Source organism: Saccostrea echinata, unplaced genomic scaffold, assembly GCF_033153115.1.
Source record: "Saccostrea echinata isolate AGI-Se365-2 ecotype Australia unplaced genomic scaffold, CSIRO_AGI_Sech_v1 ptg000062l, whole genome shotgun sequence".
Classification (NCBI taxonomy): domain Eukaryota; kingdom Metazoa; phylum Mollusca; class Bivalvia; order Ostreida; family Ostreidae; genus Saccostrea; species Saccostrea echinata.
Genome location: NW_026889811.1, coordinates 544055 through 616143, shown reverse-complemented (window position 1 = coordinate 616143; position 72089 = coordinate 544055). Strand labels below are relative to the sequence as shown.

General features: G+C 33.0%; 1 long non-coding RNA gene across 3 annotated transcripts; it reads left to right on the top strand.

Moving 5' to 3' along the window:
* Window positions 1-23131: 23131 nt before the first annotated feature.
* On the top strand, window positions 23132-51714 carry LOC133175362 (uncharacterized). Of its 3 annotated transcripts, none has more exons than XR_009719270.1 (10): window positions 23132-23190; window positions 29603-29712; window positions 38879-38983; window positions 47280-47463; window positions 47649-47768; window positions 47872-47970; window positions 48069-48251; window positions 48938-49001; window positions 49094-49228; window positions 50859-51714. It is a non-coding gene; the product is annotated as an uncharacterized LOC133175362 (long non-coding RNA). The 3 variants fall into 3 exon arrangements; XR_009719268.1 differs by having other exon boundaries at window positions 48918-49001; XR_009719269.1 differs by having other exon boundaries at window positions 48069-48258; window positions 48930-49001.
* Window positions 51715-72089: the final 20375 nt, after the last annotated feature.

Sequence of the window (72089 nt, the reverse complement as noted above, 5' to 3'; positions counted from 1 at the left end):
TATCTATGTGGTTTTTGGAGACCAGGTCTTCCAACAATCTGTTGGAATTCCCATTGGTACCTATTGCGCCCCGTTATAAGCAGACCTTTTTTGTATTCATATGAAGCAGAATTAGTCCAAAATCTTATACGTGAAAAGAAGAAAACAATTGCTGTGGCCCTCAACTCGACATTTAGATATATTGACGAGGTATTGTCAATTAACAATGGTTATTTCCATTCTCATATATTTCCATTCTTTATGATAAACGTGATGACTTTAACTTTTCAATCGTATACTTCCCTTACTTATGCAGCAAAATACCTTCATCACCTGCATACGGGGTTTATATCTCTCAGTTGATTCGATACGCAAGAGCATGCTCTACGTATGTACAATTTCTAAAACGAGGTAAATTATTGACAAACAAGTTGATGAAACAAGAATATCAACAGTCTCGTTTAAATTCATTATTTCATAAGTTCTATGGCCGGTACACTGACCTTGTTAGCAAATACAATTTATCATTGAGTCAAATGCTGACTGACGTTTTTCATACTAATTGTCAGGCCATTATTTACAAACTGAATTGTCGACGGATTTTACCGTAATTTCCCGATCATGACAAGGAGCACAAGACGGGTTTGACCGGTCAGCAGGGGATGCTCACTCTTTCATGGCACCTGATCCCACCTCTGATGTTTTGGAGGTCCTTGTTTGCTCTGCTCCTAACTTGTATTGTTTAATGGACTTTTTAGCTTGAATACTGTTCGTTATCACCATATATTTCAAGCTCATCAAGAGTAGAGAGAATACTACCTTTCCTTCAAACTGAAAGCAATACACGTTAGTTATTAATGAAGACCCTCTGAATTTAAAGCTTGAATGGATTATAAGCGAAAAAAAATGACGAAACTTGAAAGCTTGTCTAGATCCATTTTAACAATCAAATTAGCGATTATTAAGTATTAAATGAAGACATATTTGACATTTCATACCGTTTGTAAATTTCAGAAGGTAATGCTGGCATGGTCAAATGGTTGCTATTCTTTGAATTCTACAGCTTTTCAGAAAGAACAGGATTATTATTTTTGGAACCTTAACTCAGATATGGGCAGCTTTTAATTAAATATTCTTTCATCCTCACATATCTGGTACATATTGGTAATTTTCTTTTCCAAAATGTTTCTTTAAATATCAATCCTTTTTGGATATCTGAGAGAAAGGTAAAAGTACAATAGATCCACTAAAATTTCTTTGTTTGCTTTTATTAATTCAGGAAATATCTCTTTAATTAGATACTTCAAAGAAGACCATGTATTACGGTACACTGTAAAGTATGGGAAACTCAAATGTTCAAATTCGTATGACTTTAACAATTTATTTTGGCTGTCCACATATAACTTTTTGGTATGGTGCTTGTGACTCTTGAATCAAAATAACACTGTCATTGATGACAAGGAAGAGATGTAGTTGTTTATGTAGGTTCCATATATAACTTATTATTATTACATCTCCTTTTACATTACTATCAGTAGATTGACGAAGCTTTGTATGGGTAAAATTGAATTTCTATGAAACCAAACCATATGTTTACTCTACAATGACAGGGATCTCTGGACAACTACTTTGTCTTCAGATTATTTTGTGCATTTTTGGAACATCAACATGCAGTTCATTGTGTGGTAGCAGGTGAGTTCGTAGGAAGGTTAATATTAATAGTTAATATGTGAATAAACTTCATCGAATAAAACATCATTGAGATATTCTTGAGCACAAACATCTATTATGTGCTTGTTCTTTTCAGATGCTGTCTGAACTTTTATCAGCATAGCAATGGGTCTTGTTTAGGTATGAACACAATTAAAAATAATCACAAAAAGTAATATCATGCAAAGAAAATACTAAAGCAAGCTCTAATATTAATTCTAATTCACTTCACAATCCCATTTTAGACTGCCCACTTGGGACATATGGATCAAATTGCAGTGGCATATGTGAGAAGGGATTCTACGGGAGACTGTATAGCTCGGAATGCTCACGAAGAATGTGATAAAGAACATGGTTGCAGGAAGAACCAATCTGGTGACTATCTTTTGATTTTTTTAGCATTACTTTTTATTTTTATATGCAGAAAGAAAAATTTATTTTCGATACTTTAAAATGCGTTTAAATTTCAATATTTCATATTTTATATTGAGTGCTGAGTGTGCATGAAATTGCGTTTTTTCAATAGTACTCCATTTTAATTGTTGTACATCTCTTATTGGCGCCAGTTCCAATAATCAGATTGAGATCATGTCACTTGTAAAAACATGTTGTTCTGATAATGTTATAAAACTCAAAATATCAACACCAAACTGAAGGATAAAATGACAAAAAAAAATCTGGGTTTTTTTCCTTTCAGGAAATCAGTCGCAAAAACAGACATATATAGATTTATTGATTTTGTATACTACATACTTTGATACAATACACATTTGAAATAATTATATTAAAAATAAATATAATGTTTAGCACTTACTATACTGTAATAGCACCAAGGTTGGTACATGTACCTGTGTAGGTGTTAGAAGTACAGTAAACATGCAACAAACGGGTAAAATACGAATTAGAAACCTACGTTGTGATATTGAAAGGCTGATTATGATTTTGATATATTGCTTGGAAATCGATAACAGTTACAGAGTACTGTTATGTACAGCTTCCTCCTTTGTACATGTAAACTTTTTTCAGTAGATCAACAAGCAACTACGATATTGTCAGAAAAGACGCAAGAAATGTCATCCTGTGCTGCTTGTGATCAAACAGAAGACAGTTTTAGGGATCTAGAGGATGATAGAACTACTACAGGTTTGCTATGTGTATAATTTTTATAAGTCTATAATTGGGAAATTATTTTCTATGTATTGCATGTCAATTTTTCTTCATTAAGGAATGTATATTGAATATTTTACAGCAAAAGAAATCCTTTTTTATTTGCTTTTTTCCGAAATTTAAACAATAAAATGATACAAAAATGACAGCAAAATACACTCTTTGCAAAAGTATCACATTGCATTCTATAAAAGATTAAATATTATGTTATGAACTTTGAATACTAGCTATATATACAGATTTCATTTTTTTGTCGCGGGTTCGAATCCCACTGTGTGACGTGGAGACCGGTCCTTCGGATGAGACCGTACAAATCGAGGTCCCGTGTCGCAGTAGGTGCTGGCACGAAAAAGATCCCTCACTGCCCAATAGCCCTGAGTGCCGAGCATAGGTCAAAATTTGCAGCTCTCCACTGGCGGGTGGTGGCGTCTCCATATGAGTGAAAAATTCTCGAGAGGGACGTTAAACAACAAACAAACAAAATTACCGTTAACAAAGAAATGTATTGAAGGGTATTGTATGCTCTGGTTCATTTTAATTACATAACAAACAATGCAATAACAGAAGAAATGATTATATAATATTTATTATTTGTTGGGAAATTTCGTTAGAAACAATATATGTTACGTTGTTGAAAGATTATTGTCATATTGTCTAATAACACAAGAAAACTAAAGAATTTATACCTTTATCCCAAAAAAGATAAAGATTAATCAAACAGATTCTATCTACGTAAGTGCTTACTGCGCAATGGGAAATCATTAAAAAAGTAAATGGTTGAAAATAAAAGATTCATTTTTATTCACACTGACTCCGGCAATTTTATTAGATATTGAATAAGACCCAAATGAAACGGTTGAAAAAAAAAAAAAAAACTTTTTCTGAGGAGAAAACAAAGAAGAAACTTACAAATTAAATTTTCTTCAGCATCCTCCAGCTACAACTTTTCAATGTACAGGTGTTTAACTAGTTAAAAATACTTCTTCCTTTTTAATACTACACGTAAGAAAAAGCAATGCATTATCCACCGTTATGCGTTATCAATAGCACTCCTGATTTTTACACAATCGCTTTCTTCAAGATTTTGATTTATCAGAACTTCTATTTGTAAAAGTTTTTACATTATAAAATGAATGCAAGTGGGCAAAAATGTTCCTTAAAAACAAGAAAAGATTCATAAAACCTCAAAAATGTCCAATTGTATCAAAACATCGTGTTTATATATTGCAATGATGGACACCACCCTCACTAATCAATATCATAGATAATGTTAGGAATATTTGATGCAAGATATCTGCAGGTAGGTTAAGGCTTCCCATACAATATCACAGTGCACTCTGTGCCTTCACTTCTCTGAACTACCAAAATATGACGTCATAATGGAAAATGACATCAAGTCACTGCCAACTTGAGGTGTTATGACGGGGAGATGTCATGAACTTTACACTTTATTTGGAACTGCATGTAACATGCTAGATATCTATTGCAAAATTCATGGGTCGTTAAAGGTTTTTTAAGTCTTATATGTCCGAATATTTTAAAAATACATCGCTTACTTAGCCTTGATTAAAATTTAGCATGTTCAAAATACTTACGAAAAATATACCTTTGAAATGTGCTCTGTTTAATACCCGTGGTTAGACGTAGAATTTATTTTGTGTGTATAAAAGATTCTGGCGCAGGTGATTCATGATGTTTAATCTGAGATTTTTTGTGGAAATCTGTAAAGAGAGGTTGTTCTCTAACTGAATCTTGCTTGGGAAAAATGTGTGATGGCTTTGTTTTAATACAGATTACGACATTGTGTGGAAAATACCCTCAAAATTGTAGGTAAGTTGAATTTCTCACGAAATATTTTGTACCCAAGTAATACTATGACTTTTTCCAAGCACATTTCGGGTACACAAGGATAATGAATTTATTCATATAACAAAATGTTAATAATTATTGTGTTAATCAACTGAGCCGAAGAGATTTGTGTGAAACACTTCAAAATATTATAAATGACAGTCACGTGACCAACAAAGTCATGTGATATCATAACAAATATGGTAATATATAGCCGAGGGAACCTCCTATATAAATTGGAAGTACTAAAGTACAAAATTATAAATTAAAACCAAATCCGACCTCGCAATGAAATATTATGTTTTGAGAGCAATTTAAAGCTTCGGGAAGCCTCAACATAGCTGCGTCTTTTATTACTTTAAGATCAAACCAGAACTGGGAGGATTATAGGCAACAAAGAAATCTTGTATCTAAAATTAAAGAACAAATCTATCAATCAGTATTTTGTTGAAAGATGTGCTGAAGGACCTAAATCAAAAGACTTTTGGCCAACTTTAAACCCTTTTTTAACAAATAAAGGATGTCTCATACAGAAGGATGTAACTCTTTTAGAAAACAATAAACTTGTAAATAATCAAAATGAAATAAGCGAGATTTTTAATGAAAAATTCATAAATGTTGCTAAAGATATTGGAAATCCACTTTAGAAGGTTGATAAGGACCACCCAAGCATCAAAGCAATTAGAGAAAATACTCTAGGTACAACACAACTGAACACATTTTCTTTCTCGCCCATAACGGAAGATTTTGTCGATAAAAGTATAAAAAAAAATTAATGTTTAAAAAAACTACAGGTATAGATGGAATATCTCCAAAACTTTTGCATATTGCTAATCCAGTTATCAGTAAACCTTTGACCAAAATAATTAATCTGTCCCTGGCAACATCAACCTTTCCTGATAAGTTCAAAATTGCTCAGGTGACTCCAAATACACAAGAAAAACAATACCTTAGAGAAGGGTAATTATATATCAGTAAGTGTCCTTCCAATAATGTCAAAATTCTTCGAAAGAGCAATAGAAACACAGTTAACAAACTTTTTAAATAAAATTTTTAATCCATTTATCAGCTTTTCGGTCAGTTTTTGGATGTCAGTCAACTTCATTAAGAGTATTGAAGACTGGAAATATGCCCTAGATAAATATGAATATATTGCATGCAGCCATTTTAATGGATCTTTCCAAGGCCTTTGATTGCCTTCCCCATAAACTATTTCTTTTGAAGCTAAAAGCCTATGGCTTATCAGAATCAACACAAGATATGCTAAACAGCTACACTTCACACAGAAAACAATGTGTTAAATTGGGGTATCATGTTAGTGACATTCTAAACATCATTAAAGGTGTCCCACAAGGATCTATTCTTTGTCCCCTACTATTTAACATATTTATAAATGACTTGTTCTTCTTTGTAAAAAACGTAATCTTTACAATTATGCAGATGATAACACATTATCAAAGTCCGATAAATCTTAAGAACAGGTTGTAGCAGCTCTAGAATATGACAGTAGCTCTCTCATTAGATGATTTTCTTCAAATAAAATGCAGGTTAACCCTGAAAAATTTCAGGCAATATTTATTGGTAATAAAACACAAAGTAAAAACATTGTGTTTGATTTAGATGGAATCAAAATTCCCGGTGATGATGAGGCTAAGCTTCTAGGCATCACCATTGACTGAGGTTGTCGTTCGATACGCATATTACAAATATGTGTAAAAAGGCAAGGCAATTAAATGTTCTTAAACGAATAGGAAAGCATTTAACTAAGTTCGGAAAACTTACAATATATCATTCTTTTACTATGTCAAACTTCAGTTATTGCCCTTTAACTTGGCATTTCTGTACGGAGCAGAACACTCGTAAAATTGAAAAAATTCAGGAAAGGGCTTTAAGATTTATCTTTGAAGATTATAAAAGCTCATACGAATGTTTATTACATAAATCTAAACTACCATCCCTGAAAACTAGAAGAATGCTTGCCATTGCTCTAGTAACTTTTAAAATTATCCAAGGTTTAAGTCCTGTCTTTTTGCAAGACCAAGTTGTTTTTAAAAACAATTCACACAATTTTAGATATACAAATACTGAAAAGATCCCAAAACCTAGACCAAAAAGGTATGGAATGAAATCATTCAGGTATGATGCAGCAAAGCTCTGGAGCTCTCTGCCAAATGAAGTCAGGAAATTCTCCTCTTATAATAATTTTCAAACTACATTTCATCTTGGTGTGAAGAAATAAATTGTAAATATAGTTTATGCAGACTCCAAACTTTTATGCCTCATACCTTATGTCTCCCTATTTGTTGCTTACTGTTTGCTGGTTTTAAGTTATGATTTTACTATATAAAGGCTGTCTTAACCCCTCTTCCTTTTTTATGTGTGCATGATCTTTGTTGTACAATACGTGTTTTCTTATGTTGTGTCTTTTATGTCTTCTTTTATGTGTGTTTCCCATTTTTTTCCATTCAAATGTTTTTTATGTGCTTCTGTCTACGTGAAATTTAAGTATTTTTTTCTCTTAAATGTATATGTACATTTTATTTGTGCTAAATGTGTTTCTATATAACTAGTCGGTAAAAGAGCTTTAAAGCTCATGCTTTTTGTTAAATGTATATAGTCCGACTATAAATAAAATTTACTTACATACTTACAGCGTTATATATATATATATATATATATATATATATATATATATATATATATATATATATATATATATATATATATATATATATATATATATATATATATATATATATATATATATACAACAATTTTTTACTACAATCCTTTGAAGACGATATGAGAATAGATAAGTCGGTGTGGGAGAATGTTTCGTTCGCCTTAATTGGATCCATTATAACAGTTATAGCAGCAGTGGGACTTGTTTTTCTCTCTTCTAGGTAATTTCTCATCCTTTTGTGGATTGTTTTCTTCAAATGAAATTTGAAGTTTGAATAATAATCAAATGCACATATTATGTTATCTTTACCGTAGATTAAGGAAAACACTTGATGACAGACAACTGAGGAATAGAACCGTCGATGCATCTAGAAGTGAAGGTATATTTAAAAGAGAAATACCTTATTGTCAGCGTTATAGAGCCTTATGACAAAATAAAATGATTTGCTGTTCTAACTTGTAATTACATTATTTTCGTTCGTCACATATTTGTTAACAATTTTATTAAAAATTAATATTCATAGATTTAGCTTAAAAATCAAATGATAATAATTTAATTCAAATATTTTTTTTCTTTTTCGGAAAAGGTGGTAGCGTAGAAGTTATCCAACAAATAGAGCAACCTGTAGTGAATACAACTCATCAGGAGATGCAAAATGACGTAAATGAAAATTATTATACTGATTTAAGATCCTCCAAAATGATTGAATTTCACGAGGATGGTTTATCAGCAAATTGTTTGATCTCATATTCTGAGAATGAAGAAACTGATGCTAGCCTCGAGCATACGAATAGTAATAGAAAATATTTACCATATAGCAAAGATGCAGAATATAAACAAAAACAATCACCAAAAATGGGTTTTCAGGAAAATTTGTACGGAGACGCGGAGGAAAACCGCGAATACAGTGTCCTGTCCTTAAGGAGAAATGTCGACTCCTCTGGAATGGAAAACTACTCTATAAAGAAATCAATACGTCGCCAGTTCTCTCAAAAGGAGGAAGATTCCTGTTGTCTAGTGAACGTTTTTGAGACAGACAATCAACAGAATGGGGAGGAGTGCAAATCAAATTCGGATATCAGTTTCACTTCGGAACGTTCTAGCATTGCCCCTTATAAGTATGACGAGTCTGAATCACTGGAGGATACGAAGATGTAAAAAAAGTTTTTAATGGAACAGAACTCAACGATCACATTCATTACATTTGCGGGTCCTGTGACCCGTCAAAAGGCAACTGATCACACCTCTGGAATTTCCGGGGGTCGATGTTTTATGCCCTGCTCACTGTTCGAATCTTCACCCATTTCGTTAAAAATTTTCAAACATTGCGTTAAGATTAACAGAGACATTTTTACCTACTGGTTTTCTTTTTGATGTGATAAACCTTTTTGTAGTAAGTTTCAACTAATAAAAGGAATGGCGTTTATTTTATTGTCTCTTGCATTCATTCAGTTTGATACATAGTCCCGATTGGCATTGGTTTTATTGCAATAAAGTGTCTACAATTCACGTTTTACCATTAAATCGAGGATTAGAGGTGACTTATACCACCTTTGCATAAGGTGTCAATGCAAACATATCCCTACGGATGTTTTCATATTTCTGTATTTTCTGTATGTCGGAAAATATTTTTTACCTAGATATATAGCTTTGGTTGATATGTCCCCTATTGGAATTACTGTCATATGCGAAATCATTCTGAGTACCTCCTCTCTCTCTCTCTCTCTCTCCTTGGTGCCATTAGCAAACGGAATTAAAACACTTGTAACACGCAGTACTTTAAATCGATGCCAGACAGTTTTTTTTTTTATTCCTTGACAGTTTTTTTTATTTTTTTTTTTTTACGGGAACTGTTAAAAGGGACATATAAAAGAATTTTCTTATTCACTTCCTCCTTTTGAGGAGGATCATTTTACTGTTCAAAGGTCATTGCAGGTGTGCAATATCAATTTAAATATTTCAACACAAAGTAATATCCATCTCCATGAAATTCATATAATTGTTCGTATTAAGTTTCCAGCATTACAATCTTTGATGATAATGTTAATCAAATTAACATATTTTGATCATTGAATTTTAATTTTCAATGCTTGAAAATAAAATCCAAACATGATTGTTGTTTCTTATATTTAATATGTCCTATGATATTTTTTAAGGTTTATTTTTTTTTTCTTTTCGTTTATATAAACCTACAAGGTTTTGAATTGATATTTATCTTTATCAATCGCATTTTTTGAGTCAAAGATATTCATTTTCCTTAATATGTTGATTTGCTTTTTTCCCACTGAAATCAAAATAAAGACGTTACAGATTCCTACACATCACACATGAAAAAGACCAACCTAACTCTCCCATACTGAAAGGAAATGCAAAGTACATTATAGATAAATAAGAATGAGCAATATAATTCAATACTATATATGTAAAAATGTACATTTATTAAAACTTAAGGAGTTAAATTTTAAATGAAATTAAAAATAGGAGATCAGACAATGAAATCAGTTTATCATTTTTATATTTTATTGTTGCAATAAGAAAAAATGTCTATTTTTCTTGCATGATATTTGATCAAACTGTATTAGTTAAATTTAAGATATTTTTGTAGTAAACCTTCTGCCGTTACGGTAGCTCAGTCGGTAGAGTGCTCGTTTCGTGATCGGAAGGCCGTGTGTTCGAATCACGGCCACCACTGACCTAAGTCGATAAAAAATAGGTAGCAACTGTTCCTTCGCCAAGCTCTTAGTACTTCGAATTGAAAGTTGCGGGTCCTTCGGATGACACCTTATAAACCGAGGCCCGTGTAACGGTAGGCGTTGTCACGATAAAGAACCCTCACTGCTCAATGACCCTGAGTGCCGAGTATACATGGTGACGTCTCTATATGAGGGAAAAATTCGAACGGGACGTAAAACAACATACAACCAATCAATCAATCAGTTAACTTTCTCATTTTGGGAAGAGTGCAGTAAAAACTTTAGATGTAAGATCTTTCCTTGAATATTCGGATTACGAAAGCAGGTAGTAAAGTCAAGGCTAACTCGTTGACAAAGAATTCTTAACAAATTACGCCATTGTCAGATGTGACTTGGAACTCGAGGTTACATAGAAAACTCAAGGTCACATAAAGCAACCAAAACCTTTATTTATTAACCAAGAGGTGCTTAAAAAGGCTGAATGGAAAACCATTATTATATCAATTGAAGAAACCCTAATCTCAACAGAACAGATTGATAAATTGCTCTTAAGACAACAACAATGCAATGAACTCCAAATTACATATATTCACTTAGATATATTGACAGAATATAAATAACATTTTTTTTTCTTTGAAAATGTACATGTTCATAAAAGTTTAACACCTGGATTCCTATTGCATACTGAAGGTGAGTTGTATTCAAGAGATGAGATAAAATAATCTCTTATTGCACGAAGACTTTTTATTAGATTATTGAGATTATTCAAGGTAGAAAAAATACTAAATGTGATTGCACTCTTAAGTTTTTGTAACTCAGTTTCAAGAATGAGAACGCAATATGATAACTCGCCCATCCACTACAAATGAACTGATAAAAATGGATTCATTTTAGAGATGTGTAATATTTAACATACTGAATACATGTGTTTCTTATTACAACAAATGATTTTTCTTTAATTTAAAAGTTTCAATATAATGACATGAAAGATAAATTTGATTTGCCAAAAAAAAGATTGAAGGTTTTTTTTTCTTGAAATGGAAAAGTCTTAATTCATAGACAGTAAATAAAAACGAATTCTGAAAGGGAAAAAAGTGCCTTATAGATATATATGTAAGAAATTGAATTTAATTTTGAATAAATATTTCTGTATTTATTTACCCACCTGATAGAGAATTGTTAGAAAGTTACGTCTTTCTATTTTCTTTGTTTTATTTTTTCACCGTATTTTATTACATTTAACCAGCGGTCAGGGATATACGATGACCACAACCAATTATCATGAAAATAAAACTTGAAAGCGAAGAAGAGTGCAGTTTCATTTAATTCAGCAATGCATGTTCTAGCACAACCCAACGCTTGGAACGCTTGGATATATTTCTTATATCCCAGGATATCAGACTGTATACAGCCTATTACAACTGGCCAGAGCCGATGCAATGTCAACAATTTCAAAGAACGTTTAAATTGAAGAGGACATAGAAATACAGCTTTTGACCTCCTCCATCTTGTCCTAGTCATCTCCTTCCTGTTTTGAAGTATTTATAATTCGTCTTTTTTATCTCTTCCTTAATACAGCGAAAGCAGAACCATATGCAGCATTTAAAAGTATATATGTTTGTTCAAAACATTTCGAGCTCAGATCATATATTTTCCGGGAAGAAATCTGTATTTCCTTCATAGTTTATATTTTGAGTTCGTCTTAACATTAACCAATCACTTTTATGTTTCGGTGCAAAGTCTCTTTTCTAATGACTGTTCATTCAAAAAGGCGAGCATGTTTTCTTTAAATAGTGAGCCTATCAATGTGAAGTTAATCCCTAAACTTTTGGACATATTGTTGGTAACAGTTGCCGTTTCCAACGCTTGTGAACAAAGGTTTGTACAAGATCATTAAGAGAACCGTGGTACAATTAAAAATATCAAGTGTTCATATAAAGCTTATTTTAGAACAAAAATGAAAGGATGTTTATGACTGATGATTTTATAAAATCACTCAAAAACAATATTACTCATATATGGCGTTTTAAATTTAATGAAGCTCCACATAAAAAAAAAAAACAGTGTCATACTTACTTAGTTAACAGAAATGAAATTTTTCGTCATCAGAAACTGGTGCTATAATTCTTTTATTTCTTGGTTTTAGGTCAGGAGAATGTTGTTACAATTACTACAGACAGAATAACTCAACGTGCACAGGTAGTAATTCTGTTCTCCCTACTTCGTCATCATCTTTTTATCAATGTTATATAAATAGCACCTAAACAAAACATGCAAAAAAAAATATATATTGATGATGTATGGAGAAAATGGACAGCAATAAAGCTGAAAAACCATTTAAACAATACAAATCCGGAGCAGAGCAAACACAGACCTCTAAAAGCATCAGAGATTGAATAAGGTACCATAGAGTATTTAGCACCCCCTGATCCAAATTTTCTTTTTAAAGTACTTAAAACATAAATATCTTCTATAAAAAAAAAATGAATTATTTACATTCCTCACGAAATATAAACATTTCAATTTTTTTTTTTTTTTGGGGGGGGGGGGGGGGTCATTTAATTAACACCTCAAATCAGCGGGCCATGGGCGCATCAATATGAAAATGCAACTAACCAACAGCCGCTGTAAAGACGAATAATGACTCCATAGACCAAAAATGACCCGCCAGCAGTAGAAAAAAATTGATTTTTTGTAGAACAAGAGCCCTAGGGGTCATTTTTTTATGTGTGCGTCCTATAAAAAATTGACCCCCGTTGAAAAATGGTCCCTTTTCCAACAGAGTGCATGATAAAAAATTTATAACAGGTGATTGATGCCAAGGTTTTAACCTCAATGTTTAATATTTTTCTTTATGCCCTTTTTGACCAACACTGGACGAACGCGCAAATAAAACAGCATTACATTTACATGCATATTTCTATCTTTTAAGCCTATTGTGTTCTCAGCACATATTGAAAATCGCAAAATGGCTACTATTGGTTATAACTCTTAATGTAATTTCCCTTTGTGACTATCTTCCATTTTTTTCATATTTGGATTATAGACATTCATAGCTAAATAACAGACAAGCGGGATGTTCTGGCTTTTCATTGGTAAACATGTCTCCCAAAGTAATCAGCATGCTTTGAGTAGGATCAACTTTCTTTAAAAAATGAAGGGAAAAAAGGAATAAGTTTTCGGAAATAAATACGGAAAGTTATGCAGCGTTATATATAGGTATATTTTGAATGACATAAAAAGTCATGCAAATGGGGTAGAAAGTATCGAAAATCACGTAATATCTCGTGCGAACGACATACCGTGGATATATATATATATATATATATATATATATATATATATATATATATATATATATATATATATATATATATATATATATATATATATATATATATATATATATATATATATATATATATATATATATATCCTAATGAAAAAGGTGAAGATAACGAAAAGTGTTGATTTTAAAATATCCACAAACAATACAATTCTGTTAACAGGGCGGATCAGGTGCCTAAAAAGAGTAAGCATCCCCTGCTGACCCGTCACACCCGCCGTCAGCCTTATGAATAAATCAGGTGAACAGGACATTCCATTGTCGAATTTAGTATAAAAACAAGGGTCAAACAATTGTCCCAATCATAGGTTATATTTGTTGTCAGGATCTTTGATACGACCATTGAATTTACGAAATGCTGACTTTAAACGAGGTTGTTGAAACCCCTGTAACATCAACTTATATGTATCTGTCAGTAGCCTGTCTCGATTTAAAAATTAATCGTGCTCTTGGGTATCGAATAAGTTGGTAGACATAAACATTATATGCAAATGATAGCGGAATATTACTTCATAAATAAGGAAAGTTGACGACAGAAAAAGCTGAAATCATCCCGTTTGTCAGACAATTTATTTGTTAGTTGGTCTTTATCGTCTATAGTCAGTAGAACGTCCAAATATGATGCAGACGTGGCAATCATAAGAAGGACACAGAATTTCTTCATGTCTGAAATATATTGTGCATTCAATTTTATTTATAAACAGTGGTCTACTCTATGGGAATTTCTTTTCAAATATATAGACGTAATAAAGAAGAATCCCAGTATAATGTACATTCAAGTCTGTTAACAGGGTCGTGTGAGAATAGGATACATACATGTAAGAGGAATATGTTTGTTTTTTTTTTGTTTTTTGTTTTTTTTTTAAATCCACTTTTAAACAGTGATACATTTGTCAATCAATATGAAAATATTTCAATGCAGTGTATATTGAAGTAGATTAATGTTTTCAATTTATAATTAAAGAAAGACCATTTTATTGACCTTCCAGGTGAATAAAAGAATTTATTTTTCCTACATTGAACTAAAATTAGATTGAAAACAATTCTGAAAAGTTGTTTCACCTGCATCTGAATTCTAATCAAGTGAACATAATATTCAGGCACAAAGAATCTGAGAAGAGGGAAGGGATTGTTCCCCCCTTTTCTGAATGTAATTTTTAGTAATTTCTAGTTTGAAAACGTTCATTGAAAGTTTCGTAACCACCCCCATTTTCTTATACAGTATAGTTAAAAAATCTCTCATACTTGAGTGGACAAGATGAACATAACATTAAGGCACATAGAATCAGGGATGGGGTGTCCTCCCCCTTCCATTTCCATGAACGTATTTTTATATTTTTTTTCGCTTGAAAATGGTCATTGCAAGTCTGGTAGTCCTACCCCCAACTTTTTGATACAGTAGCTTAAAAGGAAATCCCCCTTTTATCAATAAAAGTTTTGAGGGGTTCATCAAAGATATTTCTAAGGTAATTTGTCATTTTGCCTCTTATAATGCGCCATTTCCCCTTTCGATGCTATGCCAGACATTTATTTTTTTTCTACATTGCACCAAAATTTAGATTTCAAATGCAAAATTAATACTGGTTATGCTTATGTTAACTCCGATTATTTCACTGTGTTTGGCTATAGGACTGGAGCAAATGTAAACAAGAAACTTGACATGTCTGCTTAATCAGTTTGTATCAATTCAATTGTTGAATCATATAATAAAAATATTATTGCTGTTTTTCTGTCAGGACGATCGGTGATTTTCTCCTCACCCTTTGAGCTCGATAAATCTTTAACTCCTCTAGATTCTGAAGCATTGCATTGGCCATAAAACAGCAACAATTGTATAATGTAATGAGATCAATATATCATCGATTTATTCCCAATTAAGTTCAAGTGAGCATTTTGGCCAACAGGTCTCTTGATTTATTATTTTTGTTTTGCCCCCTAAAAATTTCAACTTTAATCCGCTTTAATCCATAAGAGATCATTATTCTACGGGGGTCATTTTTCTTCACGTGGGGTATGCAGATTTTTAGGGTGATGACACTTTTTCTACAGGCAAAAGGGTCGATTTTCGACATCGAATAATGACCGGGGATCATTATTCGACGGCGATAAATGACCCCCGGTCATTATCCTATGGGGTCATTATTCGTCTTTTCACAGCCATGGGAAATCTTTAATTAAATGCAGTATGTAAAATAATCGGAAAAAGGAATGCAATTTAAAGCAACAAATTAAGCAAGGAGTAAAACATAAGAAATGCAAAGTAGAATCTCAGTAAAAAAAAATGCCTAAATAATAATGCAAGAAAATGGATCTACATGTATTACTTAATAAGAAAATTATTGTTCGTCATCAACTTTACTTTGAAGAAATAATAATTCCTGACAATAGTCCACAATTTCTCTGAATTCAACTTTATACTGTCATTTTCATTTTGTTATTTTATTTTCACTTCTATATTTATGTCACTTCAGATATGTGTTTTACATTGTGCATGCATTCTAATTTAAAGACAGGAAATTAACTCCTTAAATAGCTTAGATGCGTCAATTTTTTTCAGTACGTAGAGAAAAGCTGAAAGTATTCTGGAGATAATAATAATGTATAAACATGTAACTACACTTTTTTTTGGACATATCATAGTCCCATAACAACGGGATTAATTATAAGATATACGTTTAAATGCATGATGGTATACAGGAAACACAAATCTATCGAATTGACATACTTAAGAAATGAATTTAATTTTTGAAGATTCATTAGGACATGAACTACGACGCTTCACGCCGACATATTTCATGAAGCGCGGTAGCGCTTCATGATAAATGTGCCGGCGTGAAGCGTTGTAGTTCATGTACCTCATGAATTTTCAAAAATTAAATTCATTTCTTATATTTATATTCGCTCGCTCCGTGATCGGGAGGTCGTGAGTTCGAATCTCGGCCGCGACAGACCTAAGTCGATAAAAAATAGGTAGCAACTGTTCCTTCGCCATGCGCTCGGCACTTTGAAGTGAAAGTTGCGGGTCCTTCGGATGAGACCTTAAAAACCGAGGCCCCGTGTCACGGCAGGCGTTGGCACGATAAAGATCCCTCACTGCTCAATGGCCCTGAGTGCCGAGTAAAGGTCAAAATTTGAAGCCCTTCACCGGTATATGGTGACGTCTCTATATGAGTGAAAAATTCTCGAATGGGACGTAAAACAATATACAATCAATCAATCAATATATTTATATTATTTTTCTGATGATATGTCTCATATAACGCCATTGTTGCAACCACTATTGAAATAACGACCACTATTGAAATAATTATTTCAATAGTGGTTGAGAGTGCATTTCAAAACCAAACACAGCTTGTAACCACTATTGAAATAACGGCCACTATTGAAATAATTATTTCAATAGTGGTTGAGAGTGCATTTCAAAACCAAACATAGGTTGCAACCACTATTGAAATAACGTTCACTATTGAAATAATTAATTCAATAGTGATTGAGAGTGCATTTCAAAACCCAACATAGGTTGCAACCACTATTGAAATAACGTTCACTATTGAAATGACTATTTCAATAGTGGTTGAAAGTGCATTTCAGAAGCAAACACGGGTTGCAACCACTAATGAAATAATGTTCACTATTGAAACAATGATTTAGATAAAGGTTTTTGAATGCATTTCAAACTCTAAACCAGGTTGCAACCACTAATGAAATAATGTTCACTATTGAAATAAAGATTTCAATAGTGATTGAAATAATGATTGGAATCATTATTTCAATAGTTGCTGACAATGATTTCAATATAAAAACCAAATTGCAAGCCTCATTGAAATAACCCCAACATTGGAAAAAATATAGGGAGAAATTCTCATTATGTTTTCCAACATAATAAAATTAATTTATTGAGTTTAAATATGATATGTAATTTTATGTTTTAATTTCTGTCCAGAAATACTATTAATACACGGATATCTGTGATTTAACTGATCTAGTAATTTTAAAAAATTTTGTTATATAATTTTCATCTTTGTTATTAATTGGGGAAAGTAAAAGATTATAAATACGGATAGTTGTAGAAATATACATTATTATAACAGTAACTTGATCCGAAGAGTCGTATCACGTCGAGTTGACAGGCGCGGATCATCAGATCAAACGAGACGCGAAGCGTCGAGTTTGATCTGATGATCCGCGCCTGTCAACGAGAGGTGATACGGCTCTTCGGATCAAGTTACTGTTATAATGATAAATTTATTATATACCCCCTTACAACTAGCAAAATATAGTTTTAAAAAACTTTTGAGATCAATTATATAAGAATTTTTCCATTAAACAAAGCATTTTGTCAAGGAACTTCTTGATGCGCATGAAAAATAACGTCATGTTTCTGTGCACTACGTCATTACTTTCAGAGAGGGGTGATATGGATTCAGAAAACCACAATGTGGTGATCCGGAAAGTCGGATCACACCTTCACGTGATTGTACGAAATCTACAGTAAAATTGAGTGATACACACTTGGGTATATAATAAATAGAATATCTACATTAAAAAGAAGAAAGAAGACATCTATTGATATCTAATATGTATACAAACTTTCTGATGAAAAAAAAAGATTAATTTTAATGAAAAGGATATAGAATAGAAGTAAATTTTCGCTTATATTCTTGGGCTTGCCCACACTACCAATATGGATAGTAAATCAAACGTTTCTTGACAATACATTAAAATCAACTATTTGGGAAAACTAAGTATTATAACATCAGAGGTCGTTATTTCAATAGTGGTTACACGTATAAAAACCGCTATTGAAATAATTATTTCAGTAGTGACCGTTATTTGAATAGTGATGACAACTTGGTTTAGGCTTTGAAATGCTCTCTTAACCACTCTTAACCACTATTGAAATAATTGTTTCAATAGTGAACATTACTTCAATAGTGGTTACAAGCTGTGTTTGGTTTTGAAATGCATTCTCAACCACTATTGAAATAATTATTTCAATAGTGGTCGTTATTTCAATAGTGGTTGCAACACGCCATTCAACTGTCATTTTTAAAGCAAAAGAGTTTGCACTATAGTTTTGACGTCAAGTGAGGTGTCATGACGTAACAATGGAGATATTCATGCCCATACATGGTAATTCATGAGAAAATGAACTGTATTCTATTTTGTAAAGAATCATTGGGGAAATTTATTGGAAATGTAAATATTAGACAATTGAAGTAAACTCAACACCCAGCTATTATGATTACGTACATATATGCGCATGTTTGATTATCACAGCTGGCATTGTAAGCTTCAGAATCTTTAATATGTGTAAAGCCGCAGATAAAATCTCCCCACTGAAGCGGAAGTGAGCTACGGAAAAAATATATCCTCTGATTTAACTGTTTTTACTCTTGTGCTCGTTCAGTCTTTTCTCCTTTTACAAAATGCATTCTATGAATCCAAGTCACTTTTTGAGAAGACTTTTCCTTCCAGGCATAGCTCCATTAATTTTCAGATCACAAATATAGATAGTAGAAGTGATTTAAATTCAGTCAAAGTACATCGTTTGGGAAAATGCTCTACACTTAATTTATGAATTAATGCTTACGTAACCATTGCTAATGAATTTTCATTATTTTTATAATTTTTCACCCAGAAAATCCTAATTCATTTGTAATTGAAATTATCAGTCTTTTTATATGAAAGAAAAAAAAGAACTGTAGTTTCCCTACTGGGAGTGTCGTTCATTTTTTTCCTAAATTCTGTCTTAAATGTGATTTTCATCTTCAAAAGGAACTTTTATCATAGAAACTGAAAGTTTACAATCGTTTTCAACACATTTTCTATGTCATTGTAATCCAGCTTTGCTTCAAATTTTGAGACTCAAAAGAAACCATCAACTTTCATTCATATTGTAAACATTGAAAAGTGTAAAAATAACGAACAGTGATGGATCTCAGAAAAAAAAATATAAACAATACAAACCTGTCAAGCATAAACACGGACCCCTGAAAAGTCCAGAGGTGAGATCAGGTGCCTAAGAATAGAAAGCATCCCCTGTTCACCGGTCACATCCGCCATGAGCCCTATGCATTGATCAGGTAGACGGAACATTAAGTAGTCAAATTCAGTATAAAAACAAAGAATTGCCAAAGAATTGGAACGAATACGTCAACCAAAATAGGATAATAGGTTATATTATTTGCTAACAAGGTCATTATAACGACCGTAGAATTTACGAAATGCTGACTTTAAACGAGTATGTTGAAATCCCTGTCACATCAACTTATCTGCCAGTATTCTGCCTCTGTTTTTAAAAATTGTTTCTCGGAGAAGCTTTTGGTATCGAATAAGTTGGGAGATGTAAACACCACAGGTGATGCGGGATATTGCTATATACATATGTATGTGTGATTGTTCAGACATATTCCCTTTTATTTCGGGCTTCGTTGTTTTTTGGGCCCTTTTTATGGTGACATGATTATTTCAGAGTGTCCACTGGGTACTTATGGAATGAACTGCACAGAAGAATGTGTGAAAGGTTTTTATGGGAGACTCTGTCTGTCAGAGTGTAACTGTCCAGCAGAAAGTTGTGATCCTAGAAATGGCTGTCCCAAGACGAATACTGGTAATTATAATCAAAAGTATTTATTTACCTGATAACCTGGAAGAAATGGTTTGCAACGTTAAACATTTCATTCATAATCTATATATCCATCAAATATTTTAATGAATAACTTCATAAGGTTAATACTAGATCAATTTATGTAAATCTGTGTCTAATACCTAAATAATTTTGTTTGTAAACATACTTTGTATACATTTATATGTAAATAAGTGCATTCCGATCCAGGACACAATAAAAGGTAGAATTAAATGAGGAAGAAATTATGCTTAACTGATAATATTTTTAGTAATATCTGTTTTTCCTTATATAAGGGATTTTAAAAAAATCCTGCCACATTGAAACAATATGGCCGCTATGCAAATAAGCAAAAGGTAAACCACTTTTCCATATTTAAGTTTAAACGTGCAATTAAAGATTATTTATGCAAATATTATATAAAAGAATGGAATTCACAACTTGTATCAGATTCTGGTGAAAGCTTAGCTGCTACAGCACCTTTAAACACACTTTCGGAAAGGAAAAAATACCTTAAATTACTGAAAAGAATTGAGCAGAGTCTTACACCCTTTCGCATATCATTTAAAAGTTATGGAAAAATTAGAACAGACCTTACCTTTTTCCTTTTGTAGAATCATAGCATTCTCTTAGACATTTTATTCTCTCATACCAAACTATGGAACATTAATGGTGTACATAATTTGAAAAGTTGTAAACAAGGATGCATACATTGAATTTTAGTGAAACGGTCATGAAAATCAATCCCATCAGTACTTTCAAAACATTGATTTTCAAACAGAGTGCCCGACTGGAACGTTTGGTGTGAACTGTAGTGAAAAATGTCCGTCTGGTTTCCATGGAAAGAAATGTAAGGAGCACTGTGATTGTTCAAGTCACCTCTGCCACCCAGTAAATGGCTGTGTGATTGATATTGATAATGGGACAGGTATTTTATGTGGAATGAAATATGAGGATACCTTATTAACTCTATCTTATTACAGGTCAGAAATTATTTTTAACTTGCTTTGATATCCTTTCACACTGTGACGGAATATCATTTTGATATCCTTTCACACTGTGACAGAATATAACTTTTTTTTTCAATAAATAGAATAATGTATTTTACTGTTGAAAATGTAATAAATACATTCTAGATAATCCCATCCTTAAGAAAAGCCAAAATCGATTTCATGTGAAAGATTGCCTTGATCCGTGTATGTACACAGCTGATGTTAAAATTTCAACAGAAGACTCTTCTACATATCATTTTAAGGTTGTTGTCGTGACAGGTACGAGGTTATTCTTACTGATGTATTGTTTTTTGGGTTGTCAAATCCGACGATTTTTAGTAACCGGTTATTCGCTTACTTTTCCGAACGAGTAACCGGTTACTCGGATGAGTTTTCTTTAGACCTTAGAATATCCTTTTTCGCGGTATATATACTCAATGGTAACTGAAATGAATTTTGTATATGTAACGTCGTTACCATTTCTATGTAAATTTTATCATTTGTATACTTGTATATATAAAACAAAAATGCACTGCTTATGTTTGTTTGTTTGTTTGTATGCTGTTTTACGTCCCTCTCGAGAATTTTTCACTCATATGGAGACGCCACCACTTGCCGGTGGAGAGCTGCAAATTTTATCCTATACTCGGCACTTAAACACTCGGCACTCGGCCATTGAGCAGTGAGGGATCTTTTTCGTGCCAGCACCTACTGCGATACGGGACCTCGGTTTATACGGTCTCATCCGAAGGACCGGTCTCCACGTCCCACAGTGGGATTCGAACCCGCGACGTAAGGATCAACTCCTTACTCCGCGACTCTAGAGCAGACGCTCTAACCACTGCGCCACGCGGGCGACCTACTGCTTATGAACTTTATTCTTAATTACAAACACACAGTATTAAATATCTTCTAAATATTATTTTCTTTCTCGAAAATCCCGTAATAGTTTGTTGTTTTGCGGGATGTCCTTTATAATGTATCGCTTGTTTCAGAGTTTAATTTCAATTTTAGGCGGTTTAGAATATTTGTTGTTCTACCCGTATATGTTAATTCCATTTCAAATATTTCACACCTGGCGGATTTAAATTCAGTCTTTTTTTTAATTATTTTGATGCATATGGCGGCGTCCTCTTTAATCTTGTACTGCGGACTAGCACAGATTTATGTGAAGTAATTGAAATTAACTCAAGCCTTCAAAACTTGTATATCCCTTGGCAATGAAAGCCACCAATTAAATAAACGTTTAACTGTTAAAAACTTATCAAAACAAATTGATCGTATTTGTAAACCGCTAGGTCAGTCTATCGTTAAATAGCGGTAAATAAAGTAAGGAAATTTAAAAACAAAATTTCATTTTTTTCTGCTGATTTAAACATGCTAAAATGTAAAATTTTATATACCCGAGTAACCGAGTAACAGTTTTACTAACCGATACTCGCATCGTTCGACGGTTAACCGGGTAACCGGGTACTCTTTGACAACACTAAAATTTGTTTTTATGACAAAAATGCTTTTCTCCTCGATATTTGTTTGGATTTTACAAATATACGTTCCAGAAGATCCTCTAGGTAAATCTGGTTCGAGCTCTACCTGGCAGAATATTTCCTTCGCCTTGATAGGGTCTCTCATAACGATTATGGTTGCAGCAGGATCCGTACTTCTATCTTTAAGGTAAATAGTCAAAATGGGAATATATATATATATATATATATATATATATATATATATATATATATATATATATATATATATATATATATATATATATATATATATATATATATATGTGTGTGTGTGTGTGTGTGTGCGTGTGTGTGTGTGTGTGTGTGTGAGGGAGGGTGTGTTTGTAAAACCCCGATACTCACTACACGCACTAGGTAACACACCAGCAAGTCACTACATTTTGAAGAGTCACCACTTACACTCATGTAGTGAGTTTTCTAAAGTGTTGAAAACGGAATTTCGCACCGTATATTACCCAGAAAATACAAAATTGTTCATAGTGTGAGTTTCCGGTCTGAACGTGATTTTTTCCACACACATTTTCATGCTGCATCATGGCGTTTACACACTTTCCCCCTGATGGATTTTTTGCGCATGCGCACGAGTAACTTCCGTGAAAATGGACATCAACAGTAAAAGTAAGTTATTAACAACATATTTTGACAATTTTTACATAGTACAAAATCCGAATTAACTGTTTTTGATATGTTTTATTATTATTTAGTCGCTTAAAGACCAGAGTACTGATAAAAAAATTATAACATGATTTTAACAGATTATTTTGTTAGAAATGACATTCAGTTAAGGATGTGAATAAAGTTGCACTTCTTCTAAGGATATTTTCTCTATTAATTGAATAATTAACTTTAAAATAACGTACCGTGTTTAATGTAATTATTATTTTAAACTTTAAAATCAGTTTTATATGTTACATAACATTTATTAATATTGACTGAATTTCCTCGAAACTCCAATATTTTAAAGTAGTTTGTCAAAGGCAATGCGATTGCAAACAGATAAATTAATAAATTATAGGCCCTAAGTTTGTCTTTTGTGTCTTTAGGGTATTGAAAAAAGTCATTGTGAGTTACTGGTTGTAAAAGTAGAATGAGGGATAATCCGAATTTCCTGATCAAGAATGATAAAAGTGGACTTACCTTTTCTTAAAAAAATGTTTAGTAAATAAACATATGTAAATATTTTACTTAAAACAAGTGAATTTGTTTTAGTGTTCTTTTATCTGTTTGTTTGGGGTTTTTTTTTAGTGTTTTTTTATCTGTTTTAAACAATTCATTTTAAATAATGTTGCCTTATCTAATGAGATTATTTCATCATCTTTAATGAAATTATTTCATCATATAATCTCACATTTTATATACCAGTAATTTGACTTTACCAGAACTTCCCGAAAGTTAAGTTTATTTGAAAGAAAGAGTTTGACGAAATATATGGAGATAACAAACAGTATTCAAGCTCTGATACAATTGCAAAACATTCAAGAGAAAAAATGAAATTCTTTCATATTTGCTTAATATTAAAGAACAAGTAATTAAAATAATTGTTTGCTTGTTACCATCCCTTTGAAAATTTTTCTCTCATACTGAGATGCCACCACTTGCCGGTGGAGGGCCAAAAATTTAGACCTGTGCACCCATAAGCAATTATGGATCTTTTTCATGCCAGCGCATACTATGAAACAGAAGCTCGGTATATACTGTCATCCAAAGGACCTGTCCCCATGTCCTGCAATGAGATTCGAATCCGCAATGTAAGCTGCGACTCCAGAGCAAATGCTATAACCACTGCGCATACTATTAGTAATTAAAAAAGATAAATGTGAGTTAAATGGAAAGAATTTTCAAGCTTTCTTTATGCAAAAGGATGGGAGCAAAATAAATCAACATTTTTAGACTAACATTTTGGTTGGCTTTCAGTTTTCAGATTATTTCTGCTGCTATATAGTTGAATCTGATTTGCCAAGAAACATTTGTTAAAAAACACTATTACCCACCGAATGATGAAGTCATGCCCTCCGGCATAGCAACAGTCAACAATGCTTCATGACGGGTGATATTCCAAAAATAGTGACTGCGCAGAATTTATGTATGCAAGGTTCACTTTTATACGTATTCGCAAAAACATTCAGCATAATATAATAAATACTGCATAAAGTTGAGTGTAACATTGAAAATTTTCACCCCAAGAAAACCATTGTCAACCGAGGCTCGATATCCTGAATCCTTGGATATCTTGAAGTTCTTTCTCAGTAATATAAAGTTTGAGATTGTATTATATAAATACTGCATGTAGTTGAGTGTAACCATGGCAACATTGAAAATTTTCAGCCTTAGAAAACCATTGTCAACCGATGCACAGCCGAGGTTGACAATGGTTTTCTTGGGGTGAAAATTTTCAATGTTACCCTCAATTGCAACTACATGAAGTATTTTTCATATCATACTGAATGTTTTATACAAATACACAGTACAGTGAGTCGCCCGCGTGGCGCAGTGGTTAGAGCGCCTGCTCTAGATTCGCGAAGTAAGGAGTTGATCCTTACGTCGCGGATTTGAATCCCACTGTGGGACGTGGAGACTGGTCCTTTGGATGAGACTGTATAAATCGAGGTCCCGTGTTGCAGTAGGTGCTGGCACAAAAAAGATCCCTCACTGCTCAATGGCCGTAAGTGCAGAGTATAGGACAAAATTTGCAGCTCTCCACCGGCAAGTGGTGGCATCTCCATATGAGTGAAAAATTCTCGAGAGGGACATTAAACAACATACAAACAAACAAACAATCACATTACAGTGAACCTTGCGCGCATAAATTCTGCAGAGTCAATATTTTTTTGGAATATCACCTGTAGTCAAGCAATGTCGACTGTTGCTATCCTGGAGGGTGTGGCTTCATTATTCAGCGGGTAATAGTGTTTTTAACAAATGTTTCTTGATGAATCAGATTCAACTAATTTACATGAAAGTATAATATTAAAAACTATGACTCAGTCGGCCTTTAATCTATCTAAGAGTACTACAATAAGTGAATGTTTGGGTTTTTTAATACATATAATACAATACAGAACAATGTGTTTGGATATAGCAAAGAGACAATCTCATTTATGCAATATGTTGTAAAAATGACAATTTAAAAAAAATATCTTGGAGTGGGGGGGGGGGGGAGGGGGGTCCTGAATCTGCCACTTTTAATGTACCCGAAAGTGGTCAATAAGTCACAACTTACTTAGGGAAGTCATTGATTACTAGTCTGATAATTAGTATGGGTTAGGAATTAACAAGACATATAGTATAGATTGAAATAGTAATACCTGCTTAACTGGGTTAGCAGAATAACAATGAAACTCCAAAAATTTTAAATACAGTCAAACCTTGATATCTAAGGATTCAAGATATCCAGGGCAAAATACCCAAAGAATAAGGGTTTGGGACTTCAAAATCCCTTTCAACATATCCATGATATTCAATATATCAGTGTCATGGATACTGAAGTTCAACTTAAGTAACTATTGCTTGAAAACTTGATATGTTTATATGCATATACACTATGCATATATGCATATGCACTATATGTTTGCACTATATATATACACAAACTAATTCTCATTAATTAGGAAACAGCAATATGTTGTTATACAGATATCATGATTTATCGAGTTTGGTGATGCATTGAATTCGCACATTTTAGGGTAAATACAATGTACAGAGCTACAGTTTATTAGACTTTTTAATAAGATTTCTTGTCGCCTGCATGACGCAGTGGTTAGGGTGTCTGCTCTAGAGTCGCGGAGTAAGGAGTTGATCCTTACGTCGCAGGTTCGAATCCCACTGCGAGTCGTGGAGACCGGTCCTTTGGATGAGACTGTATAAACCAAGGTCCCTTGTCACAGTAAGTGCTGGCTTGAAAAATATCCCTCACTGGCCCTGAGTGCCGAGTATAGGTCAACATTTGTAGCCCTACACCAGCAAGTGGTAGCATCTCTATATGAATGAAAAATTCTCGAGAGGGACATTAAACAACAAACAATCAATCGATCAACAAGATTTATTAACTGGAATGAAATCTATAAGACATCACGGCCTAAGGAAAAAAACAAAGTTGTATACATGTACCATTACTTGCTAATAAAAAATAGGGTTGATAGGTAAAATTTTGTTTTTATTTTGTTTAAATTTTTTTTATAAAGGCATAAACATTGCAATTCATTTTTTTTAATAACAATTTGAAATTTTCGCAGAAAGATTGGAAATGACAAGGGTTAAAAACATGAAGAATGCTGAAAAAAAGATTTTAGGGAGTGCCAACTCACTTCGACATACATGTATCCCTGTATTTGAGATATCAGTGTTCTAGATAACAACCTTCATTAAAAGAAATTAAAATCTATAACAGGACATGAATGCCTTACCCAGGATAAGTTTTGATGAAACAAGGAAAAAAGCATCAGGCTTCTATGGTTCAAAATCAGAGTAAAGGAGGAATGATGAGGTCAAGGTCAAAGGAAACTTTATAAAGGTTTGGAGTATTATGACACAGTTGAATAACTCTCACCAATTTTGTGTTATTGTACGTTTGATAGAAATATTATGAATACTTTCTTTAAAAAAAAAGAGCTGTAACTAAAATAAATAGTCAGATTAATGATTAACAAAAGGAACAGGTCATAATTTGGACACAGTTGAAATGTTATCACCAATATGTGTCAGTGCAAGTGCATAGATAAAAATAAATTAAAAGATTTTTTTAAGACTAAGCTACATGCAAAATAAGGAATAGCGAGGTCAAGGTCAAAGGGAAGATCAAGATAAAAAAAAATTGACATAGTTTATCTCAGATATGTGTATAGATAAAAATATCTTGAATAATTTCTTTGAAATTGAGCTAAATGCAGATTGAAATAGTTGGGTCAATATCATAGGGGTCACAATAAAAAATTCAGGACACATTTGAATACTTCTTACCAACATGTGATAGTACACTGTATGTGTATTTGGATAAAAAAAAAGTTCCTTTAAAACTGAACAAAATGCAAAATGAAAAAGCTAAGTCAAGGTAAAAAAAAATGGACACATTTGAATAGTTCTCACAATATATCATTGTGTGAATTTAGATAAAGATATCTTGAATACTAAGTATTTCCTTTGAAAATCAGCTGAATGTTAAATTCAAGTGTAGTAAAGTCAATATCATAGGGATAGTCAGACTTTCAGAGGATTGTTGGAAACATGCATTAAATTATAATTATTTCTGATTTAATTGTAATATTATTTTGTTTAGTTTTGAGGATAGGGAAATCATATTCAACATTTTCTATTATATTGTCAATTTCTATCAGAGCCTTCCTATTTGTGGATTTTTTTATGCACTGTACAGCAAATACCTGACCATCCTTAGATTTATTTGCAACTTTTATGAGCCTATATAGCAGGCAACACATGTTTTTTCTTGGAACACTCTAGATAAACATACGTATGTACAAGTAAATATTTTTTGGAAAGAATTTTCAGCATAATGTCATGAACCACAGAAAGCATACAAAATAATGCAACATCCGCTTAATAAGTATATTTGGCTTCGTATTCTTAATTACAAGGATAATTTGAATTGCAATATCAATTACATTCAAGTTTCCACAAATTTATAGTCCATGAATAAGAGACTAGGCAATATTATTCACCAGAGTGGGACCAGTGCATAAACATAGATTTATAAAGTCTTAAATAAATTGGTCTCATACCTTCCACTGCAGTGAAAGAATATATTTCCCGTCCTCATTTTGTATGAAAATTAAATCAAAGTACAATGTAAATTAAAGTTCATAAATACCCCTGTACATATATACAATATAATATGACCTTTAAATTTCTCCTTCATCAGCCATGTTGAGGCTGTGATATAGATGGCTACTACTTGAAGGGTATAGACTCCATTCAGTTGCAAAATATTTGGTGATTTCCTTTTCTAAATGAAATAATTTTGGGAATTTTAAACGTGCATGATTTTGGATATCATGCAACCTGAAAATGTTTGAAAGTTGTATAAAATCTTACTTGACCATGACATTTTTTATTTCTAAGGAAATATGACATGCATTGGATTGTTTTTCTTGTAATTCTAGCAGGGATATATCCACTGCAATTCAATCAAGGATGTAAAGAGATTTTCCTCTGGTAAATTGTATTCTATACATCCTCAGAGGCTGAAGCAGCAAGCTAACTTGTAATACAAGATTTGTTTGTATAGCAAGCCAGCTGGTGTAATTTAGTATACATGTACTATGTACAGCTTGAGCTGAAGGTAAAATATTGTGATGTCACAAGGCATAGTTAAAAAGCACTGGGGCCTTCTGCACACATGTATGGAATACAACACAGAGTAAATCCCCTACACCCTTGATTCAACCTCAAGGTGTATGGAATACAATCCAGGGTAAATCCCCGTACACTCTTGACTAAAAGTATATTATATGCTTCTAACATACTGTCTAAATCTTAAATGTAGCATACTTTCTAAATGTAAATTGATTAATTAATTTCCTGATAATTTGATTATATTGATTAATTTGACAGTTTTGCACGGAAGGCCAGGTTTAAATTGTCCGAAAACTAGGAGGAACCTGTGATTTGAGGGTTTATTTCATGGATTTGAATAACTACATGTATTCATGAGTCTTTTCTCAATTCATAATAAAATCAGGGACCTTTATTAGGAGGGGGTTCGGGGGGGGGGGGGGGACTCCCCTGTTATAACCAAAATTATTCGTATAAAGATTAAGAAATTTTTATTTTGTTGTTGCTAAATATTGCATTTATAATTTGTGTCCCAGGCCCTTAATCTTTAGACACCCTTCTGGATCCGCCACTGCCCTACAGTTACTGAGTTATATAGATTATGTATGTAGGGTCTTTTGTTGTTAAAATGACTTGTCCCACCCTAAAATGGCCAAAATAAGTACCTTTGCCATCATACTTTGCAACTGTCCCACTCTAAAAGTCATAAATATTGCCTGCATATTACAAGATTTTCACTTTTCAGAAATGTGCTGGTTACCGGAAGTTCACAAGAACCAGTTAAGCGAAGGTAACACCCTACAACATGAACATGAACTGATCACTGAGACTGCATTGCGTATGAAAGACAGTTTTGTAAGTATTTGTAAGCTTTAAAGTATAAAAATCTTCTCTTGTTACTTTTGAAGATGGAAATTTAGAAGATGCTTGAAGTTCATCGTATGTACTGTGAACTTTGGAAAGTTGTCACTTGGTTGAGAAAATTCGAACTGGGTCAGTTGTATGTGTCAATTTTTCGGAACGATAATCTTTATAGTGCCCGTTTTATTATTTTTTATACACGTACAATGAACACAGTTGGGCCTGCATTACAGTCTATCCTTGTTTGGGATTGGGAAACACAGAAAAGTTACAGTGTCTGTTTAAGGGTTTTTGGTCAACTCGGAACCAGCCTCGTATGATCGTATCTAGGTCAGATCTCCTCCTACAAGTAAGAGCCTCGGTTAAACGTCCCTACGCTCCTTATATACCTCGGAGCGCCAAGTCAAAAGTATATCGCCGTGAACCTCTAGCATGTTATGTAGATCAGATCAAACCCAATAGGTCAACTCATAAAATTCAACTCGTAACCAGGAGAATTGTTACAAGCTGACTCCCCTATATAAATTGATGACAACTCATAACTTAACATTATTAACAATTTATTACCTCTTCTGAGGTCAACATGGTGAAATACGGACCCAAGACTTGGTCTACGAGGTGAACTGACCTGACCATAGATAGAATGTTCTATCATTAAAATGATAAATGTCCTACGGACCCTGTTTAACGATAGAATGCATTCCGTGTATTGTCCATGTAGCAAAGAAAATACGGGAGATAACTCTAACTTTGTGCATTTACTTTGAAATATCCCGAGAGTTCTGAATGTCAACATCTTGTGTAAATTTGAAACGAGTAAAAAATGTTGGTGAAAAAGTGTTGAATTCTTCCATTATATGGATTAAATTTTTAGATGAAAGGTATTTACAGTCTCAAAAGGTTTTTTATGATTAATTTGACTGTTATTTTCAATGCAACTTCATTAATTTTCTCCAAAATCATTTCGGAGCGATTCTGCAATTTTCTGCTATATTATTGGTATATGGGAGGGATTCTAACTGTAGTGAGGGCCTGTCCCAAGACACAGTTAGATTATTTTAATTAACCTGACCAAGGCCACGTAGTTGCCGAGGTCATGTCTGGTTAGCAAGTCGGTCATGTCAAGGGTCCTTCTTTTCACCATGTGGAACTCATATGGGGTATCAATTGTTTTACAATACCGATAAGAAAATTATATATTATACACTTGAGTGCATGATATTGCATTACATTACCAATGTTTTTTGAATGGGATCTTGATTCGCTAGTGAAGTTGTTTATGCTGACTTCTGCAAGTTATGTTAGTTTTTGCATCATGATTTACTGATTAAAACAATTTTTGATTGACAGTAACATGCATTAAATTGTTATGCCCTGTTCACACGGAGAGTTTAATTCGCAGTAAATTAATGCGAAGTAAATAATGTGAATTAAAATAATGCAAATTAAATTGTGTTCACACTACAGCTAATGCGAAGTAAACTAATGGGAATTAAAATTTTATTTCTACAGTAAGGCTATTCAGTAAGGCTATTATGATGTCATTTTCAAATCACGTCGCCTTATGCGCAGCAAACCCATATTACATTCTGTCATAGTCTCTATGCACATTTCAGTGATTAACATAATTTTTCTTTGTTTTCCACTAAAAAATAGCATAAGTATCCATATCTGTCCACAGACATGTGGCATGTGACTTAATTGTGCCATTACGCATGCGTCAAAATTTAATTCGAATTAGCTTCGCTTAGCGTTCACACGGAGCTAATGCGAAGTAATTTAATGTGCAGTTAATTAATTTGAATTAAACTAATTCGCATTAAATTCCCTGTGCGAATGCGATTCAAATTTAATTCGCAGTAACTTATGTTTAATTCGAATTAAACTCTCCGTGTGAACAGGGCATTATAATTGAAGTGAACTTTTACTGAGCAAAATGAAAATCTGGCGCAGAATTTTACTATAAAGAAGAGCCATGTCTGCATTTCCTGGAATTGTAACAAAATTTTCAAATGAATAAACAAATAAATTTTTTGACTTATAGGCCCTAGATCTGTTGTATTCTGTATCATAAACAGACAATGCAAATTTTATAACACACTTTTTTAACGTATAATCATTATTCTATGCATTAAGTCAGGGATCTATATACTAACGGGATAGGCATCTCCTTCAGTACCATGTTTACTCGCTTACAGAGGCCAGTATATATATATAATTATAATAGTAACTTGATCCGAAGAGCCGTATCATGTCAAGTTGACATGCACGGATCATCAGATCAAATTAGCTTGATCTGATGATCCGCGCCTGTCAACGAGACGTAATACGGGTCTCAGGATCAAGTTACTGTTATAATGATAAATTTATTATATACCCCTTTACAACTAGCAAAATATAATAAAAGGAAACTTTTAGGATCAATTACATAACTTTTATCCATTAAGCAAATCATTTTATCAAGGAACTTTTTGATCCGTGAGAATAAAAACAGCATTTATCTGTGTCAACTCAAAACCATATATGTTTGTATGTTAACATGTTAAGATTTGAATTGCCTTGGGTACGACATGACTATGGCCATATGACATTGGGTGGCAGGGGATAGTTTCATACTATAGATTAGTACACGCTGTCAAATTTCTTTAAAAACTGAGATATCCCCTGATTGATGTGATATTTTATGTAGAAAAATGAATAGAATAATTATGGGATACATGTACATGTGCAGTGTAGCAGAGCTTGCTGAGAAAAATGATGTGCATCATGTAGGTGTCACTCTGATGCTTAGCATATATAGAGTTGTAAATGCGAAACTAAGACATTTGGTCAGTCGCAGAGGAAATTCAGCTGAAAAGCAGTGGTGTGCATCTCAGAGGGAAGGTGAATGGCCCCATATCAATTGGTGAATTTTCATTAGGGCATGCATTGTTCTACAGAATACTGGGTGTTTTATCCTGCTTGCTCGGGAATGGGATGGGCTGTATAGGTGCGACAGCAGCCCAAATCTTGGAAAAACAAGCCAAAATCTTTGGAGACCTCCAAGTGCATTTTCGGTACATGTGCACTTTAATATGTAGGTTACATGTTATACGTTGACACATTTTTTGAGCTATAGATATATGAAGTGCAATTAATTAGCACCCAAGAAACTGCCCCAAACTATGATCTGTTTTTATTGACCTCATGCATATGCCTACCCCCTCGGCACATGTTTGGCATTGAAAAGAAAAATTATCCCCTGCCACCTTGATAACAGATATGTGGAAATAAATTTTCTGTTTTTAGAACTTCATGGAGATTTGTCATCTATTAATGCAAGTATTTAGAATAAAATATATTTAAACCAAAATCATTTTTTAATGCCAACTTTTAGAGATCAAAGAGCGAGCCTAGATAATTAATTAGAATTTGTTAGTATGGTATTTCATTGTACATTTAAGGCCATTCCAAGTTTTTTCAATGTTTAGCGTCCGCGTGTGCCTTGGATTTTTTGACATCCCTTAACAAAAAAAAAACAAAAAAACCAAACAAACAAAATCAGGAGTCCTGAAATTGTTTATTCTGGTCGATTCACTGAATTCTGTCAATTTCTCTAAGTATTTGTCTACACTATGCCATATTTGGAATATTTTAAGCATTTAATACCTTGATTTTGCTGAAAAATAAATATTTCTACAAGAAAAATAGATTAATGGAATCATATTCTTTGAATGACATCATTTTTATGGCTATAATGACTTGTGTTTTACTTTTTGGTTTGTGTGTTTTTTGCGAATAGGTAGTGAAGTATTTGAAAGATGGGTGGATGCTAAACATAGAAAAAACTTGGAATGGCCTAAGGTAATATTTTCCATATGCATCAATTTCATAAATCTGTGGTGCAGCCATGCAAAATGACTTGATATTTTGGAGTTAGGAACCACATCAGAGGAAAAGTTTGTTGCTTAGCCAGTGGATGTCAATATGTTGATTGGTGGCTCTGATTTTATTAGGTCACCTGAGTCACTCAGGTGACCTATTGCTACATGTATCTGTTTTCATCCGTCGTCGTGTGGGTGTGCATCTTGCTTAAATTTTTTACATTTTCAACTTCTTCTCAAGAACCACCGGGCCAATTTCAACCAAACTTGCAACAAAGTATCCTTTGGTAAAGGTAATTCAAGTTTGTTCAAATGAAGCGCCACACCGTCTTCCAAGGGGAGATAACTAAGAATTAGTGAAAAATTAATGGCATCTTTTAAAAATCTTCTTCTCAAGAACCACTAGACCAGGTAAGATGAAACTTATGTGGAAACATCCTCAGGTAGTGTAGACTCAAGTTTGTTAAAATCATAACTCCCAGGGGTAGGGTGGGGCCACAATGGACGATCAAAGTTTTACATTATAGGAATACATAGGAAAAATCTTTAAAAATCTTCTTCTCCAGAACCACTGGGCCAAGAAAGATAAAACTTACGTGGAAACATCCCCAGGTAGTGTAGATTCAAGTTTGTTCAAATCATGACCCCTGGGCAGGGGTGTGCAATTACAAAAATTAGTTACTAGCCTGGACTAGTGGAAGTAACAAAGTTACTAGCTCGAGGTTGACAATCATCACTAGCCCATTAACTACTGAAAACAATACATGTATAAGTATAACAAAAAGGTAAAAAAAAAAAAAATTTAAGTTGAAATAAATAAAACAAATAATGGTTTCCACTATGTTATTGTCAGGTACTTCTCCCTATTTTTATTGAATATAATTGTGACAGTCACTGAAACGACTGGCGATAGCAACACACAATACATATATGTTGAAAAGAATTAAAGATTATGATTTTACAACAAAGTTAATTTGTACATCAATTCAGTCGATGTAAATATACATATACTTTCGTTTCAGATTTACTAGCCCGACAGGCTAATGCAGTATAGATTTATGATAGCCCAACCTCTAAAATTGGTAGCCCTGAGCGTTGGGCAATGGTAATTGCACACCCCTGCCGGGGGCAGGGCGGGTCACAATGGGAGATCAAAGTTTTACATGGGAATACATTGGAAAAATCTTCTCCAGAACCACTGGGCCAAGAAAGATGAAACTGATGTAGAAACATCTTCAGGTAGTGTAGATTCAAATTTCTTAAAATGATGATCCCCGGGGAGGGTGGGGCCATAATGAACAATGAAATTTTTACATTGGAATACGTAGGAAAAATCTTGAAAAAATTATTTTCTCAAGAACAGCAAAGCCATGATTGGTTATATTTACATGGAAGCATCCTCAGGTAATATAGAGTGGGGCCACAATTTATGATCAAAGATTTACGAATACATAGGAAAAATCTTTAACAATCTTCTTCTCAAGAATAGCAAAGCCATGATTTGTCTTATTTATATGGAAGCATCCTTGGGTAATGTAAATTCAAATTTGTTCAAATCATGACCCCCTGGGGTAGGGAGGGGACACAACAGGTGATCAAATTTTAGTTAGGAATATATATGAAAGATCATTTAAAAATTTTCTTCTCAAGAACAACAAAGCCATGATTAGTCATTTTAATACAGAAACATCTTCAGGTGCTGTAGATCACTAAATTTTCGGGACACTTCATTTTCGCGAGATAGTCACTGACTCCTTATTAGCGAGACAGAATATTCACGAAATGTGTTTGCTGTATATAATCTTTAGGAATACTAAGATAAGTGAGAATGAAATTTTCACAAGCACACTGTCTCACGTAATTACGCAAAAATAAAGTTCTTGTGAATAAAAAGTGTTTTACAGTAGTGTAGATTCAAGATTATTCAAATTATGACCCTAGGGGGTAGGGTGGGGGCATATTAGAAAATAAAACTTATAGGAAAAAAATCTAAATTGGGGACAGATTAGAACTTAATTTATGAGTTGTTACTGAATATTAGACTAATTATTTCGAAGATCATGATCATCCTATTTTTCTTGCTTTTGGGCAACAAATTAAGGTTCTATCAGTTTATTTTATACTCTATGGATCCTCTATGGATTATTGTTTTATACTCACGTGACCGTTAAGGCCCTTGGGCCTCTTGTTATATGATACATCATGGATATCATTTAATTTCGATGACGAATACCAAGAGTGCAGACTGCAATGAACTTACAAACTAGAAAATCAGGCTTTCTTGCATTTTGTGGAGTCAGCCAAATGGCACAGTGCACATTTTACACTAATACAGTGGCTATACAAGCTATAATTTGGGTCCATTAAAAATGAATTTATAATTTTTTTTATTTGTTTACTGAATAAAATTATGAAAATGTTGTAAATCACACTTGAAATTGAACATTCATGTGATTTAGATGGCAAATCATAATTATTGATTTTCGTTTGTGTCGGCATCCCGGTTAAAGTTTTAGGAGCAAGTCCATTCCCAAGTAACTATAAGCCGTACCTGGACCCAACTTACATGGATGATGCATCTAGGGATGGACAATACTAGACTTGCTTCAGATACTGGATCTGACCTAAATTTTTCTAGATGAGTGACCAGGTTAAAGTTTTTGGAGCAAGTCCATGCATTTCCAAGTAACTAAGCCCTACCTGAACCAAAGTTGCATGGAGGATGCACCTAGGGATGGACACTACCAGACTTGCTTTGGATGCTGGATCTAACCTTTATTTTCCAGATGAGTAATTATTAGCCTTACCAGAACCAAACTAGCATGGAATGATGTATCTAAAGATGGACACAAGAAGACTTGCTTTTGATGCTGAATCTGACCTACATTTTTCAGATATGTGACCAGAGTAATGTCTTTGGAGTAGCTCTATCACTATATGACATGTTATGACTAAACTTGCATGGATGACGAAACTAGGGATGGACACTACCAGACATGCTATGGATGCTGGAACTGACCTACATTTTCTTTATGAGTAAACAGTTTAAGTTTAAAGTTTTTGGAGCAGGTCTATTCCCATGCAACTATAAGTCCTACTTTAACCAAACTTGCATTAATTGATCTCGCACAAAATTGGTACAAGATTTACCTTACTTATAGATACACATGTACCATTCATTGAGCTTTGTAATCTTTGATTACCTATGTTTATATGTTTTAAAAAAAACTCAATAAACACTTAACTTTTTTGTAAAAAGTATCACTAGTCAACCAAGAAACTTGTTTTCCCTTAGATCCAACACAAGTTTTGGTGGTCATTTGATTACAGGCAAAGAATTGATTAAAATTTTTAAAAAATCTTCTCATATTTGGTCGATAAAATATTTCAGGAGTGATCATTTCAATGACAAAACAAAAGGTTAACAATGGTTTTCAAAAGGGTGTCAATTTCATTTGTTACCCTCCAAAACAGGCACCATTTATATAGTATGTTATGAATTAAAGCTTATGTATTCCTTGATCACATCTATTTTCAGAGAAGACGAATGTCACCTTCGTCAGAAGCAGATTTTTACTGCCAGGCTGGCTTTGACCAAAAAAGTTTTGAGATCAAATTTATATCAGACTATAAAAGTAAGTTTATTAGCTCACCTGAGCTGAAAGCTCAAGTGAGCTTTTCTGATCACCCGTTGTCCGTTGTCCGTCCGTCTGTCCGTCCGTCTGTCCGTCTGTCCATCCGTCTGTAAACTTTTCACATTTTCGACTTCTTCTCAAGAACCACTGGGCCAATTTTAACCAAACTTGGTACAAAGCAACCTTATGTAAAGGGGAGTTTAAATTGTAAAAATGAAGGGCCAAGTCCCCTTCAAAGGGGAGATAATCAAGAAAAAACAAAAATTGGGTGGGGTCATTAAAAAATCTTCTTCTCAAGAACCACTGGGACAGAAAAGCTGAAACTTATCTGGAAGCATCCTAAGGTAGTGTAGATTCTAAATTGTTCAAATCATGACCCCCGGGGGTAGGGCAGGGCCACAATGGGGAATCCAAGTTTTACATTGAAATATGTAGTAAAAATCTTTAAAAATCTTCTTCATAAGAACCACTGGGCCAGAAAAGCTGAAACTTACTTGGAAGCATGCTGGGGAAGTGTAGATTCTAAATTGTTCAAATCATGACCCCCGGGGGTAGGGCGGGGCCACAATAGGGAATCCAAGTTTTACATTGAAATATATAGGAAAAATCTTTAAAAATCTTCTTCTCAAGAACCACTGGGCCAGAAAAGCTGAAACTTATGTGGAAGCATGCTGGGGTAGTGTAGATTTTAAATTGTTCAAATCATGACCCCCGGGAGTAGGGCGGGGCCACAAGAGGGAATCCAAGTTTTACATTGAAATATTATAGGAAAAATCTTTAAAAATCTTTTCCTCAAGAACCACTGGGCCAGAAAAGCTGAAACTTATGTGGAAGCATGCTGGGGAAGTGTAGATTCTAAATTGTTCAAATCATGACCCCCAGGGGTAGGGCGGGCCAACAATAGGGAATCCAATTTTTACATTGAAATATATAGGAAAAATCTTTAAAAATCTTCTCAAGAACCACTGGGCCAGAAAAGCTGAAACTTACTTGGAAGCATCCTGGGGTAGTGTAGATTCCAATTGTTCAAATCATGACCCCTGGGGATAGGGCGGGGCCACAATAAGTACTACAGGGGGGAGGAGAAATCAGGTGAAAAACAGCAAGGCCAAAGTTACTCAGGTGAGCGCTGTGGCCCATGGGCCTCTTGTATTATTAATTTACTCTCAACATCTGTGGTTTTGTTTTGTAAAGTGGATGGATGTAGAAAGAATGATAATATTGCTTGAATTTCATATTTTTTCATTACATGATTATAATTTTATATGCTCTTAATTTATAGTTTTGTGCAAAAAAGTTAAAATCCAGATTGATCTGTATTTAAATTTAAGTTTGTATATTTTTTACAAAAAAATATTTTTTGTATAATTTTTAACATAAATGATGTTTAAACAAATTGGAAATACTGGGGCTGATTTTAGAGCAATCCCCTAGTTACAATATGATGTCACACAAAGACACATTTAGCAGAAGACTTATACCTGGAAAATAAGATCTCAGAATCTGAATTGATAAATTTTTTTGTAATATTTTGTGTCTATAAGTAAGTCTTTTATTGAACCTATTTGACCAAAGTGAGCATCGTGGCCCATGGGCCTCTTGTTTGAAGACAGTTTTAATTTTTAAAAGGTGATGTTGAGTCTAAATGCTTTGATGTTTTAGACATCCAAATGGCTAGCTCAGATGTGGAAGTGGAATCGGACCCTTTTAGTTGGGAATTCAATGGAAATTCATTTGACAGTGATGATGATGATGAGATTAATTCAGGTAATATATATAAATATAATTATACAAGTTGCACTACCCAGTCTGCTGTTAAGCTAATTTCATGATATCATAATGTCATAAAGAGTGATTTAATATTTATCATGTTTATTCACATATTTTTGGACACTAACTATTTTTTGAGGATACCTAACAGCGATGTGGCCTCATTGCAGTCGACCCCCATTTCTTTTTTTCAATTACTGCGGCGACAAAGGACTCCACAAAATTGATTCTAAATACGCCATTGAAAATAGAGCAAATGTATATTGACAAGTTGGTGATATTCATTGTCTATTTTAAATACCAAATAACATAAAATCTCACATATATATGTTGTTTATACTTTGAAAGCAACAAAGATAACAAAAAAGAAACAATTACAAAACAAAACAAAAATAGAGAAAGAGAGAAAACAACAACAAACAAACATGTGCTACGCGGAGTAAGATCTATTTACATCGCAACAGCTCTTGCCATAAATTATTAGGCCTTGTAATACGACATTGCTTGTACGAATATCTGAGAAAAAATATACAATAATTTTATTTTATAAAACATCACTAACAGTAGGAACAAGATGGTTGTTTTTATAGAAATAGAAGGGATATCATTATTTTTTCACTTGATGAAAGGAATAGTAAGATGTTCAACTGAATAAATTTTTGCAACAAGGGCCACCTTTCGCAGTCAAGACGAACTCTAAAACGGCGTGAACTCCGAAAACGAAGTCTTTGGCTCCATCATGCATTCCGGCAAATTGGCGTCCGATGTAAACAAACGATGGATTGTCGTTCGCTTTCTTCAAATATACGGCTGCATAATGGCTGTATTTAGTGCATTGTGACTTTACTTTAATTTTTGTTGAATGGATAATTATATTTATGAAATTATTTTGTGGATATTGACTTATTTATTGCTTCAAACTCTTGCATAGTAGTAAATTGGATTATACGACATCGAATTCAATACTGCCGGTAAGAATTATTTTCTTATTTGATTTATTGTCTCCTTGATTTAAATTTTATGTTGTTCCTACAATATCTAGGTGCTTTTACTTGTTTTTGAAGACACCCAGCTTGTATGTATTTTAATTAGAAAATGCACATTTTTCACTACGGAGCAGAGATATTCACAGGTTTATATTTAGAAGACATGTTGTGACCTTAATTTCTAGAAGAGTGGTTTTTAAAGATTTCATTTTGATAGCTAATAGTTTTAAAAATGTTTTCATAATAATATCTGTTCGTATGTGATAAAAAAAAATCGGTACATAACCATGGCAAGAACTTACGCGTTCAATTCAGATGTCGTACACAAATAAAAATACCGGAATGCTAATATATGTGTAAAAGTCAGTCAAGTTTTTAACAGTTACAATATGTATTGTCCCATTTTGCATATATATCCCTTTTATTATGCATATTTACTTCTCAAACGTATCATTTTCTCTGTAATTGACCTGACTTCAAACGTCAACTTTGAAAGTAAATATCTCCTTTTTTGCAAATAAAATAAAAAATCTGACAAATACGATCTCTTCCGAGGTCTTTTGTTTAGCATTTCTGAGTACTGGCATAATTGCCATACTTTCCAAAACTTTGCACAGACAGTTTTTGTAGACCCATCATTTTTGCCGAAATTTCGCTATTTTTTGTGCATGTGCGCATGCGCGGACTCTATTTTCGGAGTCTTTTTCAGTCTCAATTTCTTACTTCCGGAAAAGCAAAGCTGTTTTTGGAGTTCGTCTAGACTGTTTTGGGAAAAAAATTCCACGAGGAAGGGTGACACGAAACGGTGAAATGATCGGTTTTTGGTAAAATGTCAGTTGAGTATGATAAAATATCTGATAAAAAATTGCAATGACAGTGGATTTCAATTTATAGGTTTACTAATACCGTATAAACATAGGCTTTTTGAGTTTATTTTATCGAAAATATCGGAGGAAACGTGTTTCATAGTATACCGTATACCACTCCCAATTGTTTTTTTTTTCAGTCCGAATTATATGAACATTTCATGTATTCCACTATGGTTTACGTATTATGTCATTTTGATTGATAAAACTAGTCTAAGACAAAGTATTGATATTTAAAAAAAAAATGCTCATAATGAAAGAAACGGAAAAAATTCAGATATGAAATTATATAGAATTATTCAATAATCATTCATTTCTAAATTTTCGTTCATTATTTCATCTTTCTACTATGTTTATAATGAAAGAATAAAAAAAAATAAAAGTATAATTAAAATCAATTATAGATTAATTTAAATATCAATGAATTATAATTGATATATCAGACTATCTTTAAAAAAATGTTTGTTTGCCCTCTTCCGACCGACTAAAAAAATGCCACGACTCAAAATCTTTTTTTAACCTCAAAGAAATGATATTTTTAATTTTTATTTTTATTCCTGATTTTTTTTCGTTCCCTCAAGATGTATGTCGAATTTTTCTGAGTAAAAAAATTTGAGTTTTCTACCTTCAGTGCGATGCGTCTCTCAGGCCTTCAGGCCTTTGATTTTATGTAATGCCACCAACAGTATCAATACTTCATAAAGATAGGCTTCACCCAGTCTGACTATTAAGCTAGATTTATAATAAGGTTACGAACAAGGATATATTTTCATCAAGGAGCAGTGGTCTAGCTTCCATTTGTTGCAGTGTCTCCTAAATTGTGCACATCATTGAAGAACCATTTATAAAATTTTCAAATCAATCAGCCAGAACATTGTTATAGCAAACATGCTTAAAATGAATTTGTATGCTTACATTGAAGTGATTTCCTTCCCCATAGATTTAAAAGTGTTGTAAATGGAAAGTTTATGTTTATAAAGAATTAAATATTTTGGTCCCCGGCTCTTTGCTATTGTAAGCATGTTTTACTGTATTACTCCCTGTTGTTTGAATAATTAATTTATCTTTATTTTGTGTGATGCCATTTTAACCATTTCTACTAGTGTTGTCAACGAGTACCTGGTTAACCGGTTAATTGGCAAACAATGCGAGTATCAGATAGTAAAACTGCTACTCAGTTACTCGGATATATAGACAAAAGTAGAAAAGAAATGTTATTTTGTTCAGAAATGAATGTACACCTCTACCATTTTATTTACCGTTATTTAACGTTAGACTTGATCTAGCGTTTCACAAACTTGACCGATTTGTTTTGATAACGCTTAGTTTTCACAGTTTATCTAATCGATGGCTTTGATTGCCAAGCAGTATACAATGTAGAAAACCTGGGTTAATTATATAATTACCTCACTTATACTGTGCTAGTCCGCAGTACAGGATTAATTTTAAACAAGAAGCCTCCACAGCCATCAAAAGCATAGATTCCGAAATGTTTTAAAAGAATTTAAATCCGAAAGGTGTAAAATATGTAAAATGAAATTAACATACACAGAAACGAAACTAAAGTAAGTTTATATTTAGGACATCCGCAAAAATTGCCAACTATTACAGGATATTCAAGAACAAATTCATTTAGAAGCTTTAATTTGTCTTTGTGTAATTAAAAATAAATAAATGAAATGCATCTACAGTGCATTTGCGTTTGATATTGGCCATTATGTAAATGTTAAACATGGAAATTGTAATGACGTTACATATATTACAGTTATTATTGAATACATACCATGAGCAAGGATGTTTAAAGGTCTAAAAAAAAATCCATCTGTGTAACCGTTTACTTGATCGGAAAAGTAAGTGAGTAACCGGTTACTAAAAATTGTCCGATTTGACAACACTTATAAGTATCAACACATAATTATAAGATTGGATGCTGATCGGTTCGGATGGCCAGAGTCATTTTTATGACATAATTGAAGACATATTACTGGCATTTTGTTTTTCTCACATTACTTGAATTCTTGGTTGTCTACAACAAAAATATTTAAATTGATATTTGTAACAGAGATTTAATTTGCAAATTTAAAAATAATGTTACAGTAGTTAAGAACTGGAATTAGTATAAAAGTAAGAAGAACTGGTATACATTGCTAACACAATGAAGCATGGGCAAAGTATTGAAATTATGAAGAATAAGAATCAGAGTGAAATGTATTGAGCATGGATATGAAAAGAAGTGACATACTGTTATGAATGAGATTGAGTGGCCTCTTGCTTTTACTTAAGGATTTTCCAAAACACTGATTGATTTGTATTTGAGAATAAATTGTAGGATTCTTATGAGATGCAAATCCAATTTAAAAGCTTCATCAAATTAAAGACAGACTGAATTATATGTCAAAAGAATGTGAAATGGCATTTCATTTTGAAATAAAAACATGATTTCAACTCAGAAAAACCAATGGGGTACAAAGTAAACAAACTGGAGTGACATACCTAGATTCTCTCTAATGGTTAATACATGTATGTTTAATTTGGGATGATTATTTTGATTCCATATTTCTTCTATGATATGCATTATAGATAAGTCTACTAAACATGTTTTATAGAGTTCACTACCCCAGGAGATTAAATATTATGATTAGATATTATATCGTGTTTTTTGTTTTGTTTGATGTTTGTTTGTTTGTTTGGCGGAGGGGGTTGCTGTTTACCAATCTCCTATGCAGAGTAATTGTTCGTTCCTCTCTCAGACCTCTGCAATTGGCTCGCATCAAGATTTTTGACATAACGTAAAAAACATAATATTTCAAGGATTATTTCTTTATTATTACTTTCATTCTGAATGAAATATATTCATGTTACAGACATACATTTTTAGGGAAAAAAATATAAATTTTGCTATTTTCTATTCTGGGATATACTTTCATTGTTTATAATACTAGTTGAGCCATATATAATTTATCCATAGTAGGAACAAGTTAATGATGAATTTACTGCAAGGGAAATGTAGTTTGTTTTAACATTGCCAAATCACTCATTGTGTTCATAGTTAAGTGCTAGGTATTGCAAATTAAAAATCCTATTACAATACCTTGGATACATTGCAATATTAAATTTTGTATTGAAATATATTACAATATAACATTATTTCTATCTTTTTTATTTTTTTTTCTTTTTTAATCAAAGACAAAACATGTAGTATATTTTTTTCCTTCATTCCATAGCAACATTGATGTGAAGCCAGCAATTTTTTTCATGCTACGTACAGTATCTAATAATCTCTGCATTAGTCACATACCTCAGTATTTGTGTCAACGTTTTGAGTTTCTATCTTTAACTTTAAAATTTATCACGCAGATGTAGTGAATTTCCGTGTCAGAGGACAATAATTGCACACGTAGTGATTTTCCTTCCCAGAGTATATTATTTACACACACATGTAGTGAGTTTCCTTGCCAGAGTATATTATTTACACAGATGTAGTGAGTTTCCTTGTCTGTTTAAAATTATCACACACATGTAGTGAGTTTCCTTGCCAGAGTACATTATTTACACAGATGTAGTGAGTTTCCTTGCCAAAGTACATTATTTGCACACATGTAGTGAGTTTCCTTGCCAGGGTAAATTATTTACACTCATGTAGTGAGTTTCCTTGCCAGAGTACATTATTTACACATATGTAGTGAGTTTCCTTGCCAGAGTATATTATTTACACACACGTAGTGAGTTTCCTTGTCTGTTTAAAATTATCATACACATGTAGTGAGTTTCCTTGCCAGAGTACATTATTTGCACACATGTAGTTAGTTTCCTTGCCAGAGTACATTATTTACACACATGTAGTGAGTTTCCATGCCAGAGTACATTATTAACACACATGTAGTGAGTTTCCTTGCCAGAGTGCATTATTTACCCACATGTAGTGAGTTTCCCTGTCTGTATACATTTATCACACAGATGTTGTGAGTTTCCTTGCATTGGTTTATTTTCATTTTTGATCAATGTTTGGAATCAGCTTCTAGTGTTTCAATGTTATCGATTATAATCAGACACCAGATTTCTACTTTACAAAGCATAATTTTGAAATTTTAAATTCAAAAGTAATGAGAATCTTTTATCAAGTATATTTTTAGAATCTACACACCTAGCTTAATTAAAAATCAAAACAAAAAATAGGGGTTAATGTGCTTCTCTTGGCGCTATTGAGCATTTAGTTTGACTTTTTTGCACTGTAAATACGTCTTACACATAAATCAATTTTTAAAGTTTTTCCTCCAATATTTTTTTCAAATAAATCATGGGAACAAACACAGTCTTATTTCACCTTGAATATATAGGTGTATTAAAATTTGTGACAACAAAAAATTTTCAAATTACTTCGCAAGTTCAATTATTTGACCTTTTTGCACTCAGAAAATATTTTTCTGGCATTAAAAAATTTATCAAGCAATAACATATCTTGAAAGTATAATGACATTTTACTGAATGGTTAAAAGTATTTTATATATTCAGAAAAGAAAATTAAAAGTGGGGGTCTGTGATGTTAATTTTTAGATATTACCAAAATAGTGCTAATTTTAAGCTTAATTTAAATTACGGCTATTTTTTCCTGGATTTTCACAATATATTTGCTATACTTATCAAATATAATGATAGAATTCATGATATTTTATTTGATATATAATTTAGGACCAGCATAAAACAATTCATGGCTCAGAATAACTCTGTGTGTAGGCTGCATGGAAAAATAGGAATCCAAACTTAGCATACTTTAAATACTTTGAAAGAGAAAGAAATGATCATTTTCTTCTAAAAAAAAACCTTCCGCCACAAAATATACTGTATGTGTCCATAAAATAGTGTATTCAAAATTTAGCGAAATTACTGGGTTTTGAGGTGTTGGCGACATCATGAATTAGCGCTATAAATGTCTGTACCATATATTGTATTTATAAATGATTTCTTAGTGGTATTCATGAATTAGGGCATTGTTGTCTGCGCCAAGGGCCCCTTAAAATATGAAGCCTGCTTTTTTAAGTACACATACAGTAGTTCCTCACTTAATGCTTTTGGTATGGAATTTAATCATGGAGTTTTAACTGAATATATTTTAATTGGTATTGTAGAATCCAAATTTATTGTAAGAACTAAAACATTATGCAAAAGTGGAAATATAGGTTAAGACAAAAATCTACTCAAAAGCTCAGGAGCATTTTACTTCTTCTGGAGAACCACTTAGCAATTTTAATTTGTTTAAATGAATGGTGACCAACTTTTCAAGGAGAAGTAGCTATGAAACAGTGAAAATTTGATTCATATAAAAATCTCCTTTTTATAAACCATTGAAACTTATGTGGAAGTGTCCTGACATGGTATAGATTCAAGTTTGCATGTTCAAATCTGACTTAATGGGGTAGGTGGAACCAGTATGGAATCAATATTTTTTTTACATCAACATATAAAAAAAATGTCATAATAAGATGCGGTCATAACATGGTAGTTTGTTCAATTGTCTTTTTGTAATTAAAAATAAATATTAAATGAAGTGCATCTACAGTGGGGTAGGATAGGGCTACAATGAAGGATTGAAGTTTTTCATTGGAATGTATGTCACAACAGGACATTGATTAGTGATATTAATGTCCTAGCTGTTATCCTCAGAAAGTGCTGTACAATTTTTTTCCCAATCATGGTTCCTAGAGGCACCCGAAGAGTGGCACAACAATAGTGGATTAAAGTTTTTTGTGGGAATATAAAGGAAAAAATGTTTAAAATAAAAAGAAATGGAATTTTTTTTTAAATACAATGTATTTTGTGATAAAGAACAAACAGCAGCATTTTTTTTCTTCCATAACTGGTACCATTGAACAGAGCCATTCCACCAAAAATGTTAATTATTCCTAGTTTGAGAGCATTAATATTTTTCATCAAATTTTGAATTCGTCTATTTTTATGAGGAAAAAATTGTAAAATGCTAAGTTCAAGATCTTTGGGATTGGTATTTTGACTACTTTGTATGGACATTCTTTAAATAGTGCACTGTGCACAAATTTGGTTGAGAATGCACATTTAGTTAAGTATTTTAGTATATCCCTATTCGTTCAAGCTATATATACTGTCCAGTCTGTCCACTTTATTTTGCAAGTCATCTAAATATTTAAGTGGTAGCCAAAGAAATTCATTTTCAGGTGATTGATTAGTTTTTGTAGATGTGTATGAATTTTGATCTCTCCCCTGAAGCTAAGCTGAAGTGAAGTGATAATTCTGTTGAACATGAATTGTTAGATATCAAATGAATTCCAAACTTTAAGACTTCGTTTCAATATGAAGGGATATGTTAAGATTCGAGCATTGATTGGTGTATACAATTAAAAGAATGTCTTTGTGCTTGCATGATGAACTGGGTTGAAAAATTTTGAAAATATTAAATGTTTCCCTCAGCTTGTTGTGATCCTCCTGGACATCCAAGTGTTTTCGACATTGATGAAGATTTTGTCAATCTCTCTCTTGGACCAAACCAAGAAATGATGGTTTTAAGAAGATTATAGGATATGTCATAGAATACGAAGACCCCACCACTGGAGGCAGGCTAATGACTACCCAGTAGATGAGTGTGTTTATGAGGGTGAGTAACTGATTACTTGTTGACACATGTATCTTTCTTATGAACTAGTAAGTGGATTTACATGTCCTTTTGTTGCATGTAATTAGTATATTATGGCTGAAAACTGTGAAAAGATGTTTTTTACAAAAGTGATTCTTGAAATTTGTTTTGTTTACAAAACTTGAATTTGAGAGTTTTTTCATCAGTGAAGGGATTAAAAAAGGACAAGGAATACAACTTCCACATACAGGCCAAGAATCTTGAAGGTTTTTAAATTAGTCTAGTGATGTGATTGGTCGATCCCATAACTCCCAAGCCCAAATACAGTAAGTATATTTGAAAAAAATTATAACATTTTAAAAAACAATTACCATATTGTACTTTATTTTCAATTATTTTTTCTTTCACATTTTTAAACTTTTATTTTAGCCAAGGTTTTGCCACCTGGTGTACCAGAGGCTGTCAACAATTCTTTAACTTATCTGAAATGGGAACCACCTAAACATAATGGTGGCTGTAAAATTACAGGTACTGATTTAAAAGTAGAATAAAAAAAGGGAAATTTTGATCTCTGTTCAAAACCACATAAACACTGTAGCAGTTAATAATATTGATTATCTTTGTAGACTACCTTGTAGAAGAGAGGTTTAAGGGAACAGAGAAATGAGTACCCCTGCACTGACCCCTCTTTACTGTCACCGATCTTCCTCAGGACTCAGAGTGGGAGTTTAGAGTTACAGCTGATAACTTTGCTGGAAACTGTGAGCCCAGTCTGTGCTCACCAGCATACAAAATCCAGGAGAAGATTGGTATGTTGTCAAGTTAATAAATGTATCGTACACTATTATGGTACTAGAAAAAAGATTTGGAGGTCAAATTAAACCATAATGTGTATTTTCTTCTCAAAGCCCATAATACTCTCACTTTACTGGTCAGGAGCTGAAATTTATGTGAAAGCTTCCTGATGTAATAAAGATTTTAAATTGTTCAAAAAATGGCCTTTGAGGTAGATGGGGCCACAATAGGGGATCAAAGATTTACCTTGAAATATATACATACATTTATGTACTGGTTAAAATCTTTACAAATCCTTTTAAGAACAACTGGACCACAAAAAGTATTTTTAAACCTTCTTGTAGCTTCCTTTTTGTTCAAATCATGGCCAAAGGGAGGAAGGAAGCGGGGGGGGGGGGGGGGGGGGATAGTGGATTCAGAGACCCTTTAGAGTTAGGATAGGGTCATAATATGAGTTCACAATTTTGCAGGAGAAAATTAAGGAGAAAAACTCTTTATAAACATTAAGAAAAGCTTCTTTTAAATGGGAAATGTTGTAGCCCATGGGACTCTTCTTTGCATGCATAGTAAAGGCAAAAAGAAAAAAATAGATAACCCCTATTGTATTCATAAATTTGAATCTTACTTTTTAAGAAAAGTGTTATTTTCCAATTTAATATCTAATTTGAATGTTTTGACAGAGTCTTTTGCAGTTGAGCAGGATGAGGAATCACACCAATCATTTGTAAATGAAAGCAGCAGTCATGATGTTGTCAATGAGAATGGTAATCTATATTTATGATGTTGTTTGGATGTTACAAATTAAAAGTTAACCCCATAAAAATGAACAGTCTTAAAATGATAATTTCTTTTTTAGAATTTTAAATAGGACATGATACAGGGCCACTTTCAAGTGATGAAGCAGACGAGTATGATGATGGTAATGATGATGAATCATACCATCCTTCAAGCGATGAAAAAAGCTGTGATGAAGATACCATTAATGATCTTGGTAATAAAGCTGAAAACAGAACTTTCTTAAGCTCAAGTAAGCTTTTCTGATCAAAGTTTGTCCATTGTCCATCTCCAGCGCCACTGTTGTTTCAAATTTTCAGCTCCTTCTCAAGAACCACTGCGTCAATTTCAACCAAACTTGCCACAAAGTATTCTTCGGTGGGGGATTCAAGTTTGTTCATATGAAAGGCATCACCCTATTTTAAGGGGATATAATCAAAAATAAGTGCAAATTTGATGGCATCTTTAAAAAAATCTTCTCCAGAAACAATGGGCAGAGTTGTTTACTTGTACAGCTTTTTAGTATTTTCCATGAATCTTCGAGTAAAAAAGTGCTCTACAGATTCACGTTGAAAATATACAGATTTTCCCTAAAGACGGAAAAAATCAGAGTCGTTCCTGAAATTTGCCAATCAGTTTGATAAAGAAGCTTGTTGATTGAAGTGGTTTTATCAAAAATGATCTAAAAACAATATAATTACGGCAAATGTAAAATATGTAAGCAACAGTAGACAGCATACGGTGACTTGCGTAGTTAGTGCTTAGTATTTGTATAACAAGGGGTTCTTCATATAAAAATGTCTAATAAGCTGAGTTGCATTTTTACTGACAAACTGCTCAAAATACTGACAACTTCTAGAATACTGACATCAGTTAGAAAAGTTAAACAGGTCTGAGTGGGCCAGAAAAATTATTCTCCAGAACAGCAAAGCCATGACAAGTCATATTAATACAGAAGCATACTCAGGTAATGTAGCTTGAAGTTTTATCAACTAATGACCCCTGGCAGAAGGGTGGGGACACAATGGGGCATAAGACTTTTACATGGAATTATATAGAAAATGTCTTTAAAGGCCTTCTTCTCAAGAACAGCAAAGCCATGATTTGTTATATTAATACAGGAGTATTTTTCAGGTAGTGTACATTCAAATTTATTCAAATCGTAACATCAAGGGGTAGGATGGGAGAAGTAGTTTCAGGTTTGTTCAAATCATCACCCACAGGGCATAGGGTGGCACCAATTGTATAATTACTCAAACTTTCCAATACTGAACTGATTTCTGCTTTTCTCTTGCAAAAGGGCTCAGGTGTCATGGACCATGGGCCTCTTGTATAAGGTGTTATGTATTACATTGTACAATATGTAGATTGTTTAAAGTGAATTAAAATTCTGGCAGAATTTCTGTCTTGAATTTTAAGTATGACTGTTTCTTTATTACAGTTAAGGATTAATTCCATAAGTTGTTTTTTTCTCCAGACATGATCACAGTCTGATAAATTGACAAAATTCATTTTAAATAAATTACTTTTTTTTGCATCACATTAACATGATGTTCATTAGCCAGCATTATAAATTATAAATATCTCCATAAGGAGCTTACATAGAGTGTTTCAATCATGCCTAACAGATTGAAGTATGGAAAAACAACTTTCATACCTCTTTATTAGGTTTGAATGGGTAAGATGAGGCCATAATAGGCAATCAAAGCTTTACATAGGGATATATGGGGGGGGGGGGATGTGCAGGGCCATTGTGACTTGGGTGCGCCATGTGGCCCATTGGCCTCTTCTATAAAAATAAAGATGAATCCCTTTTGTCAATACATGTACATATATAATAATTTCAGATATGCCCAGTAAGCCTCTCAAATCTGAAATGCAGCAGAAACAAGCTGCACTTGCAAGTGACAGCGAAAAGGAGAGTGAATGTGAAGATGATCATGATGATGTCAGCAAAGTTTTACCACAGTCAGAGAAGCGAAAGACCAGGTTTTTAGAGGCCAAAAACATCGTCTGGGAACTATGATAATAAAAAACATTCATGTCTCTTTTGTGAGAAATTTTGCCAGCAGGCAGTTGATGGTATGCATATCATATAAGCCCATAGCTCTTTAAGTACAAAAAATTGTGAGATTCATTTTTGCATATAGGTTCAGGATGGAGCTGAATATTGAAAAAATATATCCTATAAATTTTTTTTCATGGACATGTAGCAGACAGCTGTTTGCATAATTTAAGCAAGTAATTATTTTTTAACCAAAATTTGTGAAATTTATTGCTCATGACCCATTGTTCATGCAAGGTTTACCTATTTATATTGACACTGCAACAGGCCCATAGACCCCCCCCCCACTTTTTCTGAGTATAGTATTTTGCTATAGTAAAGTATCCTTTATATCCTGGTTGCCCCTCCCCCCCCCCCCCCCTCTTTTTGTTGCAATAAGGTCGGTTCAGTAAATAATGTTTTTTTTTGCTTGTCAGATATTTTTTAAAGTCCCCCCTACTTTTGAAACCATTTCTATGGGCTGTAAATTGAAGTTTTAAAAAATCCTTTACTGGTGAACATCTAGCAGGCAAACTAGCAGGCATAAAATTAAATATGAAGATTATGAATAGTAATCAAACTCAAAAGTCCATTAGAATAATCCATATTCGTAGCAGAGCAAACATGGACCTCTAAAATTAATCTTAATTAATGCTTAGCCCTCTAATTGAATGCTTCTTCATGTTTCAGGCCCATGAAAAGACAGAGTTAGTCATAAATTAGAATGTTTTATACAGTATTAGCCAGTATACCTTATCCTCTTTACTTTTGAACTTCTAGGAGTTCAGCTGCATCAATATGATAATAAATATAGAATTCTTGTGAAAATTTACGATTTTTGTTGCATGGGTCTAGATTTCTAGATCCAGGCGGTTTTGAAATGACCACAGCCTGAGAAATTCATAATACTCAGGTAATAGTCAAAGCCTAGGGCCTTTTGTTGCATTTTAAACACATGAAGTTATTAACTGCATGATATTTATATTTCTTGCTTGGTTGTCAGCTTTAATCTTAAAGAGTTTTTTTTTTATTTCGAAACTTGTATGTTGTTTAATGCACTAAGAAAATGCCACTATATTTTGCACAAATACTGACTGATTGTCCTTGGTTGTTCTGTGAAAATGAACTTATTTTGGATACCTTAAAAATTAACAGCAAGAATTATCTATTAACACTTGGCTTATACATGTGTATCTTATTTCATGTCAGCCTTCTTTTTATGTACTTTTTTGTATAGTTGATGCAATTAAATTGTTTCATGCAAACAAACCGTCTTTTTTGTTTGATCTTTCAAAATGTTGTAAAACATTTGAGCAAAGGGATAAGAAAACTAAAGGGTGCTGTATGAACTGCATTTCGTAAAAAATCATGGTTTTAGAGACCAACATATTTGAGCAATGGGATTTTTAAATGCTGAATTGGAAAATGAAATGATGAATATGAAATGATAGAATGTTATGCATAAAAAAAACAATGAAGTGGACTTTCCCCACCAAAGTAATTTCAGTTTTTTGAAGTCATTAAATTGCAAGAATAAATAAGAGGGATCATTATTTTTCCCCTTATTTCATGTCCGTAGAACGCGGAGGCTACCCCCCCTTTCTGAATATACTATATTACTATTGTAAATTTTCCTTTGAATGCTGGTTGTGGTGTCATCCAGATAAAAAAGAACGAGATGTTATTACATGAACAGTAGTTAAGTAATTTGTAATCCTATAAAATTTTTGTTAAGAAAAAAATAAACTCTTTAAGATCATAAAAAACATAATGATCGCATTTAAAATTGGGGAACGATTTTCAATTTCTACTTGTGTTACTCAATGCAACAGAAAAAAAACCCAAAACGAATATTCTTGACGAAGCAAGTCTTGAATCAACGCACACTCGGCAATTCATTGCCGTCAGCGACGTAAAAGCAGAGGGGAGGGGTAGCTTGGCCCCTCCTTTTTTCAAACTTAAAATTTTATTTTTAATTTACTGTGAAAGTGTTCATTAACACCCCCCCCCCCATACACACACTGTTTTGTTATGTATTTAAATGCGGTCATTTTATTGTAAAGAAATTTTTTGGAGGGTTCACAAAAGTTCAACCCACCAATAGGATTTTCGACTTTTTGAAGTTAACCTATTTCTCTTGCTTGCCAAAGATTTTCGGGTATTAAGTTGTATTTTCTGCCCCCCCCCCCCCCCCCCCCCCGACTTTCAAAAACGATGTTACGTGCCTGGCCGTTAATACTTTTAAATCTTTGTTATGACTGTTAATTTATTCTTCTCATTTCATTTGCTTTATTTTAATCAATATACAGATGTTGAAAGCCATTTTTTTATCTTTTAACTTTATCGGATATCCTTTGACAATTTTTTTTTCTATAGCATACAGATTTCATGCAGACATTGTCATGTATTTTCGACAATTTTTTGGAAAAATTGGTGTTTTTACGGGAAACGCATTCAAAATTTACTGAATGTAGTGATTTTCTTGTATAATATCTTACAAGAGTGTTTATGTACTGAGTTTCCTGTGTGTGTCCTGGTAAAGCCATGTAGTGACTTGTCAACTTCCGGTGTGTGATTGAGCAAAATCACGTGACCAAATGTAGTGACTTTTAGGTGAAAAATCATTTTTTCATTATTTGAATTTTCATCTTTCTGAACCTCATTTGCATATACAAAGACCCATAGAATCACAGTTATGGTCTGTTTATCTTGTTAGCATTGCTGGAACATAGTGTAGTGACTTTCAGGTGTAAAACCTCGTGTAGTGAGAATTGCGGTTGTACACGTATGTGTGTGTGTGTGTGTGTGTGTGTGTGTGTGTGTGTGTGTGAGGGTGTATGTGTGTGTGTGTGTGTGTGTGTGTGTGATGTATGTAAATGAAATAAAAATATAACTTTTCTTGAGATTTTTATATATTTTAGTGATCTTAATACTCCCTTGCAAGATGTATTGATCTTAATAAAATTATCTATATGTTGCCTTCTAACTGTCAATTTAGGAAGCTTATGTGCGTTAAACGTGTTTGTCGAATTCACTTAACAAATTAGTGAAATTGAGATCAAAATTAACACATAAACGTAAGGAGGGAGTAATAATTGGATACTATAAAAATGGCGTAATACTATCTTTTTCTTAGGATAAAGAGATTTTGTGGAGATCCTTTACGAAATACCGGAAATTCTTACTCAGGAGGTAAGGTCTTACGTAAAAGAGTCTTCCAAAAATGAAATGATATTTTTTTTAAGAGAAAAAAAATATGTAATACCATAGTCGACACCCTTTTCCCACATATTGTGGGTACATCTCTATATCTAAGATACAATTATACGCGAGAATGTATTTTATTCGTGTAATTACGAGAAAATAAAGATCTTGCGAATGAAGTGATTTACAGTATATCAAAACTGTCCCTAAAAGATCTCTATGGTGTCAGCTGAATTTTCTTGAGATGCATTCTTTAAAGAGATAAATCAATTATGTTTAAAAGTGCAGGAAAATTTTCAATCTTTTTTATTGACCTTAGCCGTCGCAATTGAAGGAAGTCAACAACCTGGGTCATCAGCATCTGAAGGTCCTCTCAACAGAATGGACGCAGACGAGGAAAATCGTTATGATGAATTACGATTTTCTAAAATGATTGAATGTCACGTTTGTGATTTGCCCGAACGTAATCGTTCTCTGACATACATAGAAGAAAATGAAACCGATATCATCAACAGATGTAATAACGACTTCAGACACTTGGAACACTCGAATAAAACCAATCCAGAAAATGGAACTGGGAATTATGAGCAAGAGAACAGATATGGGAATGGAGGTGAATGTTTCCAATACAGTATTCTATCCTTAAGGAGAAACATCGATCCTTCTGAGATGGAAGCCTGCTGGGGGACCCAATCACTCCGTCCTCAGTACTCAAATAACTATGACGATGTACACTGTTTGACAAATCTTTATGAGTCAGATGATAATCAAAATCGGGAAGAGTGTGAATTACACTCGGATTGTAGTTACACCTCAAAACGTTCCAGTAATGTGTCAAGAGGAAGTAGTGGTTCCGAAAAGATCTCTAAAATATAAGGACCAACAGTTTCAATTTTATGTATATAGGCCTACTGCAAATTATTTTTGGGTGTATTATAACATGTATAAGTTGTAAAATGGTGGCCAAACTAATTTTAAAATATTTTTTTGGATTTAAAAAATCTTGACGGTGCAACCGCACGGGCGAGTAGATCCTAATCTTCAAACTGCACGTGACATTTGAAAGGTCTAGACTCTAACGTCACATAACGTCGTATGTTAGTTGCAGTCTGAAATGTGCACATTTTAACAAACAACATTTTAATCTACTGTTTATATTCAATATCTATTAAATCAAAGTAATTTTTATGGGGGGAGGATGTCTTCTGTTGTTACCGCGACGATGTAGTTTGCAGAGATCTGCAATTTGCAAACGATTTGGATCCAGAAGTTCCTGCAGAAAAAATTCATTTCCTGCAGAAAAAAAAAATCGTTTCCTGCAGAACAAATTCATTGAGAAAGTCCAAATTTTCTCTTTGCCCAGGCCTTGTCGTTAGAGTTCGCATTGCTATCGACGCTTCGTTATTAATATGCATTAAAGATTTTTAGTTAATGAATAACTTTAATATAAAACATACTACAGACATATCTTAGTAATAAATATTTTATGAAAATAATACTGTTACCGGAATATTTTTGCATAACTTTCGTCATTTCATACTGCCATAATTTGAGGTAGTCTAATATTATTGATGCCTAATATCATTTTCATAATAAAGAATAAAAATGAAAAATGCAAACTATTAATTTCAATTTTGATTTTGTAATTTTTACTACTATTCATCTTAAAAAGATATTTTAAATTCAAGATTTCCTGTCTGATTTTATCCTCTCTGCAATAGTTCATTTTTCTTTCATTATTATTTTTTTTTTAGAAATAAAGAACATGAACATAATAGTTATAGCAGAACAAGTGAAAATGTGGCTGAAAGTATGAACAGATGATTTTCATTGAATTCACTGATATGTTAATATGCAAAAGAAAATTGTTCATCTTTGATGGATGCTGATAAGACTGCTGACTTTTGAAATCCATATATCACAACAAAACCCTTCGTGGAAAAATAAAAAAAAAACTTATGTAATATGGATTGTGTTGTTTCTCTTATACAAGGTTCAATAGAGATGTACTGAAACCTATAATGACATATATTGGTACATTGATGGATTGTATGAAATATGAAGTTAACGAACTGTAATCTTGCTCAAAAGTTGTCTAACTTGTTCTGTTGTTTCTCGTTCCATTCGAGAACATATTGGAACATGTAAATCCTACTGAATATATATTTTTAATAGTGTATATTTAAATGACAGGCTAAAAGAAAGTTCATTCTATTATTTGAAAATATCATGATTAAATTAATACGTTAATTAGTCACACTAACAGATGATGAATAATTTCAAGATTAGTCGATCAATTTCTATTTCTGTATGTACAAAATATGTTTATATTTTTTATGAGGTAAGTTGGAAGGTATTTCTAAGATTCTTCAACAGCACGTATCACGAAAGTATATTTTCCATCAGTTATTTGGTCATTCCAATCAGATGTTTTTTTTTTTTTTTCATGATTATATTTCTTTTTTACATTTACAAATTAGTCGTCCGCATCGCGCAGTAGTTAGAGCGTTTGCTCTAGAGTTGCGGAGTAAGCCAGGAGTTGATTCTTGCCGGTTCGAATCCCATTGCGGGACGTGGAGACTGGTCCTTCGGATGAGGTCGTATAACCGAAGTCCCTTGTCGCAGTAAGTGCTGGTACGAAAAAAAATCCCTTACTGCTCAAAGGCCCTAAGTGCTGAGAACAGGTCTAAATTCGTAGCCCTTCTGCGGCAAGTGGTGGTGTCTCAATATGATGCAAAAATACTCAAAGGGAAGTGAAAAGAACTAATCAACAAAAAACAAATTCTACTTAAATATCAAAGGGAACATATAAGTATATATAACATGAGGGAAGTTTAGAGCTATAACTTAGATTCATAAATCTGCTATATCACACAAAAAATTAGTCAGTTTCTGTACTAAACATTGTAATTTACTGTTTCAGGTGTAATTTAAGGATATGTTGCAGTATAATGTGTTGCCATCAGTACCAGTGGTTATCATTTCATGGTGTATGATGATCTTACAGAGAACTTAAGACAGAGAGTGATATCGTTAAAATATGCATTTCTTATTTCTTTTATATGTATTTTTTCAACGCTCAGTTATGTGAAAATTTTAATTTCGATGATGCTGATATCATCTTACCCTCATTAATTATTACACCCCGATATATACAAATGGTTAAATATATCTTAATATAAATTGTTTCAAAGTTCTATCATAGTCCTTTCATACGCGATCAAATACATGTATCCCTGAATGGATTCAAAGCAATTTAATCTACAATGATATTGTGATTGCTTGTAGCTTTAAAAAATCAAATCTGTAGTTTTAATGTGGTTAGAATCCAAACCATCTATACCACTCCAAGCATCTTAGGTAAAGAATTCTTTTTGTTAATTGTAATTTTCAATTAATAAAAGAAATATTGAAAATTAACTGGGAATAAGAGTTTTCATGTAAAACTTATAAGGCTAACTATTCTCACTTTTAAATGAGTTAGCAGCTTAAAAAAAATACTTTTAATCTCTCTCTCTAACCTTCACAATTTGCATCTAGCAATACGTTCCATATGACTTGTGTGAGCAGGTCATCAGTCTTTCAAAATTTATTTTGTTTCTAAGGAAGAAATTCTTCAAAATTATATGTCAGTTTTGAATATTTTTAATATTCCAAACAACCAAAATGAATTCGAATTACCATATTTATATTGGATTCCGAAACTTCATAAAAATCCTTACAAACAAAGATACATAGCGGGTTCCAGTAAATGTTCAACCAAGCCTTTATCTTTACTCCTCACTAAGATATTAACAGTGGTGAAGGAGAAACTTCATGAGTACTGTGCAACAATATATTCGAGAAGTGGTGTAAATCAGATGTGGATACTTAAAAATTCCAAGGAACTTTTGGAAAATTTGAAATCACAAGATTTTACCAAAATCAACAGCTTAAAAACTTACGACTTTTCAACTTTATACACAACCATTCCCCACGATAAATTAAAGTCCAGGCTTTTTGATATCATTGACAGCTGCTTTTTCAATAAAAATGGAACTCGCAAATATACTTACCTTGTCATTGGTCATTTGCAAAATTATTTTGTTAAAAAACATTCTGATTGTACACACAAGTACTCTGAAGTTGACATTAAAAAGATGCTTGAGTTTCTTATTGACAGTATCTATGTGGTTTTTGGAGACCAGGTCTTCCAACAATCTATTGGAATTCCTATGGGTACCAATTGCGCCCCGTTATTAGCAGACCTTTTTTTGTATTCGTATGAAGCAGAATTTGTCCAAAATCTTGTACGTGAAAAGAAGAAAACACTTGCTGTGGCCTTCAACTCGACATTTAGATATATCGACGACGTATTGTCAATTAACAATGGCTATTTTCATTCTTATGTCGATACGATATATCCTGGTGAACTTGAGATGAAAGATACCACAGAGTCTGAAACATCTGTTTCATATTTGGATATTTTACTTGAAAAAGACGTTAATGGTAATCTAACAACCAAGCTTTATGATAAACGTGATGACTTTAACTTTTCAATCGTCAACTTCCCTTACTTATGCAGCAATATACCTTCATCACCTGCATACGGGGTATATATCTCTCAGTTGATTCGATACGCAAGAGCATGCTCTATGTATGTACAATTTCTAAAACGAGGTAAATTATTGACAAATAAGTTGATGAAACAAGAATATCAGCAGTCTCGTTTAAAGTCATCATTTCGTAAGTTCTATGGTCGATACAATGACCTTGTCAGCAAATACAATTTATCATTGAGTCAAATGCTGACTGACGTTTTTCATACTAATTGTTAGGCCATTATTTACACACTGAATTGTCGACGGATTTTCACGTTATTTCCCGATCATGACAAGGAGCAAACGGCGGGTGTGACCGGTCGGCAGGGGATGCTCACTCCTCCATGGCACCTGATCCCACCTCTGATGTTTGGAGGTCCGTGTTTGCTCTGCTCCTATTTTGTATTGTATAATGGACTTTTGAGCTTGAATACTGTTCGTTATCTCCATATATTTCATTTGTCTATTTACATATTACTAATTTTTTTTAATTTTACATCCGTAATATTTCTTTTTTAACTGTGTAATCAACTTATCGGTAAAACAACATCTAATCATTAATTAATAATTGTAGTTTTTACAAAGGAATAATCAAATTCCCACTTTGCCTTAGAACTTTTTCTCATTTTCTTACCTATATTTCACAGTTAAGGCGAAATGAGAACACGCCATATTACCCCAAAGGATGATAATCAGGCGTAAATGTGTTATTCTAAAACAATATAAGGGTCGAACCCCCATTATCACCTGCACAATGAAAACAACAAATTATTGTTAAATAAAAATTCCAATAGAAATAATTAATTACTCCGTTCAAAACAAATTCATACAAATTATCAACACAATTTAATGCTTATTTGACTTTTATCTGTTTGTTGAGAAATATTTTTTGTTAAACATGAGAGAACAGGTATGTATGTTGTGAAAGTCCTGCCAATTCGTTAAACCTTACGGTTTAATTATTTGTCGCCCATTTTGCTTGAAGTCGTATCCAGCGAACGCGGGTGTGTTTGTTCGGAGATCTACAAACAAAGGGGTCTGGATGTCTCTGTCAAGTCCAGAAACACACACAGTGCATGTAAAAATAAGTATCTAACATCATTTTCTAAATTAGAATACTTAATTGTTGTTACTTTTTATGCCCTGTTGCCACACTTAATTATCGTCAGTATACACATGTGCGCCTAAAAGATAAAATTCAAATTGTCTTAATATTCTGAGATACTTGCACATCTTTTCCCTGAATAAATAAACTGAACGCTGATTAAATAAACGCCTATTTTTTAAATAATTGTTTTTAATATTCTGTTTCAATATCTGATGTTTGATTGGCCCAACGAGCTCATGGTGTACAGCGGAGAAGGTATTTGGAATGCCTCACCCTTAATTCTTATACCATACTGCGTTGTAAACGCTGAAAGGTTCCGACTTTTAAACATACATCGAGTTACATATAAATAATAAATTAAAGAGCTTTCACCTGTTAGTATTTTTTTTTTAAATATTTACCTACTCTTAATATTGTAAATGGCATAATGGTTCCCGCTAAAGCATAAGGTGAGAGAATGAACAGATGGCAGACAATTTTTTTTTCTGTTAGATCCATTATCCACGAATTTACGTATCCCCGTCATTTTTACTAAATCCACAAAATTAATGCCCAAATATTAATAAAACCACATAAATCCATAAATAAATGAATAAATCATGAAAAAGAAAGAGGGAAATAAAAAAAAACATAATCATTCCATCCAATTACATGTATAAACGTCCCAACCCTTTTTTTAATGAGTATAGATTAAAATAAATATAATTAAAACTTGAATAATTTCACTCACTGTACTATTCACTTGCTTACATTAATCGTGTGGTGTATTGGAATGTTTCATGCCGTGTAAGGATATTGGTATAAACCAGGATGTAACTAGTCCAGCTGTTCAGGAAAACAACATGGAATGTTGGTGGAGGTTTCTCTTACTCTTCCTTTAATGTTTGGGGAAATTAAACAATTGTTGATTCGTATATATTGTAAGTATATCCTTACTTGAGTTTGTATGGCTAAAATGAAAATGACATAACAATCCTTTTCATTATTATAAGTTATGGTATTTTGTCAGCAATATGCGGTATTTAGCAATGTCTACCATCTTTATTTTACTAACAACAGATCACATTGGTGAATGTTGCAGAAATAGGTACGAAAACATTTTTTAATATCCTAACTGACTACAGTTCATTCCATCCAATCGTAAGATTTTGTTTTTTGTTAGATCGGTAGACATTTTTCATACGATATTTTTTTTTTTCATTTGACACAGTAAAAGTGGAGAATGTTGTTTCAATTTTTACGAGAATATGCGTGGACAATGTTTGGGTGAGTATGTTAATGCGAGTAAAACTATATTAATTCAGTATTTCAAGATACTCCATTAAAATAAGAGCTCACAAATAATTAATAATTTTTATGTTAGAGTGCCCTTTAGGGAGAATTGGTACGAATTGCAGTGGACAGTGCCCTTTGGGATACTTCGGAAAGCTATGCAAAGAAGAGTGTAATTGTGATATTATATACTGTAATAACATCCAAGGCTGTCTGATACAAACAGGTATGTGAGGCATATACGCAATCAATGTATATAAACATTCTTCTCCATTTCATAAATTCTTATAGACTGTTAAAACAGATAGTGGCATTCTTATTTTGCAAGATTGAAATTCAAAATTCAAACAGAAAGAATTTGAGATACTTCGAACGTATTTTAGAAAACGAAACGTACTAAAATGTTTTTGTTCGCTTATTGAAAAAAGATTTTTTATCCCTGAAATTTGTTTAATATTTAAAAAGAATGTAACAGGAGAAATTGGAATGAGATCAATTCCATTATCAACTCCTGCAAAATAAAATAATGAAAACCATTTCCAAATAAAAAGAAATATGTTCTTTTAAATTTTAATAAATCAGTAAAAAAAATTATCTTATTTTGATTCTAAGTGACATTGCTTTAGAGTAAAAATATGCTTAAGTCACTAATTAAGAATTATTTCTCACATGATCTCCATATAACTAGGGTAATATTTTCGTCGGAGATGTCTTTGTATTTGTGAACGCTGTCGACAAATTCAAATACTTTCAGCATCGCAGATCACACACTTGAGCTCAATGCTTTAATTTTTGGAGAATAATCACAAATCAATTTTCATAACTTAAATTATGGATCTTTAAATTAACATGAGCTTTATGTCAATATACTTATTTTCTATATTTTGGTAAGATACCACAACAGCTTTATCATCAGAGGCCAAGTTTATTATGACTGGGTCTCCAGTAAATGCACAGAAAGTGACTGCGACTTCTTGGAACAACCTGACATTTACCTTTATTGGATGTGTGTGTACACTGGTTATAGTTGGAGCGATGTGCTACATCAAATCCTGGTAACTAGGGAGACTAATATGTAACCAGTTATGATTAATAAAACCCATTTAATTACAAACAGAAATAATAAAGGAATAAATCATTTGATTTTTAGGTTCTTTGAAATGAAGTTCCGAACTAGGGGTATTCAATTTGAACCATCAGGTATTGAAAGATGTAATACCAATTAGAAAATATAGAAAAAATCCAGCTGAGATTGATTTTTTTTTTCAATTTACATTTATTAACATATATTCTTGATTTTTGAAGTTTTTTACCGAGCCGGAAATGCAAATATATCAGACATTGAAAACATGGCGAATGAAAAACAAGAAGAAGGTCATACAGCTACAAATTACCCTGGGTTAGCATTACGAAACAAAGCAGTGTGTGATGATGCCTGTTTAGATCCTCAAACCAGCAACATCTACGATGATTTAAACCCTAGTTTGCTTTACACTAAGAACAAAGCAGGACAAAATGGAGTATTTTCTAGAGGTAACTTACATGAAAGTTTTGTCATATAGTACACTTAAGAAAGATATGCTAAAATGGAAGCTATCCGGTCAAACAGCAAGGCAATGTATATGTTCACAGCCAACTATCAACTAACAATACGCTTTTAAAGGTTCCAGCATCAAAAAGATTGTTGAACATCATAATAGTGATCGTTTTCAAAGCGATGGGGCTGAAAATATCTACAGCAGAATAATGTTAAAGGATAGAGATGATTCAGACGATGATGATGATGGCGGTTTTCACAATGATGAAAATAAAGGTCACGAATATCATCAACCCTGGTCACAGTTCAGGAATTATGACGGGTAAGATTGTTCAGAAAGTGATCTGATTCAAAATAAACACAATTTTATAAAGTTCTTTAGAATATGACTGAGAGAAATTAACACGAAGGAAAATTATACTTTGCTACAGAGACAAGAACAAAAATGAATCCATCGAGGAGAAGGAGGAAGTCTGTAAAAAGGAAATCCGTGAAAGCTGCAAATGCAAATATAGTTTTAATGGTGCGTGTGAGTTGTTTACACTATATAGTAAATATGTAATCTGTTAAAACATTTTAAATCTAGTACATTAATTAATGTTGATGATGTATATATATATTTTAAATATTATTCAGAAAAAGAATATTCTATCGATCAATCAACTTCCGCACACTCTGTATATGAAGCAGAGTTTATCCGAAGCACACCTGACTGCACCAGGGACTACATGTCTATTAATTTTGAGACTACTAAGGAGAACAATAGAGAGGATTACAGCGGTGAACATGAAGCACTGAAAAAGAATTTGGTGAAAAATGGACCAGTTGCGTAGCAGTGCTTCAAAGTTACAGAACAAGGTGAAAATTTAAATATTTAAAATGTCTCGTGTGAAAGCAACAAACTGGAAGGCAATAGTATGACACACCTTCAAAGGGAATTGAGAAATGAGGATCAATAAGTGCACATGGCTGTATCGGAGAGAGAGCGAGAGAGTTTACCGTGACGGCGTTACAACTATTTTTCTTGTCTCCTTTGCAATAATACTTTGCTTTTTTAAGGCAGTTATGAGAAGGGATTGAAGTGAAAAATGCTATGTTTGAATAAATCATATCAAAAGCAAAATTTGATCATGTGTGATATTATATATTTCAAAATATAATTAATCAATGTTGCTACAATTCTAACAGTGAAATACTAGTATTTGTTTATTGAATAAAATTGATATTTTGTCAAAGTGTGAAAGAATATCAGACATGCAGCAACTCGAGAGTTTACTTCCCTTCACATAGAGTGTTGTAAAATACACCCTGGTTTGTTAAAAGATTGAGAGTGTAATTAAACCTTCCTGAGAGAGACAAACTGTTGAAGTTCATGTATACTTTGGTTTTGATCTCAGAATCACTAAAAACGTTCACGGTAGCTCAGTCGGTAGAGCTCTCGCTTCGTGATCGGGAGGTCGTGAGTTCGAATCCCGGTCGCGACTGACCTAAGTCGATAAAAATGGGTGGCAACTGTTCCTTCGCCATGCGCTCGGCACTTTGAAGTGAAAGTTGCGAGTCCTTTGGATCAGACCTTAAAAACCGAGCTCCGTGTCACGGCAGGCGTTGGCACGATTAAGATCACCCACTGCTCAATGGCCCTGAGTGCCGAGTAAAGGTCAAAATTTGAAAACCTTCACCGATATAAGGTGACGTCTCTATATGAGTGAAAAATTCTCGAATGGGACGTTAAACAACATACAATTAATCAATCAGAATCACTAAACCATGACCTGTCAACCGCTCCACATTGACGTCACATCCTATGATACTTTGTTACGAAAGGCCAGTGGAAAAGGGAGAATAAAAGAAAATATAATTAACAGAAAATTCTTTATTTTGTAGTTGAATATGGAATTGATTTTACTTGTGAGACGGAATATTTTTATATATCTACCATTGCTTCGCTTGCGTGAAATTATATAAAAAAAATCTTGTCTCGCTTGCGAAATAAATTTCATATCTAACGAGAAAATATGGAATGTCCTCTTACATGTTTAATTTTAGAATGACGGTGAAAACATTTTCTCAAGCTACAATCCGTATATAATTTTCCGAGGGAAATTTCTGGTTAAATATATATAAATATATATTCTTCCTCATCAGTTGATAATAATGTCATGAGTATGTTAGGGAAGTTTTTTTTTTTATTAAATAGGGTTTTCATTTTAAATCGAGGAAATTAAAATGAAAGTTTATGTACATACTACCAAATATTTAATAGGTGTATAGGTGAATATTTACATCCATTTCGCAATATTGTAAACATTTTGTTGAAGGTTAAAGAAAAATTGTTGTAACTTAAAATGTTTAATACTTAAAATGAAAGTTAATTCAGATTTGAACAAATATGATACTTGATGCCTTTCATAGAAAACAAATATTTTTTTCCTTAATTTGCGGAACAAAGCATACACTCTAAGTATTGCGTTTAAACGCAAAACATTGCGTTTAATCACAATAATCATTCCGTTTAAACGCAAACAATTGCGTTTAATCGCAATGTATATTGCGTTTGAATGCAAAACACTTTGCATTTAATTGCAAAAGATTGCGATTAAACACAATCTTTTGCGTTGAAACGCAATATCTTTGCGATTAAGCGCAATAGTTTTTGCGTTTAAACGCAATTATATTTTTTGCGATTAAACGCAATGATTTATGCGATTAAACGCAATAGATTTTGCGTTTAAACGCAATAATATTAGGATAAAACGCAATTCATTTGCGATTAAATGCAATACTTTTGCGATTAAAAGCAATAATTTTGCGATTAAACGCAATACTTTTGACTTTAAACGCAATACTTTTGCCTTTAAACGCAATAATATTTGAGTTCAAAGGCAATAAACTTTGTGTTTAAAGGTAGTCATTTATATCAAACCTTGCAGAGTACAGTGAACCAACGCATACTTATATATTTTATTTCTTTCTCTTTTTACTTATGAGGAAATTCCGTATTGTTTAGCTTTATAGAGTCAGGATTCTCCGAGCAAACGCTCTCTGAAAGGATAAATCAGTATTAAGAATTTTTAGAGGAGAAAATAATGTCGGGTTGTAAGAACAAAGGCAATTTAAGAACGAGACATGTCTTAAGCTTATTATTCTCTACATTCTTAATGAAGTTTTGGTCAATTGCTCTGTAAAAAAAAAAATGTCCCCTACCTTGCGGTCACAATTTTAACCCATGTATAAAGGGATTTTTGGAAAGGACTCAGGAAATGTTGGAACTACGTATAACATGATGAAGTATTTTGACTTTAATGTACTTTCATAACCCTACCTATGGTTGCATACAGTAAACACAAGAACATGTTTGATGGATTTAGATGAGATCAAAATCAAAATAAAATGAAAACAGATTGATCGATGTGCACTACGTGTATCAAATTTACAAGTGCTATTGATACCACAGAAACATTCTCTATAAGTTGTGATATACGTAAGCAATTGATCAGAGACTTCATTAAGAGTTTTGGGTTCTAATACATTTAAGACATTCAGGTTGTTAGGATGCCATTGTTTTACTACAATTTTCAAAATCTGGAAAATTTTGCAAAAAGGCACAGAGCAAATCGGATCTTCTTAAAGTTGAAATGTTGGATCCTAGTACATGTACATGTAATTATAAGATTTGACTTATTCATGTTTGATTTTGAAACTACAGTATCATTGTTTTTAAATGCAAAACAAATCCTTAAAAGGAAGGATTATTGTGTTCAAACGTAAAAATTATTGCGTTTAAACACAAAAACTATTGCGTTTAAACGCAAAAGATTGCGTTTAATCGCAATCTTTTGCGTTTAAACGCAAAGTGTTTTGCGTTTAAACGCAATAAACATTGCGATTTATCGCAATCTTTTGTGGTTAAACGCAATGATTATTGTGATTAAACGCAATGTTTTGCGTTTAAGCGCAATAATTATTGCGTTTAAACGCAATAAAAAATATTTCTTTCTCTGAACTGGCCTCAACGGGCTTCCGTACCCCCCCCCCTCCTTGGAAAAAAAATACTGGATTCACGCCTGCCGTCACGTTATCTTAGTCACTAGGGCTCTTGCTCCATGATAGAAGTTCTTGGGTTTAAGTCCCTGCAGCGACAATCCATTTTCGATATAAAATAGGTATCAACTTGACACTCGTCACTTTGAAATGAAAGTTGTTGGTCTCTCGGATGAGACGTTTTAAACAGTGTCTCCGTCTCATTAGGCATGCATTGTCACGATAAGAATCCCTTACTGCTCAATGATCCTGATTGCCGAGTAAAGATTTAAATTTAAACATGTGAATGATATAATGTTGCTAGGGAAATTAATGTAGTTTCTTTTTCTATCTTAATAAAGATAAAAAATTGTGTGATTGGGGGGAGGGGGGTGTACCATTATCAATTTTATGAATGTAAGAGAAAGTAATGGGATTCTATGTTCACATTTTACATAACGCTGAGTAAGCTAACACATTTTACTAATATATCATGTTTACTATCTTTTTGTGGGTTTTCGAAAAGAGAAATAGATCGTAAATATATAACCAGCTATGTAGACATCAGACATGTATCATTATGGATATATCTGAGATCACAAAAATACAAGCCATAATTATGACCGATAAATCTTAAATTTATGAAATTCTTTAAGAACTTCAGAGGAAACATAATCTGGATTTTGAAAAGAAATTTAAACAAAGTATTTATTTAAATAAAATGCACAGAAATATAAACTTTAAAGCTTCACACAAAGTACTCACTATCTGTTTAATAGATAATCCACAAGAGCATGGATATCATAATGAAGAATCTCAACATGCAGGTGCAACGAAAATGTTTCAACAAGAACACTTGATGAGCCAGACCTAAAACATTATACCTATTTGAAATTCTCTCAAATACAACCTCTGAATGACAACGCAAGCGACTTTACAAGTGTCACGGAATTGGAAGCACCATCCACCAATACAATTCCATCACAAAGCATTATAAATTGTCATAATAAATACATGAACGGAAATAATGAAAATGTAGATCACGAAAAGATAAATGAACATTTTCTTATGCATTAACAACATAACGTCATAACTGGACAGAACTTCTTTACCAGAATTCGGGAAAAAATTAAACTGCAAATGTTCTAATGTTGTCCAAGGAATAGAATGTAATCTTTGTGGACTTATTTATGTTGGTGAAACCAAAGGTTCAGTTTATAAAAGAATATCATGGCATAGATTACAAATTAATAATGGGGACCAACAGCTTCTATATCAATATTTTAATTTACCTTATCATTCTATTTTGTCAATGAAAGTTAGAATTCTAGAAAAGATTTACCATCATACAAACAGTCCATCTTTGAGTACACCTTTTCGTAGACAACGAGAAGAATTTTTGGATTTGGAAACTAGGAACGGCCTTTCCCTATGGATACAATGACAATGTCGATGGTGTTGGGAATCTTTCCAGTCCACAGTGTAACAATGTAAATGTGGTGGGACTTTATAACCATACACAGAGACGTAAGCGTAATCATGGGCATTGGTCTTACAATAGACCTTTCATACACGATGTCTCTTTTGATTCTTTACTACCTTATGTAAATCAACAGCTAGGTCTTCATCACATTCGCAACAAACTTTACTCTGTCCCCTTGAAACTTTTAAATAGTCTGCTTGAAAAGGTAACGGAAAGTCCATTTCTTGATTCCGCGACACCAAAATACAGGCTCGGATCTGTGGTTATGGATATTATGGACTATTGCATCCAAACTTTTTATTTACAAAAAAAACTTTATAGAGCCTAGATATCGAGTATCTGAAACATAATCCTTCTTTGTGTTCATGTTCTTCACCCTACAGCTATAGTCCTGCTCGACACGTTATTACGGGTAACGTAAATATAGATAATAATGAAAACATTAAATCAGTAACAAAATTAAGGGAATCCCAATCTTTTAACTGGCGTCATAATTTCATAAATGTTATGGATTCTGTGGAATATTATGCCATGAGATGGACCAGACATTTAAAAAAAAGACCTTAACACGTTGTCAGAAGGATAAAATGTTAAAATATCATATCAAGCGTTTGTGTACAGTGTAGCAAAATGAAACCAACTATCTCTCTGTGTTCAATAATTCAGAAGTGAAGATTACACTATCAGTATGTACTAGTACCTGCTGACAAAACAGGTAAAAACATTTTATTTGTTTGTAAGGCTCATTATTTAAATTGTATTTTAGAGGAAGTGGTAATCCAACTTATACCCATAGCTCCCTTTCTAAAGAAGGAAATTCTTCAAAATCATGTCCTCAGTTTTGAATATTTGTTATATTCACAACCAAATTGAATTATCATATCTATATTGGATTCCGAAACTTCATAAAAATCCTTACAAACAAAGATACATTCCAGTAAATGTTATACCAAGCCTCTTTCTTTACTATTCACAAAAATATAAGCAGTAATGAAGAAGAAACTTCAGGAGTACTGTGCAACAACATATTTGAGAGGTGGTGTAATCAGGCGTGGATACTTAAAAATTCCAAAGAACATCCTGATTGTACACACAAGTACTCTGAAGATGATATTAAAAAGATTCTTGAGTTTCTGATTGACAATATTTATGTGGTGTTTGGAGGCCAGGTCTTTTCAACAATCTTTTGGAATTGCCATGGTACCAATTACAACCCGTTATTAGCAGACTTATTTTTGTATTCATATGAAGCATAATTTGTTCCAAATTTTGTATGCGAAAAGAATAAAAAAACCACTTGCTCTGGCCTTCAACTCGACGTTTTGATATACGTATTATCAATTAACAATGGTTATTTCCATTCTCATGTCGATATGTTATATCCCGGTGGGCTTGAGATAAAAGATACCACAGAATCTGAAACATCTGTTTCATATTTGGAAATTGTACTAGAAAAAAGACGTTAATGGTAATCTAACAATAAAGCTTTAAGATAAACGATGACTTTAACTTTTCAATCGTCAACTTCCTTTACTTATGTAGCAATATACCCTTATCACCTGCATACGGGGTTTATAACTCACCTGATTCGATATGCAAGAGCATGCCCTACGTATGACCAATTTCTTAAACGAGGTAGGTTATTGACAAACAGGTTGATGAAGCAAAAATATCAGCAATTTCGTTGAAAGTCATCATTTCGTAAGCTCTATGGTCGATGCAATGACCTTTTCAACAAATACAATCTTTCATTGGGTCAAATGACGTTTTTCATAGAAGTTGGTCAACCATTATTTACACACTGAATTGTCGACGGATTTTTCCATCATTTCCAGATCCTGACAAGAAGCACACGGCGAGGTGACAGGTGATGCGCTTACTCCTCCATGGCACCTGATCCCACCTCTTATGTATTAGAGGTCTGTTCTTGCTCTGCTAGTAAACTCGTAAACTGATTTTAAAGTGTCTCCCAAGGACATGATTAAAAGTTAATTACTATATCTTCGACTTACGTTTATTGTATGTGACATTTTTTTCTGCATAAATGACTACATATCAATATAAAATAAAACTTACATGACACTGATGTTGTGCAATAACACATATGTACTGCTGCAAACCGTAATGCCCCTTTCACTTTTCAGTAACAGAGAAAAGGATATTCAGTATAATACTCTACCATGCCATACATGTAATAACTCATTGTGAAAATTCTACATACTTTCTGATGTGCATACCACCCATTATAAATGAGTTTCTAACAGCCACAAAAGATAAAATGAATAAGAAGATTATCAAACTAAGCAATGAATCATATAATTTTTTTCTTATTTGCTGTTTATGAGCAAATCGTCATTGTTATAACAACAAACATTTAACTACAACTTAATCTTTTATTCTAAGATACACGATGGTCGTGATGAATGGATGTTAATTGATGCATTTGATTAAGCAGGGTTAAGATAATATTAGGGATGACCCTATGTACCCACTAGTGAAGTCAATCTCTGTGATTGATATAGGGATCTCAGATCATAATGCTGTTACATGCCAACTCTCCACGATTTAATTACACCTGGCAAACAAACTCGGCTATCTAGGCCAATGAAGCGCATCTTTGTGGAGATATTGGCACAGCAGGTAGCAGAAACACTGACTTCCATCAAAGAAGGGAGAAACGCTAACGATCTGCTGTCAGCTCTTGACTCCAGAACACCAGAAGTTTTGAATAAATTCTACTTCACAAGAATACAAAAATAGGTATGTTTGATCGGGCGCAGTATGTACCCATGGAAATTCTAACATATTGTTCAAAGACCTGATCGCCAAAACTACGAATACGTAATTATTTTCAATCAAAAACTCAAGCACCTTATTGATATCACCTTCGGAGAACTTGTGTGCACAATCAGAATGTTTTTAACGAAATAGTTTTGCAAATGACCAATTGCAAGTTAAGTAGATTTGCGAGTTCCATTTTTACTGAAAAAAGCAGTTGTCTATGATATCAAAAAAGCCTGATTTTGAAGAATTTGCTCCATAGAAACGGAACTATTAGTTGGATTGCCTCTTGTAGAATTAAATCAACCTTTCAAACAAAAACAATGTTTTACCTGCTTTCTCATCTGGGACCAGTGCATAATGATCGTACCTACACGTGTAATTATTTTTTTCACTTCTGAATTATTGAAGACAGAAGAATATATGGTTTTCATGTTGCCTTTCAATCGCTTAATTTGAGATTATAACATCCAACTGATACTTTTAATACTTTCTGATAAAGTGTCAAGGTCTTCTTTTTCATGTTTGGTCTAATCGCTTGACGGTATTTTCCACAAAAGTCATACTATTTATGAGTTATGATGCCAGTTGAAATAAAGGGGTTCCCTTAATATTGGCCCCTTTAAAAAAGTGCTTTAAGGTCCTCGTTATTTACTACATTTACGTCACAAGTAATGAAGTGTCCAGCAAAACTATGGTTGTAGGGTGAAGAGGAACATGAACACGTAAGAGGATTATGTTTCAGACTTCGATATCAAGGCACTGAAGATTTTGTTTGCAAATATAAAGTTTGGATGCTGTAGTCGATGATATTTGTAAAAACTACAAAGTGTGGGATTCAACTTGAAATATGGTGGAATATAAAAGACTGAAACCTATGGGGATTTAGAATAGTACTTACATATGCTGCGTCAATTTCCTTGTTGGCAAATTGTAGTTTAAGGAAGAAACGGGTCGCCTGAGTAGTATTCCCTTGGGTTAAACGTGATGGTTTGAACAGCCTATGATTCGCAATATCCATTATCACAGATCTGAGCCCGTATTCACGT